Raw genomic sequence first — 68,370 nt, 5'->3', positions numbered from 1 at the left:
GCCATCTCCGTACTGTAGTGGCTCGGCCGTAATTTCTGGAAGACGTTTATTGGAGGCAGCCTTCCCCTTCTCGGGGACTGCGACTCCTCGGGCAGAGGGGATTGCGGCGGGGAAGGTGGGAAGCGCAACCCGGCGTTACTGATGAGAGCGGTGCCCAAAGCCCCATCCATTCCTCTCCTCCAATTTTCTCCTCTGACAATTTATAGGTTAGTTTGATGCTTGAATAGCTGTGTCTCTCTAGTAATATGTATTCTCCGTAAGTATTCCCCGCTGTGGCATATCCTAAGAGAACTCCATCAAATAATTATCCTCCCTTTTATTTATTCACAGTCTTTTCACTCGATCTGCATCACGATAAAATATTCCAATGGCTTCCTCTTAGCACCGAGCCTTCCCCAGATTGTAAAGTGTATTTATGTACAGTATTAAATCCGCCCTGCGCAGCTCTTCATCTCGGCGCTTTCCCCATCTGACGCTACCGCCGGGCGCTGGCCCCGGCCCCCTCCTGCCTCGGCACCCTCCCTCGCCGCGGCACGCACCGCGTCCGTGCCGCTGGCCCGAAGCCCGCGGCGGGAGAGGTCTGCGGGTGGGCGAGGACGGCGCTGCAGGCTGGGGCAGCGGGATGGAGGAGGGCAGCCCCGCCGGGGAACCTGCTCGGCTCCCTCCCTCGTGCTTCGAGCCGCGATGTCGCTGCCTTCCAGAGCCGAGCCGCCCGCTCGCAGCAGGAGGACGTGACTGCAGGACGGCCGAGTGCAATCAGAGCAGGGAAGAAACCAATAACCTCTCTTCCCGCCCCCGCCTCCGGAGGGACTCGAAGAGCGGCGCTGCTCTTCTCCGAGGACTTGTCGGGGCTCCCCGTGCAGCCGGCTCGGCGGACGGCCCCTCGGGGAGGGCTCGCCAGCCGGAGGGCAGCTTTTTAGTCAGAAAGCCGCGGACTTGAGGGTAGGATGTGCGGAGCCCGAGAGGCGGTTTCCAGTGCTGGCGAGGGTTGAGGAGGCGCAGGCACGCCGCGGCCCGGCTGCGGGTCTGCGTTTGCCGCTGGGAGAGGCGCTGGTCTTCCGAAACGGCGTTCCCGAAACCAGTGTATCCTCGTCTTCCTGCGGATCATGGTGTGCTGTACAGCAGCCCAACGGGGAATATTTGGTGTTCCTGCGGCTCGGCTCGCTGGTTTAAAAAGCTGCTGTGCCAGAGGGCCGGGGCAGCATCTCGGCCGGCGCCGGCGCCCCTCTGCAGGCGTCAGCCCTCTCCTCTCGGGGGTTTCTGGGCTGGAAGGGCTCACGGCCTGAAATGGAAAGCCCGTAGCAATGCCGGGGGTTTCGTTAGGCCGGACGAGCTCTTCCGTTCTCCAGGGCTGTGGGAGTCAAAGCGAATTTAACTTTGTTTTTGAGTTTGCTTCCTCCACGGCGTGCGAGCGCTCGCCGGCAGCCCCTGCGCTGCGAGGCAGAGCCGGCACCCGCGCCCGGCTGCCGTGGTGCGAGGACAGCAGTCAAGGGGCTAGTCACGCACCGAAATAGCGGTGGCCGTTCGCAGTCGTGGCGTTTCTTCCCTGCTTTGCCTGCGGTCGGCTCGGCTGGCAGGCGGAGAGCCCAGGGAAAGGGCTTGCTCCCCGAAGAGGGAGATGCTGCGGAGAGCGGTGAGGAGGAGGAGGAGGAGGAGGGCCGTGCCGCGCCGCTCCCGCTCGTGTGGCGCCGGTACCTCTTCGAAGTGGCTTCCCCTCAAACCGCGGAGAGGCGAGTTCCCTAGCAAGGGTTAACCGAGTGTATAAAATTGATTGCGATTTTAGTAATTCAGTATAATCACAGTCTACCAGCAGGTTGCTTTTCCAGCAGGAGGGTTTGGAATTATTTTCTGGAGTTTGCAATATAGAACTTAAATTAAGCCTCAGAAGTCAGAGGAGCTCTGCTGCATCTCTAATGTGGTGCTAAATTCTCAGCAGCACATTCTCTGTATTAAAGCCTTTGCTGGCAATTAGGTTCATTAACTATCACAATACCTTATTTATTACTCGGCATGCCATATGGTTTCCCAGCTAAAGAATGGCACCCGTTCTAGCACAGACCATTTGGCATCATAAAAATGTTAACAAATAATGTTATGGCTCTCAAGGGCAAAAGGGCTCGCTGGGTTGCAGGTCTGAATGGCAGGAGAGAATATGAAAACATTTTTCTTCTATGGCAAAATAAAGAATTCCTCGAGACAGAAGTATTCAAAGAATATCACGCTCGCATCACGCAAATGGGAGTTTTATACATGCCCATAATGGTTATGTCAATATTTGCAGCAGGCAGCGCTCTCACTCAGCTCCTTTCCTTCCCCCTCCTCTCCCTCCGAGCACGGACCTGGTGGGAGCACCGACGGAGAAGGACCCACCTCCGCAGAAGCGCGCCGCCTCTCGCACCTCGCGATCGCTACGTGGGTTTGGTGGCGCTGGCCTTCTGGCGTCCGCAGCGCCTCGGGGCGCGGGATCCCTTGCCGAGCTCCCCCCGCTCCTACCGCCCAGGCTTGCTCCCCGCAGCAGCGGTGCGGGGCACGGCACCTGGGTGCCAGCGTGCCTACGCGGCGCGGACTCGCCCGCTGCAGAAGGGCCTGCGAGGGCTGGAGTTGCCAAGCGGAAAGAGCAAATCGGGAGCCTGATCGTGGAACGCAGAGTTAGGGGTTCTGACCCTGAAAAAGAGAGGAATCTCAGTTGCGCCCTTGTTTAGCGCTCTCTGGAGGAGACCGCGACCGGTCCGCAGCCCGGGCTGCGAGCCTTAGGCAGCGTACGCTTGCGCTCGGTTCCTATTTTCAGCAGGATTAGGATTACGAGAGACAGGGACAGCACCTCAGGTCACAGAGACCTGAATGGTCTCATCTCTGGCACTGTGCGGCCAACGGCTGGGGACGCAGTGCCCTCCGGCCGAGAGCAGCCGGCGGCGAGGCTGGAGCGGCTCGGCAGCTGGGACGCAGGGCGGGATGCTCTCGGATCATTCCCGTGGCAATGAGCGCTTCAGAAACCCCTTCGAAGCACAGGATCGCGGCGGCGGCAGAAGGGAGAGCGCTCAGCCCAGCGCAGGGCTCGGTCTGGACGCGGCGGCCGCAGCAGCTTCGCTGCGTGGCTGGTGCGTCGGGGCAGCTCCAGAGCCACCCAGGTCCTGCTGGAAGTGCCCTTCCTGGGGAGGGATGCGAGGAGGAGCAGCATTACTGCAGCGCTGACAGGCTTTAAAGGCAGCGAGGATTATTTCTCATCACCTCAGCTGAACTCCTGAGCGATGCCGGTGAAGCATTTCACCTGCCAGTTAGCGCAGCACCACTTTGTGTCCGAAATAAAGCCGGTTTCGGGAGGAGAGCGTGGGCTTTGGTTGGGTTTTTTATTTTTTTTTAATCATAGTGGAAAGAGCAAATCGGGAGCCTGATCGTGGAACGTGATGGCGTGCGGTACTGTATGCGAAGCCAGGTCCTGGGAACGAAAGGGCTCAATCGGAGGACGAGTGTGGCTGGGGATCGTGGCCCAGTGAGCACATGAGATCTGTGCTGCCTCCACCCTTGAAGAAAAGTTTTGAAGTCAGGCATTTCCCTCCCGAGAAACTGTATTTAAGTAACTCCCCTCGCTCAGCGCCGTCGTACGGCGTCAGCCGATGAGCTGGCTGGGAATTAAACCACCTTCTCCAGATCCCGTTACCAAAACCGCCTGTCGTTGCCGCGCCCCCAGCATCTGATCTGCCGCCGGGGTGAAGCTGCGACGGTCACTGTAGCGTCCCCCTCCCGCCAGCCTCGGTGCCCCTCCGGAGAAGCTGCGAATTCCGCCTCCCCCAGCACCTTTGGGGCCGGCGCTGCCGTGCGGTACGCCCTGCGTGTCGCCCACGTGCCGTGGGAAGCGCGTGCAGCCGGCGGGGTGCCCGCGGGGGAAGGTGCTCGGACGGCTTGCTGCAGGGGTGTGGGTCCTGCGGCCGGGCAGGAGGCTTAAGGTGGTGAAACCTTGTTCCCCCTGAGGCAGGGGAAGGGCACAGAAAAGGAGCCGGTAGCGCCAGGAAAACCTCTCTCGGAGGCTCTGAACTCCTGTCTGCTTCTAGGCTTTTCAGGTTTTTTTTTTTCCTTATTCCATTTCAGCCTCCTTTGCGATAACCGCTTTTTTTGTGAGAGTTGCGCTTTATCTTTTCCCCCTTTGGATGCCCTGAAGGGACGTTTCCCTTCAAAAGCCTCTGGGGCTGGAATCCCCCCCTCAAAGCCATTTCGCCTCGTGAAGCCAGGAGCAGGTGCCCTGCCCGCCCCGGCGATCCCTTTGCACAGCACCGGGGACCCCCAGGACCCTGCTGATGCCGTGTCCGTGCCCAGAGCGACAGGAGCGCTCTGACATCGAGCGTTTAATGGAGAACTTTTGCTGAATGGAGAGCTTTTTTTTTTGTTTGTTTGTTTTTCCCAAACGGCAGAGCAACACGGAGTTCTGGTCCTTTTTCGGGCAGAATGACTGAAGTACCTGAAGCAGCGGTGGCGGCGAGGCACGCCGGTGAGAAACGGCAGGGGCCGGGTTTCGAAAGGGACTTTACACCTTGAGAGGCGTCGGGGCGATTTTGGGAGCAGCCGCACGCGCCGTGCCAGCCGCCTGCAGGAGCTGCGCCCCCCCTCTCTGCATCCCCGGCCGCTTGCAGAAGCACGTGGGACCCTCTGGCCCTGGGCGGAGAGGGCTTATCCAGGCAAGGCTCTGCAGGAGTGTTTACTTTCATTCTTGGGAGGCCGATCGAGCCGTTCCAGCGGGGAATGCAGCGCGGCCCAAGGTGGACCGTGCCAAGCTCCCTCCAGCGCGAACCTTGCCTGGTGCAAGGGCACCGCAGCTCCTCGGCGCTCGCCTCCCGGGCCCGGCGCTGCCCCGCCGTCCCGCCGGGCTGCCGAGCGCCCGTGGCCGTGGGATTCGCGGCGATGGACGCGCGCGCGCGCTGCGACCGAGCTGGAACGCGCCGGCTTCTCCCGACCTTCGCGAGGGATTCATAAATATCTCCCCTGGAAAGGGCAGCTTTCAAGCTGTCTTGATGCACGAATGTTATCTGAGGTTTCAGTCACTTAGGAATCTGCGGCCAGATAAGATACCGGGGGTTTATTGCATCTCCTGGCAATTATTAAGAAAATAAAATCAGTTAATATCTAACCTTGAACCTAGACTGTAACGTCTGGCCTTCCGACTTTAGGCTCTCTTGGACGTTCTGGCGTTAGGAATGGTGGCAGAGATGAACAGGAGTTTAGTCTGAGACTAAAACACCTTCACGATGCAGCTAGGTCATCGTGGAGACGCGACCTGTAGGATGTGCGATCCAGCCACGGGATGATTTTTTGTTTCCCTGGTGCAAGAGAGGGAAGGAGGAGGATCCCCTTTTAGCAGAAGCTTCCCCAGCTGCGGAGGCATTTTGCGTGGGTGTTTAGTGCCCAGATACGTTAAGGGGAGGGAAGGGAGGGGGGGGGGGGAACAGCCTTCCGCAAGTGTGGGCTTTCGTTTGCGCCGTCAAAAACAGCGAGGAGTTTTCTGCGCGCGCGCGGACGGAGGCACATAGCTGTCTCTCTGCCTTCTCCCTTCGGAAGGGGGAAGAGATGGCTCACGCCATGGGAATGGGGAGCTTTGCCCTTGCTGGGGGGGGGCGGGAAAGGTGCAGTTGGGGGTGATGGTGTTCGCTTGGTGACCGGGACTCGGGGTTTGGCTCGCTCCCTCCGGTAAACGAACCGGAGTATTGTGAGGGATGAAACCTGGCTGCTCTCAAGGGGCTGGCCGATGGTGCTTGCAGCCCGGGGTGACGCTCGGGTGTTTTAGACCCCCAAAGTCACTCGGGGTCTCTCCAGCTGTCCCATTTCAAGGCAGGAAGAGGTTGAAGTGATGTGGTCGTGTCGTGCTCAGAAAAGCTCGCGATGGGTATTTGACTCTCTGGGAATTCTTGTTGGTGTCTGAACTTGGGCATGGTCCTTCTGGAGCAGGACTGGCCCCCGAAGAGGGGCTGGTCCCCCCACGCCCTGCTCCTGGGGGGTCTGGCCAGCGTTCATCACGGCTCACCGCACCGAAACTGCCATCTTCTGCGGTGCTGCATCCATCCTGAGGAAAGCCGAAAGCCAAAGGGGGGATAAAGAGAGGGAGGGCGAGCGGGCTGAAAGTGGGAAACAAGCCTCGTCAGAGGGACATCCCCCGGTTGGGCGGGCGGAGCGAGCCCCCCAGAAGCGCCGGGCCAGGCCCCCAGTGTGGATCCTGCTCTATTTGAAAGGGTTTTGGTGGGTGTTTTTTTTTTTTTCCCTGGGATGAACTTTACCGAGCACCGTGCAGCCTCTGCGGCGCTGTACGGCTGGGGCTGACATTTAACGCCTCGCACATCTCTGTTCTGGTCCCGTGCAGGATGTCAAATATTTTAGGTTAAGAGAAGGGGAAAAGAGGAGAAATAATTGCACAGTAAACGATACAAAGAGAGCCCCCCTCCGGCTTATTAGGACTTGAAAAGTTGCTGCCTCTGGCTCCAGCTCTCTCGAACGCGTACAAAGGGTAACGCTAAAAATAGGTACTGTACAAACGTTAGGTCATAGCCGGCTAGAGGGAGACATTCTTATTTAATTACTAACCCGGCAGCAGCGCGTTGCTGGGGGGCAGAACGTAAACAGGGCGGCTCGAAGCCCGGCTGTAAAGTTTGCAGCTCCTCCGCTGAGTCACTGCGGCCGAATTCCCTTTTGTGTGGGGGATTGAGGGGAGGAATGCGGGAAGGCTGGCCGGGGCTGCCGCCCTCCCGAGTCCCAGCGCCCCGCCGGCCTCGCAGGCCTGGCGTAAGCCACTCGTTGGCCTCCTTGTCTTAGGGGCCGCGCAGCTTCTGCGCCCGGGGATGAGGGATGGAGGGGATGGGCTCCGGAGGCAGCTTCGTGCATCCGAGACCCGGAGGGATGCTGGCCTGCTCCCTCGAGGGAGCGGCGTCGACGCGGCCGAGGTGGTGACTCGGGAGCAGTAAGGACGTCGGTGGCCCCCGTTCGCTGCTCGGCTGCAACGTCCCGAGGGCAACCGGAGGAAAGGGAGGGTTTTTGATGCCGGGGAGGCGCGGGGTGTGCGGCAGGCTGCTGGGGTCACGAGGCCGGCGACGCGGGTCCCCTGGAGCTGCTGCCGTGCCTGCGGCGCGTGCTGCAGCGCTGGCCGGATCGTGTCGCTTGTCGAGCCCGGGCTGGCAGGTCGAAGGGACAAGGCAGGCGCGTGGGGAAGGGCGGGCGAGGCGTCCTGCAGCGTGCTCGCCCCGTGACGGTCCACGCGTGTCCAGTTAGCGCCGTCTGAGTTGTTCGACTTGACACGCTCGCGCCTCCCACGACAGCGGGAGAGCTCCTACGTGGCCCCGTCGGGGCTGGGTGCAGCGGTGCTCCTGCAGCGATTTACTCCGTCGTCGCTTGCGACGCGGGTAACCAGCAGAAAAGCGCGAGGCCCCGCGCCGCTCGTGTCCCGCCGCCCCCGAACCAGCTCTGACTCTCGGCTTCCCTTTGTGCAGGGGCACAATAAAGGGCCTGTTCCCGACTCCTCCGCTCCCCCGTGCCGCCACAAGCGCGCTCGGGCCCGGTATCCGCACGGCTCGGCCGGGTCCTGGTGCTAATCGATGGGTTCCACAGGCAGCTCAACGCGCCGCGGCTGCAGCCGAGCAGCCTTCCAGGGGCCCGCCGCGGCTCGCCTCCCTCCCCCTTACAAGCAGCTTTCTGTGTTTAGGGTTTGGTGTGGCTTGGTTTTTTTAAATAGTCTAACACGTTTCATCATCTTCTCGTAAGCTGTCAGCTTGCCGCACGCCAAAGCAGAGCGCCGCACCCTGCCCCGTCTCCCAGCAAAGCCCCCCTGCCTGGCAAAACGCTGGCCCGGCGCGTGCGTGCGCCAGAGCTTGCGTGCTGCAACCTTCCCTCAAAGTCTGGAGAGATACCAAGAACCGGGTTTTAAACGTCATGGGGTTTGGATTTGAGTGAAAACGGATCTTAGGTGGCACAAAATGCTTGCTCCGGTGTTTTCAGAACTCGGCTCCTCACCAGCAAGAGCGGGAACCCCGCCGGAGGCACCGAAAGCGAAACAACACTCTCCCTCGGGAAGTGGGGGAGTTGCAACGCGGGAGCGTTCCCGTCCCCTCACCCCGCACGCAGCTCGGGCGTGCGCCAGCCCGTTCTCCGAAGCAGCGGGCAGAAGCGGCCCAGGGGGCCAGAGCTGGGCTGGGGGTAACCGGATTCGGAGCCCAGGGTGCTGGAGAAGCGGAAGCCATTTCATTGCGTTGCTCTCTGCGGGGGAAAGTGGGGGATGAGTCCGTGTCACGTTGCGGGAGGAGTGCAGGTGATGGAAGAGGGCATTGGCCCTGGGGAGGGGGAACGGTCAGCTGCCTGGGCGCAGGTTTTGGGGGTGACGGGGAGGAGCTGGCTGGAGGAGTCCTCCTCCCCTCCCCTTCACGCAGGACGGATGATGCCGGGCGACTTCCTTGCTGAAGTTGTCTCCCGTGACGGTTTTTTGTGGGCTAAGCGTCCCGAACGAGGAATTTCCGTTCCGATTGTAGTTTTGGAGACTTTCCTGTTTTCTTCTCCTCTTTCCTCTCCGCGTGCCTCGCCAAGTCCCGGAGGAGCAGCCTGAGGCCACCCTTGCTCCTGTCCCCTGAAATGCTTCCAGGCCGTGGCTTTGCCCTTTCCGCGCTTTGCCGAGCTTCCCTTCCCGCAGGCGTGCTGATGCTCGCCAGGCGATTTCTGCGGGGAAAGCGAACACTCGCGTCTCCCTGCCCGAAATAAAGGAAGGGCTGGGGGCTGGGAGTGGGTCTGAAGGGGTCCCTCGGTTTCCCGGGAAGGTCGCCTGTGCTCCGCCCGGTCCTTTCACGGGAAGACCTTCCTGAGAAGGCACGGGCGTCTCACGAGTGTAATGCTGGAGGTTAATAATAATCGCACCCGGCAGCACATCATTGCCCCCGTATCTGGTTGAGAGATTTACAACTGAAACTTGTGGCGGAGGAAGAAATTGCCTCAATCACTTGGAGTAATGGCACATGGAGAGGCACTTGGGCGTGACTGCTATTTAACACGAGAGCCCAGCTTGGCTTCATTTAACGTGCCGGTTCCTTTCTAATAAACACGTTACACTACAAGGTGGGGATTAAGATCAGAAAAGCAAATAAATTGGAAACTGATGGGGAGAGATGGGAGGGAAATGGAAGGTACTGGGGCGGGGGGGCGGGAGTGACGGGTGATTAACTCCCGTGCCGGGGCATGGGGAAATGACCCCAAAGGCCACGGCGGTGGCTTCGTTTCGGCATCTCCACGGGCCCCACCCGGGGGCTGCAGGTGCTGGGCAGCCCTGTACCTGCCCCCTGCCCCGCAGGGCGGCTGCTCCTCCGCCGGGTACCCCCACCCCGAGGCTGCCCGGCTCGCCGAGATGGCTTTCTTCCCTTCTGCGGCGCGCTCGGGCAAGCGGCTGCTTCTGCTGCTCCTCTTTGGCTCGCGAATGCGTCCAGGTTGGTCCTCTCCGGATCAAGGCGCCCAATGTAAGCGAGGTCACGGGCGCCTCGGCCGAGGCTCTGCAGGGAGCAGTTGGCGATTCTTCAGCATTTCCCCGGCGCAGCATGGCGGGGGGACGCTGCTGGGGGAAAGGGAGCTGCCGCCTGAGGCCGTGGACGAGAGGTTTTGGCTTTTTCCCCGCTCTGTGCCTGTTACGATCGCTCCGCCTTCTTGCCAGCGAGGGATCTCCCAGCTGGGGAGGGGGCTGTGAGAGTCTGGGAGGAAACAGGGCTGGGGCAGGGGCAGAGCCAGCGTGAGCTGGCCAGAGGGGTCGCGACGAAGAGCACCACGGGGCCTGGGCGGCCCCCGGGTTTCCAGAGCTGGTTCGGGTGCAGCGCGCTCGGGACCAGAGGCGGGCGAGGGAAGGAATCCCCGAGGGAAGGGGGATCCCTTCGGTCTTGGCGGACAAACGTGGCTCGCGGAAAGATGCTCTGGCCAGAGTCGTCCGAGCATCTTGCTTCGCCTCTGCAAGCGAAACAACCTTCCCCTTCCAACCCATCACGGCGCAGGGAGGTCTCCAAAGACGCCAGCGCGCTTTGCCCCTAACACCGGGCTGGGGGTGGGGGTGGGGGGGTCGTCCGGGCACGCCGCTGCCTGGGGTGCGCCGGGTTGCCCGGCTCGGGGCGGGCGGGCCAGCCGGAGCCTTTCGGGAGAGGCAGCTGCGGGAAGTCGGTCTCTTAAACAACTCAGTAGCTGTTACTATACGTACCGGAGGAGCGACAGAAAGTGCCTCGCACCAGTTGACGGGAAGGGCTGGGGGGTTAATTTTCAGGATGCTGCCTGGAATTTAGCCGTGGGATTTCCATTATTGCTAATGGGACTCACGCAGCTTAATTTCATGCGAGCTACGCTAAAAACATACCCCTAACCGTCTGCAGAATTTCAGTCCTGAAATCAAGCCTTTCAAAAGTTAGAGGAGGGTAAACAAACACCTGAAGCCGCACTGTCTCCCTGCTTCCCCCTTTCAGCCGCTCGGATTTAAAAGTCGGGGAGGGGGAGCAGCTCGGGCGGTTCTGGGCGATTAAGAAGCCCATCCCGCAGGCACGCTGCCTGCCCGCGCGCCGCGCTTTCGCTCTCTGCCAATTAAAACGGCGGAGTTACAACCCCCGAAAAAACGGGGGTAGCTGATGCCTTACCCTTAAGTATACTACCGCCAGCGCTGCGTTATCGCACGCGTCTAATAACCCGAGCAGCGCCGCCTTTCATTGCGAGGCCTCCGTTATTAGGCTCTTCTCGTTAAACGACTGCTATCATCTGGTCCCAAAGTACATTAAATCCCATTATAATTATAAACACACTTCCCCATAACGTTCTCCTTAGATTACATTTGCGCTGCTTTACCCCAAGTTGTTTTGGCTGACGATGCCGGGCCCTGCGCCGGCCGCGGGGTGCCACGGGTAGTGCCGGGGCGGGAGAGGTCTGCGTCGGTGCTGCCGGGCCGTCCCCCGACGAGGACACGGGTCTCTGCACGCACGGGGCGCGGGCACTGCCGGGGCGCGTGGAGCTTTCCCAGGGAGCGCCCCTCGCCGTGGCGGCCCACGCTCCACCGCCGCCTTTCTCTGCCGTCGCCGGTGTCGCAGAGACCCCCTTTGCTTTCGGTCCCTTTCCCAGGCTGCCGCCGCCGCTGCCGCCCTTTGCCGGCAGACCCCCGTCGCCCACCCGGTGTCCCTACGTCCACGTGGTGCCAACATCCCACCCGGGCAACACCAGCCTCGTCGCCGCGACGCGTCCTCGGCAGCGTCGCCGCCGCGCGCCCGGCACGGCTCCCAGCCGACACCCATCGCCGAACCCCAAACTTGGCTTTCCCGGCCGCGTTCTCCCCTCCTTCCCCTCTCCAACGCGGGCACCCTCCGCCCCTCAGCACTGGGCGACCCCCCGCAGGGCCCGGGGGGCTGCCGAGGCGCCCAGCGCACGGGGCGCCCGTTCCGGGGCCGCTGTGGCGGCGGCGGGGGGGGGGGGGGGGGGGGCAGTCCCGGCGCCGCGGCGCGCTCGCCCGGTGGCCCGGGCTCGCCCGGTGGCCCCGTCTCCTCCATGTTTGTTGCTGGCAGCGCTGTCCAGCCGCCGCCCCGGCCCCGCCGGCCGCCCCGCAAGGTGCGGCGGCGGGGCCGGGGCTGCGCGGGGCGGGGCCGGGGGGGGGCGCCCGCACTCAAGATGGAGCGGGCGGCGGCGGCGGGAGGCGGCGGGAGGGGGGGGGGGGGGCGGTGCGGTGCGGGCGGTGGGTGGGGTGGGGGCGGCCTGACGTGGGCGCGGGGCGGCCCGTGGGCCGGCGCCGCGGTGATTTGCTGCGCGGCGCGGCGAGCGGCGGCGGCGGCGATGAGAGCGGGCAGTGCGAACTGCCGGAGCAGCCGCCGGCCGCCGTGAGTGCGGGCCGGGGGGGGGGCGGGCGGGCGGCGGGCGGCCCCGGGCCCCCCTCCCCCCCCACCCCCCCCCCCCTCCCGCCCGCCGTGCACCTGATGGGGCTCCGCTGCTCGGGACGGGGCGGGCGGCGGGGGGACGCGCCCCCTTCCCCGGGCGGCAGCGGCGGGGACGCGGCTCCGCCGCTCCGGCAGCCGCCGGCCTCCGCCGAGCGCAGCGCAGAAACTTTTCGGCGAGTCGCCGCCGGGCTGCGGGCTAACCTCTCCTCTCCTCTCCTTTCCTCTTCCCTCCGCTCCTCGGCCCTCCCCTCTTCTCTTTGCCCCCTTTCCCCTCTCCCCCCCCACCCCCCCCCCTCCCCTCTCCCCCCCTCTGCCTTTTGTTTTCGCAGATAGTCGGCACACAAAGCTAGTCCCAGATTTGAGCGGCGGCGAGGCACCCTGATGAGTGAGCCTCGGGAGCGCCATGGATTTGACTAAGATGGGCATGATCCAGCTGCAGAACCCCTGCCACCCCACGGGGCTGCTGCACAAAGCCAACCAGATGCGCCTGGCGGGGACGCTGTGCGACGTGGTCATCATGGTGGACAGCCAGGAGTTCCACGCGCACCGGACGGTGCTGGCTTGCACCAGCAAGATGTTCGAGATCCTCTTCCACCGCAACAGCCAGCACTACACCCTGGACTTCCTCTCGCCAAAGACGTTCCAGCAGATCCTGGAGTACGCCTACACCGCCACCCTGCAGGCCAAGGTCGAAGACCTGGACGACCTGCTCTACGCCGCCGAGATCCTGGAAATCGAGTACCTGGAGGAGCAGTGCCTGAAGATCCTGGAGACCATCCAGGCCTCCGAGGACAACGACCGCCGAGGTCGCCATGGCCGACGGAGGTGCCGCCGAGGAAGAGGAGGAGAGGAAGTCGAGGTACATCAAGGGCCTCTTCATCTCCAAGCCCGCCGGCGAGGAGAGCGGCTACGCCGGCGCCGCCAGCCAGAGCCTGCCGGCGGCCGCCGCGGAGCAGAGCCCCTCCGCCTCCGCTTCCTTCGGCCCCCTCTCCGCCATGAGCCCCACCAAGGCGGCGGTGGACAGCTTGATGACCATCGGGCAGTCGCTGCTGCAGGGCGCCCTGCCACCCGCCGCCCCCGAGGACTCGCGCCCCGCCGCTGCCACCCGCCGCCCCCCCGGCCCCGCCGAGGTCAAAACCGAGGCGATGCAGGTGGACGATGCCGCCAGCCGCGACAGCCCCGGGCAGCCGAGCCTGGCGCCTCCGGCGGGGAGAAGCCCGACGAGAAGGGCAAGGAAGGGCCCGGCACCCCGACCCGCGGCAGCGTCATCACCAGCGGCCCGCGAACTGCACTACGCCCGCGAGGAGGGTGCCGAGCAGCCGCCCCCCGAGCCTGGCCAGGGGCTGCCGCTGGGGCCGGAGCCCTCCGCTGCTGCCGCTGCCGCCCGGCTGCCCAGGGTGAGAAGCCCCTGGGCATCTACTCCCTGCTGCCGAACCACAAGACTGAGCCGGTGCTCGGCCGTGCCGCCTCCGTGGCGTCCGCCCTACACGTGCAGCCGGCCCTGGCTGTCTCCATGGACTTCAGCGCCTACGGGGGGCTGCTGCCCCAGGGCTTCATCCAGCGGGAGCTGTTCAGCAAGCTGGGGGAGCTGGCAGCCGGCATGAAGACGGAGAGCAGAGCCCTGGGCGAGCAGTGCAGCGTGTGTGCGGCGCCGAGCTGCCCGACAACGAGACCCTGGAGCAGCACAGGTGAGAGCCGAAGCCGCGACGCTGCGTTCTGCGCGGGAGGGAGGGATCTCGCTGGAAAGATTTCGGTTTCCGGACGGGCGTCGCGTGTGCCGGTGCACAGTTCCCCCTTGCGTACCCCAAAACCGGGCACTCGGAGGAACGGCTGTCACAAGTTTTCCAGGTCTGGCAAGCCATGCCAGAAGGTTCCTCCAGCGAGCGCTGGCTGGGGAGGACAGCCCGGGCGGGGATCGGGGCCGTAGGTGGTTCCAGCTAGCCCAAAACCCCACCGGTTTCCCTGGGCAGAGCGGCTCGCGGTTTGCTACCCCTTGAGTTTAGAGATCCCGCGCGCGAAGGGATGCCGTGGGGTCCGGCAGCCCTCGCCCACCCTCTGCCGAGGGCTGGTTCCTCCTGCGCCAGCAGCTGGACGCGTCGGTGCGGGGCGAGCGGGTGGAGAGGACCCGCGGGGTGGCCCGCGCCCGGCCGCAGCGATGACACGGGGGGCGGCTGCACGCAGCGCCGGGCCGGCCCGGTAGTTTGCGCCGCTCGGCTCGCCCGGTTTACGCAATGTTTGCCCTTGTGCAAAGTGCGCGTAGGTCGGGCTGGGCGACGCTGGGGCGAGCGCGGAGGGCTCGTGCTGCCGCGGGTTCAGGGCAGAGCCTCCGGCTGCGGTTGTCGGAGTTCCCCTACCAGCTCGGGTGGGGGGTGTGTGGGGGGGGATCTTTGTGCTCACGCCGAGCCCCGCGCCCTCGTGGGGAGCTGCTGCGGGGTGGGAGCGCGGTGGTTGTTACCGGCACGTGAGCGCGGTGCTCCCCCGTTTTGGCCAGGGAACGGAGTCTCGTTAATTACCGCGCCTGCATCGGCATCGCCGGTCAAACCCCTTGGCGCTGGATGTGCTTCGGCGAGCACCGCGCAGCGCTGGCCCCCGTCACGGCTGCCGCCCCGCGGTGTCCTGCCTGGGGAAGGCAGCCACCGGCGCAGTGCCGGGGCGGCTCGCTGCCTCCCCGGGTTGCGCACTGTGTCGGGTTTTTAATGAATCAACAGGTTAATTAGTGCTGATAGCGCACAACGTGCTCGAGGGACGGTGGCCATGCCGGCACGTGCCTCTGGTAGGGAGCCGGTGGTGCCAGCGTGCTCACCACCCGCGAGCGGTGCGGGATTGCGCCGGGTGCTGGAGCAGCAGCTCCCCGCACGTTCAGCCCGTGAAGGTTTCCAGCGCGGGGCGGCAGCCGCTGCTCCGGGGTTCTCGGGCCCCGCACGGGTCCGCCGAGCGCCGGGCAGCGTCGCTTCTCGGTCTGGCCGGTGACTCGGACCCCGCTGGGAGCAGCCCCTCGCCCCTCGGAGGGGGTCCCCTGGCTCTTTGCGGTGTGCGTGGCCGCTTTCTGCTTTGCTCCCCCCTCCTCGGGAGCGGGAGAGCTGGCGCTCGTGTCGGTTCGCGTTGCCGAAGCTGCCTCGGTGCGGCTCTTCCCGGCCGCGCGGTGATGCAGACCCGAACGTCACCGGAGGCGAGCTGCAGTGAGGGCTCAGAGAGAATTTTAACGTGCCTTTCTGCCGTGGTCTCGAGCATCTCCCGTTCCCTCTCGGAGCCCCGAGAGCAGCGACCGATGCGGCCGCGGGAAAGGGCAACGCCGGGGCCGTCCGGCTGCTCCTGCCGCTGGCCGGGGATCAGCCCCGAGGCAGGGCGGGCTGGAAGGTCGGATCCTTTCCCCCGAGCGGTCGGGAGACGGGGGGAGCGTGGCCCAGCCTGTCCGGTGCAGCAGCCTGCATTTCGTATCGCCTTCCCGGGCTTGGTTTGTTTTGACAACCGCAGCTGCGGCCCGCAGCTTATTTCCTAATTATTCACGATCCTTATCGGGAGGCCGGGTACACGCCGTGCTCCGGTGGGCTCGCGGCTCTGGCCGGAGCACGGAGCCAAGTGCCGTCCCCTGCGAGCGAAGCCTCGAAGGCGATTGCCGAAGGCAGTGCCAAACTCCGTTTGCCTGCTCCTGCTTTCAGGCAGATCACCTGGCCGCGGGCAAACTTTGCAGGGCGAGGCCAAAGCCTTTGAGCTGCTGTTAAAACTGATCTGTAAGACCGTCCATGTTGAAAAGGCATTGGGCAACAGTCAAACAAACCGTCCGCACCCCCCCCCCGCACACACCCCACCCCCCCACCCGCCCCCCCGAGTCTAAATCCAAGGCGGTTTGTGTGTAGAGGGGGTCCTCGAAGTGGCTGTTTTACGGTGTTTGCTTTCCAATCCGTTGCGAAAATGACCGTTTGGGGAGGGATTTGGTGGGATGCTGTTGTATTCGCGGAGCTGTTTAAGCAGCATCTACGTTAGTCTGGGGTCAGGAACTCTGCTGGAGGGGCTGTGGTGGTGGTGGCAGCTGCGCTGCGCTGGCTGCGGGCTCCTCCTCGCTCCCGTGCCTGCTGCAGAGGTTGGTCCGGGGGTTCTGCGCCCCGCGCCAAGGTCCTGGCACCACCTCCCCGAGCCGGCTGGCGGCGGGTGGGCAGGGTGTGCCGGGGCACCGCGGTGTTGCTCGTCGCCTGGCAGCTTTCGCTGACCTCTTTCTGCCGTGCTTTTGCTGCTGCGGTTTTCCTTTCCGACCCCGAAGCGAGCGCGGCGGTGCCCAGAGCAGCGTCGTTCCCAGCTGCGGTGAGCCGGCTGCTGGGGAGGGGTGCCTCCGGCGCGGGCAGTCCCGCGGGGCGCTCGGCCGCCTGGCGCGATGGCTTTCGCGTGCCGGGCCCCAGCAGGTGACGGGCAGAGCCCGAACCCGTCCCGAGTGACGCCGCTCTCCGCGAGGAGCCGAGGCGCGCTGTGCCTGTTACATTGCGCGAGCGAGCGTGTGCATATGGCGGGGATGTTTGTTTACACACACACATGCCTCTATAAGCATAAATATATATGTTTGTAGTCTCGGAGCCTTCTGAGTGTTGTTCCTGGCTTCGTTAGCGTGGGGAAAACGCGGGCAGGGAACAGGAGAGCGGAGGGCCGGGCTGGCTTTTTGCCGGGCTCCGGCAAGCGCTGGTCCCCGGTGAGGTGACGGAGGGGGCCCGAGGGACGGCGGTATGCCCCAGCCCCGTGCGGGAGAGCGGCACCGCGGCCGCCCTCGGCCTCGTGGCAGCGCCGAGAGCGCTGAGCCGCGACCTCGGTGCTGACTCTGGTCGGGGTTTTCGGGTCCCCGAACCCGCCGGCTGCTGCGCGATCCGTTTTTTTCTTTTTTTCTTCTTCTTCTTTACCGAGCTTGTGATTTTGACTAATTGAGTGTATATTGAGTCAGCGACTCTTTAATTTTTTTTATAAAAGATTTCCTTCTAGGTTCAGCAAAGTTCAAACTTAATCTAATGTTAGTATCGATCGCCGCTTCTAATTGCACACAAAAAAGCCATAGTTCAGCCGCCCTTTTTGGGTCTGTTCGTAGGAAGAAAAACCTCCCGAGCTGCGACGCGAGTGCCGTGCTGAGCCCGGAGTGGTTTTTCATCGGGAAGTTAAACGCCTTGAAACTTTCTAAAAGAGCGGTTGCAGTTTGTTTTCACGTTGATGGCAAAGCACAGGCGGGGCTGCGGGTCAATCGAGTTCGTTAGCGGCACGGCCGAGCATCCGAAACCCCGATGCCGCCCGGCAAGTCGCCCACCGTAGCGACGCGGCTCGCCGGCGGTGTTTGCCACGTGCGGCCGCGCGAGACGGAGGTGCTCGGCTGGAAAACGAAAGTGCTTTGCGGCGCTGGCGTCGCCAGGCCGGCGGCGGGCGGATGCTGCCCAGGAGTGGTTTGGGCTGGGAGGCGCCTGCCCTGGCTGTCTGGCTGGGGGGGGGATGCACCTCCAGGCCGATTTGGAGGTCCAAATCTGGCATTTTGAGGTTTCGTGGCCAAGGTGTCACCGCAAAGACGCGTGCTCCGGTGGGGCGTGTTGAGGGCGGGAATAAGGAGGCTTGCTCCTCCACCTTGGCTGCCGGCCGGCCGGCGCGCCCCCGAACGGCAGGGTTTTGCCCTCTTTTCCCAGTTCGGAAGCGCGGAGGAGAGGCAGATCTGCCTGGCTGCTACCAGCAGCAGCGGCATGAGGGACCAGATGCCGGTGCTCCCGCCGGTCCGAAATGCCCCTGCTTGGGGAGACCCCGGCTTCCCGTGGGGATGCCGGTCCCGGTTCCGACACCCGGCGGTCGCCGGGACGCGTGGCCTGTTGGGCCGCTGCCCGCGCGGAGCTGTAACGTCAATGCTGCGGCAAACTTCACGTAGCCCCGTAGGGAGACGCTGCGGCGTTCGGCTCCTGCTTTGCCGGCCTCACCTCCGTGCGCCTCCGCCTGCGTTAGCGGAGCGCGGTGCCGCTAATGCCATTAGGCACGTTGGCACGGCTCGGCGTGTCACAGTGAGAAACAGATGCAGTCTACCATTAAAGCAATAAACGTGATAAATCGGATCCCTAGTGCTTTGTGAGATGTTATTAGCGTTAATTTTGGGAGCCCGATACAGGAGCTGCGTTTTATTTTATTTTAAGCATTCGGCAATTTATGTTCCGCTGCAATCGCAACTTTAGAAAAAGGAGGGAAAATAGAAAGCGGGGGGGGGGGGGGGAAGAAGCCAGCAGCCCCCCAAACTCTGCCCGTGATTGCTTCCAGAGTCCGAAGACGACTTGGCAGCTCTTGTTTCTTGCTGATGGGCCTTATTAGCGGCACCTGGCATCATAAGGGGCTAATGGAAACCAGCGTTGCTGGCCGCTGCGGCGGGGCGCGGGGCGGCCCGGCGAGGAAGCTCTTATTAGCTTTATGGGCAGGGGGACGTGCCCCGCTCAGGAAATGAATGTTGCAGCCGAGGTCCGCGGCGCTGACCCCGAGCGTGTAACCTGTGAGCGCCGGCGGAGACCCCGCTCAGGATGCTTGGGATTTCGGGGGCTCTCTGGTTCTTGTCACGGGCAGAGGGGGAGTACGGCGCGGGATGTTGCAGCCTTGAACTTTTGATTTATTCAGTGGGGCACTTAACCGTTTCCATACTCGGCTCCTGGCGCGGAGGGGGAAGAGCCCCCTTCGCCTTCCCTGGTGTTCCGTCCCCTACTCCCCGTCGTTTTCGCTGCGCGCGTCACGCGTTTTGAAGCAAAGCGCTGCGATTCCCGTCGGAAAACACCGATTTTTTTTTTTTTTTTTTAAGTTTCGTTTTGGATTTGTTTCTTTTTCCCCGTGCCCGGTGCTGACTCTTGCACCGGCGGCGGTTGCCGGTGCTTTTGACACCTTGCAGCTCGCCGCTGGCAGAGGGGCTTCCACGGGGGCGACGGGGATGATGCTGCGTGCCCTCTGACCAGGCTGCCTCCACCTTCGCCACCTCCCTGGCTCGTCTCCCAGGGACCGGGGCGGGGGGGATCTGCGCCAGCTGGTCCCCATCGCTTGCGGGGTTGGGGCCTTGATGCCTAAAACCTGCCGGACTGAGGACGCTGGGGGTGGCTTGTGCCCTGAGGCGTGCTCGCTTGGTGTCGCCTGCAGCAGTTCGATAAGCTCTGCGGAGCCTTTTTGGCTCCAGTTATACCTCGCAGAGCGACGGTGGTTAAAAACGTGGTTCTTGGCTGCGCAGCAGGACCCTCGGAGAGCCGGGGCTGTGGCGGGGACACACACACACACACACACACACGCGCTATCGGCTTCTTTTCTTTTCCCCGTGGAAGTGGCGCAGAGCAGCCCGGGCGGTTCGTGGCAGAGCATCCCCGCAGCCTTCCCCGCGACGTTGGCTCTTTAGTTACGTTGGTGCATAAATCTGTTTTCCTAGGGTAGAGTGAAACGACCTGCATTTTCCTTTTTGCTGGCAATTAGCAAGATTTTTCTTTTACTCTCCCCCCCCCCCCCCACCCCCCTTGACAGCTTCAAGAGAGGCTTTAAATGAGTAATTACTAAATATTTCCCGGCAGCCAAACACGGGGCCATGGCATCTCCTGTTGCAAAAGTGAAAAATATTTCTGTTTGCAGTTAATTTTAGTGGCAGGCAGATCATGTTAACTGGGTGTAATTGCTTCCAGATATGGCAGAGGGTTTTGTGTGTTGGGATGAAGGGTCTGGTAAGTGCTCACTTCCTGTGTAAATTAGCCTCTTCCATTCATTCCTCCTCGCCCGGCAGGCCTGGCTTGTGTCACTCGGCCTGCGAGGGGCTTTTCCCCCCCAGCCCGGTGTGGGGCAGCTCGGTGCCTTACGGCCGGTTCGGTCCTCCGCCGGGCCTTGCTCCCTCCGCTGCCATGGTGGGCGACATCAGGACACGCGGGCGTCTGCGTCCCGCTCGGCAGCCTGACCGGCGATGGGAGGCGGGCGCCGGCGGAACGCCATGGTGGAACGCGGCGTCTTCGCACCTCCCGGGTCTCGTCGGGCTTTCCGGAGGTCGCCTCGCTCTCTCGGCAGAGACCGGCCATCACGGAGCCGCCCGGCTGCAGCGAGGAGGGTGGCACGTAGGGAGAGTCAGGTGGAAGCGCGCCACAGCGCCTGCGTCCCTTTGGACAAACGCGAACGCGGCAGGCGAGTCTGCCCACGGTTAGGCGCCTTTTAATACGGGCTTATGAGCTTTCGCCGCAGTCGTGACGCCTACCCCTGTTCCCAGGCTCGAGCCCGGCCCCAAAGACCTGCTGGGGGGCGGTCCGGGAACGTTGCGCGCGCGTTCGCTCTGGATAATCTGTACCCGAAGCGTGCCTGGACGCTTGGCGTCGGTTCGGAGCACCCATCTGCGCTCGCGGTGTTTCGGGCGGCCCCTGCAGCCGACGTGGGGTGCGGCAGATACCTTCGCGAGGCTGTTAAGCGCTGCTGGACCACGCGCTGTTGCAGGCGAAGGTGGACTCCTCGTTTTGACCAGAGCGCCCGCCGGCTTGGCCGCTTTGCAGCTGAGGAAGAGAGCGCGGCTGTTGAGTTCGGGTTGTAGGCGCGAGGCTCCGCGCTCTGGCCGGGGGCCAGGGCCGCCCGTATCATTTTCGCTGTAGTGTTCTTAACTGATTTTAAGTAGATTATGGCTGGATACGCGCCCCACTGTGCCGGTTTAGTTTTCCGGCGGCCTTGGTCGTCTCGTTGCTGTTTTACCGGCGCGTCGTTTAGCAAACAAGTCGGCGATAGGCAATTGAGGACGTGCTTCTCCGCGTAGGCACGCGCGCTGGAAGGCGCCTTGAGCCTCGCTAGAGCCGCCCGCCGTAAATCGGCGTTAAACACCCTGCTTTGTTACCGGTGTCAGCGCGGGAGACGGGCTGTTTATCTGCCTGTATCAGCCAGGCTGATAACCCCGCGCTCTGTTTAGTGCTGCACGAGGAGCGGCTGGCTTGCTGCACGCCGGCGGCTCCCCTGCGAGCAGAGGGTGACGCCGGCACGGGCGATGCCACGGTACTTGCCTTACACGCCGCGGAGGGGACCTCTGCACCCCCGTCTCGGAAAAAAATACACCTCCGTCTGCCTGCCAGCGCAGCTCGTGGCGGGGAGGAGGACGCCTGTTTTCACCTTGGTGACCTATAAAGAAGGCTGACATCGACCGAGCGGAAAAACAGAGAGAAACTACAAAAACCCCACAAACACCAGACCGTTTCCATCGCCGCCGGGCTCGCGAGGTCGGAAAGAGCACAAACGCCCCGGGACCCCCAGGCAGCGGCTCGTGGTCCCCGCTGGCGCCGCTGCTGGGAGCACCGGGCTCTTGTTTCCGTGCGCAGTAAGCGTACGGCACCCCGAGGGCCAAGGCGGTTTTCCAGCAGAAAGCCGAACCGCCCGCGCGGCGCCCGGCGTCGTGCCCCTTGGCCGGCAGAGCCGGCCCCTGGCCCAGCGGGTGCCCTCCCCGCGCCCAGAGCTTGGGCTCTGCGAAGGCTGAAAAAGGGTTTTCCCATGGGAGAGGCCCCGTGTTGATTTTTTTTTTTAAGTCGTTCCTAGGGACTCTCTGAAAGGCGCGATGCGATTTGTAGATGTCTACGTATTAAAAAAACCCATCGCCGTTGCCCGTCGTTGCCAGGTCCTACACCAATTGCAGCCCACGTGCTGTTTGCAGCTCCGTCACGGCTGTTGAAAGGGGCTTTTATCCGCTTGCCACCGGGTTTGGGGACGGGGCTGGGCTCCGTGCACTTCACCCTTTGTCACCTTCCCTCGTTCTTTTCTCTGCGCATTATTTATAGTAAATCATATTAGAAAGGAGCGCTAAGGAGGAAGCGTGATTCATCCTCCTTGAAACCAGTGCTGACATAAATAAAGGCAAAGCGCTTACTACGTGTTTTTTATGATGGTATTTAGGGACAGGTTGTACTAATTTTGGTGCGTGCAGGCTGAACCCGTGAAGGCTACGGCTCTAAGAAATTCGATTTAACCGCAGCAGCGCAGTCTGCACGTTGGAAAAATCCAAGCAAAACCCAGCCGGTCTTCTTGGAAGCGCGCGCGCGGCAGCACGAGGCTTTCGGGACAGCTCGTGGGTTTCCATTCTTGGGTTTCTAGAATTTCGTGGGTGTCTTTGGCTGGTCCCTTGGCTTCTCGAGGGTTTGCCGGGACTTGCCGTGGCACGGAGAGGGCTGCGAGCTTGGGTGTGGCACGGGTCTGGAACGAGATGCTCGAGCCCGTCCAGGAAAGGGCTACCTGAGGGGCGGGGGGTGCACAAGCCGGTGGGGAAGCAGCGAGGGGGTGCACAGAGGGGATGCTGGGTGCAGAGAGACCCAGCAAACCGCTCACAAATCGTGCGAATTTGGGCTGGCGCAGCGAGCGCCGGCGACGGGTATCTTATCTCCGGCTGGGCACGGGCTGCGGTCGCAGCCTGCTGCGCAACACACACAAAACTGCCTTTGCGTGGGAGAGATAAGGCACAGGCGTTGTGCAACGCCCGCGCCTCGCCGGCCCCCCTCTACCCGTGCCGGCACGGCACCGGCACACCGGCACGCTCGCACCCTGCTGCGGTCGGCCGGAGGGCGTGGGTGACGGCGCCGCGTGCCTCGCCGGCACCGGGACAGGCCCTCTCTGCCGGCGGCACGCGGCGAGCCCGGTGCGCGGCGGTGCGGGGTGGTCGGAGCGCGGCAGGGCGCCTGCCGCGCTTGCACGCCGGGGCCCCTTTCTGCGAAACGGCGCAGGGCTCAGAACCGAAACCCCCTGTACCTCCCGGCTGGGCGTTCTGCTATTTTTACCAGTAACGCGGTGATTTCCTCTTCTCTTTCTTCCTTCCCCCTGTTCGTAGAAAATATCCCAATTGCCGAGAGCGGGAGGACGCTTCTGCGAACAAGAGCGGTGGCCGGAGGCGCCGGTAGCGTGCCAAGGCTCTTCGGGCGGCTCTGCCCGCCCTGCCCTCGCCTGGCGGGGGGAGGCTCCCGCGGCCGCCCCGGCTCCCCGGGAGCCGGGGCGGTGGGTGCTCGGAGCCTGGCTCCCCCTTGCCTCGGTGCGGGGGTTGCCTTGTGTGAGAACCAGCAGCGTGTGATGAAGCCGGCAGAAAACCCCGCTTCCCTCCAGGAGGAATCTTTTTTTTTTGGGGGGGGAAAGTTTTAACGTGGATGAAAACCTGTCCCGTGGGGGGAAAAAAAAAGCGGAAAGGAGTTGTTGGGTTTGCTTCGCCGGGTCCCTGTCTCCTCTTGCTCTCGGGGGAGGGATGGGGAAACACCGTTCCGGCTTTGCTGCGCCTTCCCCCGGCTCTTTCGCTTTGTTGTCACCCTGGTTGAAGGGCAGCGTTTTGGGGGGGGGGGGTTTGGGGGCTTTGTATTTCTGGGGCCTACGGGGAAGATCGCCGTGGGAAACGGGCGCTGCAATGGGGACCGGGCTCCCAGCCCGCAGGGTGCTGGCTCGGCGGTACCCGAGCGCAGGGGAGAGCGGGGCAGCACCGGGGCTGCCCCCAGCCTTGCCCGTGGGATGCCCCAGCCCTGCCCGCAGGAGCCGGTGAGGGGCGCCGGGATCTCGGGCCGAGGCAATCGCTTGTATTGATTTCTGGCTTCTCTGACCCTTTTGCTGGAGGCGGCTCTTCCCTCAGCGTCAAACCAAACGTAGCTGAAAGCAGCCCAGAAATGTACATCATCCTTCCCTCGCGCTAATTGGGGCTGGCCGATGCATTATTTAGCGGGGTGGGAGCTGCTGCGGGCTGCCCCCGGGCGGGTGCTGAGAGCAGCCAGCACAGGAGTGGGGGGAGCAGGGGGCTCCGGCATGCCCGTCGACACGGGCATCGCTCTGCACGGGTATGGGTGCTCCTTCCAGCGCTGCCGCTCTGGCACGCCGGGGTGGCTGCAAGGCCGAGACGGGACGAGAGCTCGCGGCGGACCTCGGCCTTGGGAGAGGGACTCATCCAGCTGCGCCCGTCCAGAAGAGGAGGGCACGAGAGGCGATGGCGGGGGGGGGGGGGGGCTGAGCGGGGGGTGCCCCCCCCGAGGACCAGAGAAGGGGCGTCTCCCGAGGATGGCCCTCGGGATGCTTTCCCTCTCCTGATCCCGTAGCGCAAGCGATGCGCGGTGAGCTCCGCCCTGCCGGCCAGGCGCCGAAGGCTCGGCGGCTGCCGGTGCGGGCAGCTGCGCCGCATCCTCCGCCAGCCGGAGGTGGGAAGCAGCTCCCTAATTAGCACCTTTTGTTGCCAAGTGAGCGAAGCGGCCGCGCGCGGCGCCGAGCTTTCCCGCCAGCGGTACGTGTGTCGGGGAGGGGGCCGTCGGACGCCGCTGCCGCCGCGCGCAGGGCCGGGTTGCGCAGCCGGAGGTACTGAGGTGCCGGAGCCTGTTTGTCACCGCTTGCTCGTCACCCCGGGCATTGCGGGCCGAGACCGGGTGGCAAACGCCGTTTGCTTTCCTCTCCCCCGCCCCCGGCTTCGTTTGCTCGGGTGTTTGATGCCACCCGCAGACGCAGTTGGTGGGGGCTGATAAGGATCGCTGACCTAGACCGAGCGATGGGGACTTTCCTCCCGCCAGCAGCAAAAGCAAACCACGTTGCATTGCGTGTGTACGGCCGGGCTGGCTGGGCGTCCCCGGCTTGGACGTGCCCGGCCGCCGGTCCTCGGCACCGCAGCTTCTCGCGGGGACGTGCCGCGAGTGGGGTTGGCATCCTCGGCACGCTCGCGGGTGGGCGTTTTCAGTCCCCGCTGTCAAACACCAGCTCTCTTTGGGCTTTGTGTAGCGGGGTAGCAATTTTCCACCCGACCAAAAGGACGGCGCGCGTGCCTGCAAGCGGGATTTCTCGTGCAAAGTCGCGCCACGCCAGGGCGTGCTTTGCCATGAGCCGCCGCGGGGAGGGATGCTCCTGGCAGTGCTTCGCCTGCGCTCCCGTGGGCGCCGTGCGCCATCCCCCTCCGCGGCTGGCGTTTTGGGGGATTTTGGTTCTCCCTCGTTGGGTGTGACGTGCGGCAAACGCGTCTTTGTACGGGCTCCTTTGTGCTGCGACGGCTCACGCGGAAACCACGTTTTCCGCATAAGTAAGCGGAGGGCGAGAGAAACGACAGCGGCGACAACGCTGGAGCCCGGGCAGCGGCGAGCAGAAACAAAGTGGCTGGACGCAGCGAGGCGCCCCCCAGCCCGGGCGTGTTCCGAGTCAGCCGCGGCCCCGCGCCTGGCGCCCCGGTCCCCACCGAGATGTCCCTGGTCCCCACGGTGCCCTGCATCCCCCCCCCCCATGAAGCTGCATCCTCCCCGCGGTGCCCGTGTCCCCCCCGTGGTGCTGAGCCTTGGTCCCGCGCTGTGTTCGGACACCTTCCCTCCTCTCTTCCAGCCTGTTTACGGTTCAGGGCCAGGCGCGTATCGGACGCGGGGGTGTTTTCCTTCTTTATGTACATCGGCTTGATTCTTGCTTGGGTCTGCAGCCGCTCGGTTCTCCTGTGGTCGGGGTTTTGTCACTGTTATTAACTAATGAGCTGATTCTTTTCCCGTTTTTAAATAACTGTATTTTTCCTTCAGTGCGAGAAAGGGAAAATGTCTTTCCTTAATAGCGCAGCTCTCGAAAGTCAATGAAGGCATGAGTTGGCCATTCTTTTGCACAAATCTGCGGATTACCACGCTTTTTATCGCCAGGCCTTGCATTGCTGAATCATGGAAGCGGGGTAGTGGGGAATGTTTGCATACACGACGCTGGGGAAAATAAGGCTATTTTTAGAGCTGCCGTCGCGTGCTTTTCCGCCTCTTGCTACGATGCTGGGTGGGGTCTGTGGTACGGGGTGCGTCTTGGTTCCCGGTGCCGGCCGCCACTCGGGCTCGGACGCACGGCAGCGGTGGCTCCTGGGACCGGGGCTCGGCCGTGTCGCGTGCCCCCGGTCCGTCCCTGACGCGCAGCCCCGGCTAAGCAGCGGTACGTGCCGTGGCCGCTCCGGCTCGGGGTCCCAGCCCCGCTCTGGGTCCGGGGGCCTTTCCCCGTGCGCCCTGCAGAGCCCCAGCCCGTGGTGACGCTGGTTAAACGAGGCCCCGTTTGGATTGCCCAAATCCTTTTGATTCTTCCCATGTCGTCTTGCGCCACGTCCTGGCTCCGCGTCCCGGGGCCGGGTTTTATTATTTTATAGGCACCGTAACGTTCGGGCCGTGTCGCGCGGCGCAGGCCGCCCACCGTCCTCCTCCTCGTCGGGGGCTGCCCCTCCGCAGCGAACGGGCAGCCACCGGGTGCTGGAGCACATGGCGGGGCTCACGGCCCCTGGTCGCGTTTCAGAGCCAGAGCGGCCTGTGTTTAGGGGTGCGTCTTGGAAAAGACGTAGCACTTGGGCTGAGGAGTAACGGGTGTGCCGCTCTGCGTATGTTGCCGATCACGTTCCCTTGCGTGTATAAACTTGCGCCTTTTCATTAGCTGATGACACCGGGGAAATAACGGGGGAACAGCGACGTGGCCATCGGTGCGTGAGGCTTCGGTTATCCCTGGCGCTGCGTCTCGCTCTCTGCCTTTACTTGCTCTGCAGAGAGCTGAAGCGCCGGCAGACCGGCTGCAAACCTGGCTGCCGCTATTTCCAGCTCGAAGGCGGCCACCAAAAGCACGTGCTGGGGAGCGGGAGCAGTACAGAGAATCGTTTTCGCCGACAAATGATTGTTCTCGCAAGAGGAGATTTGAAACCTATTCAACTTTTCCGCGTCCCGTACCCCTTTAAACGTTTCAAGCGTATTCCCACTGATGGGTTACCTTTTCTTTCCCCTCGGGCTACAATTAGTGTCCTTTACACAGAATTGCCTTAGAATTGGATTTGAAGAAGATAAGAATCAAATTACCAGTATTTATCTTGTAAATTCCAAAAGATCTACTGAGAGGCCTGTATAAAGAGGACTTTAAAAATTTTGAGCTCTGACAGTGCAAACCTCCCATAGGTCCAGGCGTTCCCTCAGTCGTCCCCGCCTCGAAACGCCCTTACACGTGGGAGGACGCCGAGGCTCCTTCCCCCTCCTGCGGGCTGGGAGGGCGGCCGGCTGGCGAAACACGTGCGGCAAAGGACGTACGTCCGTCGCCCGACGGCTGGCTGTCGTGCGTCGGGGCAGGCGGGGGGCAGGTGGCGATGGCTCGGGCGCTGCAGGGCCTCCGGGAGGGCGGGCGCGTTGGGGCGAGCATCCCTCTGCCGCGCCGGAGGTAGCCGGGCGCAGGAGAGCAGCGGCGTCTCCGCTGGGCCCGTACCGAGCAGGCTGACCTCGGTCGTCGGGGCTGGTCCCAGGTGGGCTGGAGGAGAAAGGTCTCCCGAGTGCAGCCTCTCCCCCTCTTTTCCAGGCTGCCCCCCGGCTCCCTTCACCGCTCTGCCGGGCGGCTCTCGGGTGACGAGGCGAGTCGAGCGCCAGAAATGGATGGAGGTAATTTTGGTGGGCTCTGCTTTGACAGAAATTAAGCATCTGAATTTAAATTAAGGAGACGGAGAGCCCGGGCAGCTGAGACTATATTTTCATAGCGTAAACAGTTGCAGAAGAAGATTAATAGCATCTGTGTAAACACTCCGTTGCAGTGGCGAGGGGTTTGGGTTTTTTTCAATACTCGGAAAACGCTGAGGCGGGCTAGAGGCAAGAGGTGCCGTGCCTCCCCTCCCGCTCGCCGGCAGCGCGGTGCGGCCGAGCCCTCCGCGCGCCTTCCCCCTCCCTGCCCGTCCCACGGTGAATATTTCAGCCGCCCCCAGCCCCGCTCTCCCTTCTCGCAGTAAATTACATATTAAAGTAGCCTGGTAACTGAGCACCGGTTGCTGCGCGATAAGCTCCGGGAAATCGATATGTTTGCCATGTGCCTGCTTGTTTATGACACCTGCCTGCAGAGCAGTTGAGCAATGCTCCGCGTGCCCGGGCGGCGCGGCGCGGGCTCGCCGGCTCTCGCAGGAGGGGCTGCGCCCGCACCTCTTGGCTTTTTTGGTCTTTGCGCGGCAGCATCCCCCTGCTGGGGGGGGGGGTGGGGGTGGGGGGCGGTAAAACAACGCGAGCGATGATATGTGACGATACGGAGCAGGGAAGCTGGCAGGATGAGAGAGCGGGTCGCGTCTTCATCCATCTTCGGGGCTTCTCCCGGCCCCCCTGCGGGTCTTTGCTCCGCTCCTGCTCGTCCCCTCCCCGGAGCAGGTAGGGGAGCAGAGCCCCAGGGGTTTCAAGAGGGGTTTTGTGCACCTGGGAAGGGAGGCGGCTGCCTAAACACGCGGTGCTTGACGGGTGGGAGCTGGCATCTCGGGAGCACCGTGCCGCGTGTGGTCGCCGGCGTGGTGCCCAGGACCCCTCGGCCGCATCCCAGTGGGCAGGGGACGCCCCAGCGCGTCAGCAGCAGCGCCTCCTGCCCTGCGAGCAGCTGACCCCAGTTCAGCTTACAGACTGGGACTAGCCCCGAGGTGAGAAGACTCTTCCCCTTGGCTCCAGAGCCCTGGTGCTCCAAAGGTTCGGGCACTTGGCCTGCGCCGAGGGTCGGCGCCTGCCCACATCCCCACTGCGCCGGCGGGGTTTTAGGGTGGGAGCGGGCGGGTTTTTTTCTTACATCTCAAGTTAGCAAGCTGCAGCAATCGGCCTTTTGACCCAGATGCGGAGTCGGGAGGTAAAAGACACGGCTTGCAAGATTTTTGTGAAACTGTTGACCTCTCGCAAGATTAACTCCGGAGATAATAGTAATTATAAACAGATTACGGTGGGTCCAATCAATAGCGAACTTTACCTCCTGCCTAAAACTGAAGGTCGGTGTTTTACGGCAGCACAGATAACGGCTGTGGCTTTTCACACCGTCGCGAGCCAGTAAACGTCCCCGTACGTAGGAAATCCGTGACTGGAGCGCGGATGGTTTCCATGGGCGCTTCGGGAGGGGCAGAGGGACCCACGAGGCGGTCCAGCGCCTCGCTCGAGCGCGGGGTTCTGTGGCGCCGAATCCTGCCGGTGAGCTTCAACGTGGCGCGAGCTGCCGTACCCGCACGCCAGGACGGCGGCCCTCCTCGGGTCGGGAGGAGGGGTAGCACCCCGCTCCGAAAAGGCACTTTCTGTTCGCCTGGCTCTTAGTCACTTGCTTTCACTTTTTATGTATAAAAGATTGTCCATTTAATTAACTCGAGAATGCAATTTCAAAACCGCTAATGCTTTACACATGACGGCTCTTAAAATAAAGGCAGCGTTCCGGCGTCGCGCTGGGCTTCCTTCGCCGCCGCGTCGGCCTCGGCGAGCAGGGGTGCGGGGACGGGGGCTCGCCGTCCTGCAGCCCCGGCGAGCAGGTTTTGTTTCTGCAGGCGCTCCGCAAGCCCGTGCCAGCCTTGGGTTTCTCCGCTTTACCTTTTTTTCCTTCTGATGGAGCTGCTCCACAGTGGATGCAGCCCTTGCCGCGGCCCCTCCCTTAAATCACCCCTTGGGGCCTTCAGGTTCGTTTTGCCGCACGCCCTGACTCTGTACCGAAGGGGTGGGCTTGCGGGGGGGGACACACCAACGGCTGGCAAAGTGGATGGAGGCGCGGGCGGCTTCCCCGCAACCTGCCTGCCCTTGCTGGTGCGAAACCCTCGCAGGGACCCCACCGCCCCGTTAGCGCTGACGAGCCCCGGAGCCGGCTCCGGCGAAACCCCCCGCTTTTCTGAGCTACACGTGCCTTTCCCCCAGACTGCGGCAGGGAAACCTGGTGGGAACTTTGAGGCGAGTCGCTGGGTTTGTTGCTAAAAACCTGCACGCACACCACCCCCCGCCCTTGTTATTTTCTACACACACACACACACACACACACACACACCCCTTTTTTTTTTGTAGCTTAGAAACCTCTCTTTGTGGCAGAAGGCTGGGAGGGTTTGAATACCACATACAGGCGTAGGAGGCTGACTGAGACCATACGGCTTTATCATTCATTAATTCCTGTGCTCATTCATCCCCCTATTTAAACTTCTCTGTAAAGACGGGAGCTACAGATGGTCTTTTGGTGCCCGCTTTAGCCTGCAGACCTTGGCCCCGACAAAGGGGTACAGAGGGAGCAGCAGAGTGTACAAAATATTTCCAACCATTAGAAGTCGAGGTCTCATTCACCGGCGGCTCCTGTTTTGCAAGTGAATTTATGCGAGAGCGTCGTAACCCGCCGAACGGGGCATTGCCAAGAGTCGAGCTGAATCGTTTTTCCTTCGGAATTTGTCGCTGTTACGGCACCCCCGGGTGCAACGCTACGTCCCCGCAGAGGGAACGGTAGCTCGGAGCGTGCCGAGCAGGGGTGCTGTGGTTCGGCCGCCCCGCGGTGCCTCGGGCTGACCAGAGATTTTCTCCTGGCTTTGTCCCTGCGCAGCGGCCACCGCACCCTCGCCGCGTTGAGGCGTTGGCTTTACGTGTGGTTGCGGTGACGAGCCGAGCTGGGGACACGCGGTGCTCGGAGTGACGCCGGCAGCTCCTCTGCCTGCGCGTGCCCAAATTGCCGTGGGTGATCCGAGTCCCATGGGGATGCTCAGGGCTCACCCCGTCCCCTGGCTCACCCCCTGCTTTTCCCCACGAGGAGGTTTGCCAGGAGGTGCTGGGGGACGACGGGGATGCCGGAATGTATCCCCACACACAGGAGCGTCCCCCCGGGTGCTGGGTGGCCCGAGGGCTCCCCTGCCCACCCGGACGTTTGGCATGGCTCATGCCCTGGCTGTGGTGAGGAACGCGTCCCCGCCCGGGATGGGATACGGCTGGGGAAGCCGTGGAGGGGGGAAAGGCTTCGATGGCCGCTGGTGCAGCAAAGGCCCTTAGACCCCAGGAAGCCTCCGCCACTCCTGACGTCGTGGGGGATTTGGGGGGGACTGCGGTTGCAGCCCTGGGCAGAGGGGGAATTGCCGGTCTCGCCAGCTGTTCGGGAGCTGCTGGGGTGAGCGAGGGATGTTTTCCGCAACGAAAACCCTCGTTGGCTGCTGTCGAGGGGGTTTGAGACCCGGCCCCGCGCGCAGCGTTTGCTGGGCACGCTCCGTCCTTCCGCGGGAGAGTCGGGACCAAAAGTTTTCTCGTGGAAAAGCGGAATCCTGCGATCTTGTTTGTACGCATGCTGTGCTTAAATATTAACACCAATTGAGCAAATTGCCTTGTAACTGCTTTTATTTGCTTTCATTAACGGTATAATTTAAAAGCTCCCGAATTTGCATGGAACCTGTTGTGCACGTTGGGGAGGGGGTGAGGCCGCTCATGAATTAATTGTTTGTGAGCATGGCTCCTTGGAGAGGTCCCGAAGCGCCAGGACAGCTCAGCAACGCCCGGGCTCCTCGGTTCGGGACACCGCGTACTTTTGGCCGGGGCCGGGGCGGGGGGGGGAGCAGAGTGTGCCGTCAGGGCTGGCGCCCTGCTCGTAACTTGGCTCGTCCGGAAGGTGTTTATTTATTTTTCAGCAAAACATGTTGCAGGCTGAGCAAAACCAATTGCAGAGAGCTGAAGGCAGCGCTCGTCCTCCTAAGGCACCAGCATTTGACGCGGTGCAGAAAGTAGGAATACCTAGGAGACGGTTGCCAGAGTCATGCCCCGGCGCGGGGGTTGCCCGCAGCCACGACACCTGCCCGCGTGGCTCTTCCGTGAGATGAGAAGCTTCCAGCGTGATTTCAGCCGGCGGCTGGCTCGCTCCCCTCGGCGCAGGTGTTTGCACGGTTTCAGGAGCGAAGCCGACGCGGATGCCGCGAAGGCGATGCGGGCAGCCCCGCGTGCCGTGCCGCGCCGCGCCGACAGCTCCGCTGGGAGTCGGGCCGTGCGAAGCTCTTTTGACACCTCTCGCTTCCGCAGTCCTTCCCGAGAACTACGTTTTCTGTCGGAGGGTTTCGCTGCGGGGTGGACAGCGATGGCCTCGCTCCCAGCCCTGGCTCCCCCTCCGTCCCAGCCGTCCGCACGGGCACTGCCCCGCGCCGGCCGTGCTCTGTTCTGCCCCGCGCCGCTTGCACCTCCCTTGTTTTCAGCGGTGCTCGGCTGTGCCGATCGTCACCGTGGTGCGTCTCCACCTTGGGATCTTGGGCGGAGCGCCGGGCGGTTTGCACAAACAGCCTGGCTGAAAGCGCTCGTTGTTCCCGGGGATCCTGGTCTTTGCCGTCGTCCGAGCATCCTGGGAGGCCACTTGGCATCCTCAAAAGGAGGGGAGGGGTGCGGAGGAGCACCCATTTCTGCGTGGTGCTGCCAGTTCTGGAACACGGCTCTCGCTCGTGCGTTTGCAGGGGGTCCAGCTGGTACCCTGGGGCTTTGGGGTGCTGGTGGCAGTAACCCCAGCCCACACAAAGCAAAGCTCAGCCAGGTGCATCAGTGCCGTCGCACCGACCGGCAGCCCTGCGGCACCGGCAGCAGCGCCTGTACCCCCCTCTGCCCCTGCAGGACCCTCCGCCGGAGCCCTGCAGCGGTGCTCCCCGGCTGGCTGCCGGTTATTGGTGCCGAGACCAGACGGAAGCCCAGCCGTGCCGGGCCTTGGTGTGCCCGGCTCGCCGTCCCTGCGCCGCGGCGCCTCCGAGTCGCTCCTCTCACTGCCGCCTCTTTGCCCTGGGCGCTTCGGGCTCTCGCCAAAGCCCAGCGCGGTTCAAGATGCGTTAATTTAGTGGCTTGACAGGGTGCATGATGTTCATCTCCCGGCTTCTAATTGGAAATAATTAGTTCTTTGTCAGCCCTGGGAACTCCTGAGGAGGCGGCGCGGGCCTGGGCGAGTGCCGCGGCGCTGGTGGCGGGCAGGAGGAGACCAGCCTGTGGCCGGGAGAAGCTTTCCGGAGAGTCGGCGGCGTTTTCAGCCTGTCCGAGGGCATCTCTCTGCCAAGGAGGGGCTGTGTAACAGCCGAGCGTTACGGTTTCATTAATCAAAGACACTTCCACTGCCCCTTTACAGCAACACAACTGCTGCGGCTGTCCCTCGCTGACAGCTCCCTAATTCATCTTCTCGGGGAAGGAGGGGGGACCTGCTGCTGCTCCCCGCTCGCGCCGCCGAAGCTCCGGCCCTGCCCTGGAGTCGGTGAGCCGGGGGCAGGCGGTTTGCAGGGCAGCGCGGGCGAGACCCCCGGCCGGGCTCCTGCACGCACCGCTGCGGAGGGCAGCGCTCGGGGCTCTTCCCGTCCCCTGAGCGAGGAGGGCGTCTCTGCCCGTGCCCAAAACACGGGCGTAAAGGCCAGTCGTGCACCCGACGGTCACGTCCCGGGAGCCTGAAACAGCCGGTGCAGGAGCAGGGTGGCTGCAGATGGGAATTGGGCATCCTTAATTCTAGCCGCGAAACCACAATATTTTGGAGTTGCTAATAATAAGAAAGTGTTTTCATCAAAGCGCTTTATTCATCTGCGTGCTGACATCTGGAGAGCGGAGATAGATATTTTCCTTAAGACTGTATTTCCAAGCCATGAGCTCTTCCCTGGCTGTTAATTAATCCTTTGTAGTTTAGCGACTGATGAAATCATGACTCTATGAAATTTTAATCCCTGCGCTGTATAGGCACAGCCGACATTATCAGAGGACCCCAGGTGTGTGCTTCGAATTAGTTTGTTGAATCTCTTGCATATTTGATTACCTTATAAAACTCCTCGGGATCTGGGCCGCTCGTTGGGAAGACGCCGTTTGCCTGTAATTTGCGCCCGTTCCCGGCTGCCGTTCCCAGCTGGGCTGGTGCGGAGGGAGGGGAGCGGGGGCAGGAATTGCAGGGGGGGGGACCGGGGAGGGGCGGGCATCGGCATCCCTCCTAGCAGCACACACGGCAGGGGGGAAAGAAGGGTGGGGAGAAGAAGATGCCGTGCAAAAGCCCCTGGGAAAACTGGGCGTAGGGCTGATGGAGAGGCCTCAGAGGGGCGCACGGGGGTGTCCGCTGCTGCCCAGCGGGGGCTGTTCCCTGTGCTCTGAAGGTGAGCTCGGCGCGGGGAAGTGGCTCCCGGGCTCATCCCAGCTCGTCCCTGTGGCAGCCCTGTTGGGTACCACCCTGTTTCTGACGCGTGTCCAGCCTCGTCCCTGCAGTCGGGTCACTGAAGAGGGTGGAAATTAAAAAAAAAAAAAAAAAGAATCCCCCTACCCTAACGCGTTCCCCCCCCCCCCTTCCAGCATCACGTTAGCATCTCCCCCATCTCCCCACTCGAGGCTCCCTGGGGACTTTTGCCGTCTTCTCGGGGCTCCAGGCTCCCTCTTCCCCCCGGGAGCACCGGGACGATGCTGCCTGGACCATCCCGGGAGCCCTCCCGGCACCTCCCCGGAAAGCCTCCGCCGGGCCATGCCCGTGCCTTAACCGTCCCTTAGGGCCAGGAGGAGCGAGGAGCCGGGGCCGGCGCTTCGCCCTCGGTGGACCGCGCTGGTGCTCCAGCCGCACACGTGCTGCTACGGAAACCAGATGACGAACATATTTTTAAACTTGGAATCCGTGAACCGCTTATTATTTCTGAATTAGGAATCAAAACATCTGCATAATCACGCCGCCGTTGCGGCAGATGTCCTCAGCGCTAAGGTCGCTTTGCTTCTTTGGTCGAAATTTCGTATCGTTTCTAAGATTCAGTGCCCCCGGCGCTCTGCCTGGCGCCCACCTCGGGTTTGCTCGGCGTGCCGGTGGCCGCGGGGGTGACACCGAGGCAGCCCCGCAGGGCCAGCGCCAGCCGGGGCAGCGAGTGCTCCGCTCCTGCCTCCCCTGCGTCAGCCTCGCCAGATGCCCGAAGAATGGGGAGGATGATTTTGGACAGCCGAATTAGCGCCGGTTATTCTGAGCGGGGCCGCGTGCCTCGCCGTGCCTTAACCCCTTGGTGCCCGCCTCGAGTGCGTCCGACGGCGTCCCGCCCGGCACGAGCCCGCGGACCGCCTTGCTGGGGCGGGCGGAGATGCACCAAGGGGCAGCGCTGGTGGGGCCGAAGCCCCGTCCTGGTTCAATAATGGGTGTCGAAGCTGCTCCGAACACAGGGCATTGGGATAAGTTTTAAAAAAAAAAAAAAAAAAAAAACTAATACTCTTGCTGCTGCCCTGTTTGCTGCGGCCACATCGTCCTTCCCCAGCCCGGGGGGCTGCTCCGGGGAGCCGGTGGTGGGAGATGCTGCCCGCTGGTTCGGAGGGTACCGGCCGTTCTGCCGCCTTTGCGCCCGGGCAGGGTCCGGCGAGAGATTTAAATCGTGCGTTTGGCGTTGGCTGCTGTTTTTTTTTTTACGGAAGGTGAGGCCAAACGGGAGGGATCCTTTCCTCGGCTTTTTTTTTGCGAAGGGGAAGTGTTGGCATCGCGCTGCAGTGATGTCACGCCACAGGGGCTGCTTGACGCTCGTAAATTAGCTGACGGTAAATATAAATATTGCGCGGGCAGGGAGGTTTAGTGCTCTCTGTTGATAGCTATCCCCTCCCCTCCCCCCACCCTTTCTTTTTTTTTTTTTTTAAATTTAAATTCAGAAATAGTAAAATCTTTATTTCCAGCTCCTATAAGGTTTATTTATTTTTTATTTTATTTTTTTTTAGCAGCAGTGGTGGTTTGAGGGCAGTTTTATTTTCTTTTCCTGCTTAATTTATTAAACCGAAAGGAAGGTCTCGGCTCCCTTCCCCCTTCCCCGTGCCCTTAATAGCTCTCCCTGCTATTTTAATCCGCCGGGCTGGGAGATGAGGGCAGAGCGGTGGTGCCTGCGCAGGAGCCGAGCCTCCCCGGCACCGCGGCCGGCTCGAGCAGCCTCGCCTCCGATGTCACCGAGCGTCGTAAATCATCGCGTCGGGGAGGGGTGGGGTGTGGAATCGCCCTCTCCGCGGCGCGGATGTCGAACTCTTATCGGAGGATGTATAACGTGGTTTCTGCAGGCGGCTCGCTGCCCGCTGACCTTGGCTTTCCGCGAGATCCCCCGCTGCAAATGAGATGTGTCACCGCCGCCTCGCTCCCGACTGGGGGGACGAATCGATTTTCATATCGATTGACCCGGGCCGGGTGGAAATTGGGCGGCGGGGAGGGTATTTTGGGGAATTACTTAACCCGCTCGCCCCGGGGCTGCGAAGCCGCCGTTTGCCGGCCCGGCGTTGGGTGCCGTGCATCGCGCGCACCACGGCGGGGACGAACCGGCCGCCCCTCCGACGGGCCACCGCGGTTACGGCCCGGTATACATCAAGCCAGAAGGCTCCCATAAAAGTCTTATTGCTGCGGCACAAAGTTAGAACCGCTGGAGGTTTCTGCTCCCTGGCCCTCGCGCGCGGCAATGAATATTTTATAGGAAAGGAAATACTTAGCGTCTGAATCTTTTTATAGCAGCGGGCGGGCGGGCGGGCGGCTGCCGCAGCCCCCGCGCCCTTCGCAGCTCCGTGCCGACACTGACCCCCCGCGCCGTCCTCCCGGCCCCGGGAATCGCCCAGCCGCGGGGCGGGAGGCAGCAGGGCGAGGGGCGCCCGCGTGGGGAGGGATGCGGGCGGCGACGCGCGGCCCCCCCCGGAGCCCCTGGGCGCCGCGCTCTCTCGGGGCCAGGCTGCGCCGCAGCGGCGCCCTGCTCCGGGCTTTGCCGCTTCAACAGGTACCGAGCGAAACTGTGCCGCCCGAGAGCCTTTCCCTGGCCGTAAGGGGGTTTTCGCCTTTCCCCGGTAGCCGGCCGCCCTGCCAAGCTGCGCCCCAGCCCGGAGATGACAAAGTGCCCTTTAGTTAATTGCAGAACGGATCGCCTGGAGTTAAAAGTTCTGATTTATACGACCATGGCTCTAACTGCTCAATAACACGGGCCCGTAATCTACTTTCATTTCAAACAGAAGGGTGATTTATGGGGCAGCATGCCGCTTTAGCTCAGAAATGAGGTGTTCAACATATGCTCTGTTGACATAAATTTGGAATTTATCGCTCCTGTCAAAACTGCCTGTTGGACAAAGGTGCGCATTAAGGCAATAAATGGCTCGGAATAGTTTTCTGTCAAATTTCCGAACCATTGTATTCCCTCTGTTTGAGGGGGAAAAAATAGACGCTTAAAAGTAATCCAACGGCCGAAAGCCGCGCGTCTCGTTCGGCACGCAGGGGAGGGAGGGGGTCTCTTCCCCGCTTCCCAAAAGGGGTGGCGGGGAGGGGCCGGGCCACGACGGCTCCTCCATAAAAGCTGCAGAAGGTGGCTTCGGGCGGGCTTCGAAGCGGGCAGAGCAGGGCTCTGCTTGCGGTGGCGGTGGGCCGCTTGCAGAGGCCCTCGGGTACCAGGGCGGCGCTGGTACCCGCGGCCCCGGGATGCTCCGCCGAGCCCCCGCGTCCCCCGGGAGCGGGCAGAGGCGTTTGCCACCGATGCCGGCCTTTTCACACAAAGCACCCCGTGGGGAAAACTCATAATTTTTACACCGCGCGGTCTCGCTGGAGTCGCCGTCCCTTTGAAGTGCTTTTTGCGGGGCACTTACAGGCCTTTTTAATTACCGGCAGCTTGCGAGGGGCCGGCCTCCCGCCCGGCTTTTGTTGGCCGGCGCTGGCTGGGGAGGGGGGATCACCCCACGGTGGGTTTCTATCCCGCCTGGAGAGCCCCTTGGCAAATCCCCACGCCGGGGCTCGCTGGGGAAGGTCGGTCTGGGCCCCGGGACGCCCTGCCGCAAGCGCCCTTGCCGCCCTGGGCGAGCCTCCGTGCCGGGGCGTCCTCCGGCCACGTCGCACAACCTGTGGAGGTGCCGCTGTGCGCCTCGAGCCTGGCGTCGAGCGGGAATGGGAGAGGAAACCCGTCTTTTTGCCAAAAAAAAAAAAAAAAAAAAAAGACGCTTTTCCCCATCGCCGCGGCTCTCTCCTTCCCACGGGCATCTGCTCGGCCGATTTGCTTGTCAGGACCTCGCGGGAGAAAGGGAGTACGCAGAACGTGATTTCAGCGTCCGATTGCCATAATAAAGCGTGGTTTATCTTTCTGCACTCGAGTTTGGGCGGCGTTGCCGAGCGGTGATGTGTTTTAACACCCTTAACTGCCCGCCCCCCCCCCCCCCCCCCCCCCCCGCCTTTCTAGAGGCACAACTTCAGAAGCACATATTGATCTTTCCCCTCAGATCTTAACAGCCCGAGCAGCCGTAATACCTTGCTTACATCTGCCAGGTTTTTGTGCAGTTTTGCAACATCTCCTTAATCCGGCGAGCAGAAATAGAACATTTCAATCATATTTTGCTACCGGGAAACCGAGCAGATAAAGCGCTTTAAGACCTTGTTGAAAGGGGCTGTGCAAGATGGCGAGTGATAAGATCGTCCTATAAGCAGGCGCCGAATGGGAAACTTTTGTTGCCGCTGAAATTTGTTGATAGAGATATTGCGAATAAATTGCTCGGTGAGCACCCCGGCGCCTTGAAGCGAGGAGTTTTGGTGACCAGGGGATGCGGCAGCGCCCGAGCTGGATGGCAGAGGCGGGTTTCCAGGGAGCCCTGGGAGCAGCGGGCTCCTGCCTGCCCTCTTCTCCCCGCTGCCGGCTGGCGAAGGGGGCAGAGGGGGTCTTAGCCGCGCGCGCCCCTTTATCGCACCGCGCTTGGCATCGACTGCTGTCGTCCGCCTCGCCGGTCCAGGGGCGAGAATCGGTTGCTGCCCCCGGGCAGGCGGTCTGGATTTGACCCAGCTTGCCCTGGCGTTCGGGGGTCCGTGCCAGGAGCGAGGCTGGCTTTGCTGCTGCTTTCGTGCGCTTGGGCCACGCAGAGAAAGGGAACTCGTCCTTTTGCTTCTGCTCTCTTTCTTGAGACTTGCCTTAAAAAAAAAACAACCCCAAACTAAGCCTCCAAGTTTTACTCGAACTAATTAACCGATTACACTTTAATTCACTGGAAAGGCGTCCTAGCCTCCGAGAGGCGAGCGCTGCAGCGTTGGCACGGGGGCTGCTGTGCTCCTCCTAACAAAAGTGGTTTCCACCCGGTGTTCGGTGCAGAAGCAAGCTCAGCCCGAGCCGGGGAAGGGTGACAGGCGCGTCCCTAATTAAAAATGCAAAATGAGAAGGTTGTCACTTATTTAGCTGACTTCTTGGCAGCAGGAGCCTGTCAGGAGGCTGGTGTGTTATTTATTTTTGCAAGGCGGATAAATCCTGTGGATCGTAAACCTTCTTGGCCTGAATTCGTGCATGACTCTTAATCCTCCGCTATGACACAGTGAATTCAGGACAAGCCTGATTAATAATTACATTATACAGCAAAGTTGAAACCAACTCCGGCTCTTTTCCTCTCCGCTCCCTTTCTGCTCCCCAGCCTTTGCTCGGCACCGAACATCCCCCTCCCGCGGTTCGGCGCCCTCCGCGCTGCCCGTCAGCGTCCCTGCGGGGCGGGACGTGGGGCCGGCTGCTTCGCACGCTGGCGAGGGAATCGGGCCCCGTGGGGCGGGGGGACGCTGGGGGTCCGGGCTCTCCGCGGCCGCAAGGGGCGACCCTGCTGGGGCTCGGTGCAGCATCAGCTTCCCCCCCAGCAGCAGTGACGCCGGGCGGGGGGAAATAAGGCTCAGGTCCTCGCAGGCCTGCGCGGCCGGGGCCGAGCCCTCCCGCGGGAGGGTTCAGCATCCAGCCCTGGACAAGAGCGTTTCTGTTTTGTCTTTGGCAACAGGGCAATAAAAATACGCTCGGCTTGTTGCAGAGCGGTGATAAATGGTGGATGCGAGCAGAGGTCGGCGTGCCGCGATTTGCTGTGTTCCTCCTCAAACGCACACAGAAATACCTCTCTGCTTACGGCATCCGATTTTGAAACTCTGCACGTGCTCCCGTCGCGAGCCCTCCCGGCCGTCGGTGCGAGCGGCTCGCGTTAACCGCGGCGTGGCTCGCGGGCAGCGGCCGGCGCGCTTGGCCGGGCGCGTTCGGGGGATTTTTGTCCACGCTGCTGCCGAGCGCAGAGCCCGGTTGCCTCGCGAAAGCATCCATCCTTCCATCCCCAGCTGGCACGGCGACATAAAGCAGCGAGCGCCCGTCCCAGGCGTTTGGGGTGCTGCGCGACGTCCCCCCAGGCGCTGGGGAGGAGCGGCGCCTCGGGGGGGGGCGGGGAGCGCGCCTCGGGGTGCTCCTCTGCGGCGGCGCGCGGCTGGGCAGCAGGGGGATGGGGCGCCCTTGGGTGGCCATGACAGCTCGTGGAGCAAGATGGAGGTTGGTCGTCGTGGGCTTGGACGATGCTCCTGCCCAGCTCCGCGCAAACGCTGGGACGGTTTTCGGCTGGAGAGCTCCAGCTGCGGGTCGTTCGCTGCCCGGCGGCAGAGCGTCCAGCGTCTTCCCAGCAGAGAGAGGGGAATAACGTGGGGTCTGGCCCTTGCTGCCAAGCCCGGCGCCCGCCGCCCGCGCTGGCGAAGCAGGGGGAGATGCCGTGACGGGTACCTGGGCTCCAGCCCCGCTCCCGGGGCGCCGGGGGCCGCTCGGCCCCTCGGCGTGGCGGAGCGGCGCGGGAGAGGCGATGCGGTCGGGGGGTTGTGCAACGCCGCCCGGGCGTAGCTGCGTCTGTGCCTCGCGGTGCCAGGAAACGGTGAGTGGCATGTTTCCTGTTTGCTCGCCGGTGGCTCGGCTTTCTGGCTTGTGATTTGTGTCACGCTGAATTTGGATGGAAATCGGGATTCGGTTAGCGACGCACACAAACAGCCTCTTAATTTTTTTTTATTTCTGGGGCGAGCGCGGTAACTTCTTCAGAAGCGCTCGGTGCGTAGGGAAGGAGTTTGCCAACACGTGTTTCGCATTCGTTCTAGATTTCAGATTTATCAGGTTTATTAAAAGACTCCCGCTATAGCGCTGGTGACAAGCATGAGGCGGGAGAATAGCCTCACGGGTCCTGGGGAGTCAGACAGGACACCCACCCCACCCCACCCCCGTCCGTGCCCTTCCTCCCGGGCTCCTCAAACCAGAACCGATGTCGGGCGGCACGCGGGTTGTGGGAAATACCGGGAAGTTTCCCGGCGTTGGTTCGGCTGCCCTTTCCCCCGCGCGCCGCAGGACTGACCCCTCTCTGTTCTCCCCTAGGAAGCTGCACAGCGGGATGAAGACGTACGGATGCGAGCTGTGCGGGAAGCGGTTCCTGGACAGTTTGCGGCTGCGAATGCACTTACTGGCTCACTCAGGTGGGTTGGCGGGGGGCTGCTCGGGGCGGGACGGGGGGGGGGGATGCTCTCTGTAGCCCACCCAGAGATGCTGCGGCCGCCTGGCTCACGTGTCTCCTCTAGAGGAGGTGCGTGCGGAGCTGGCCGTACCCTTCCTGGGACAGCACGTTGCAAACTTGCTTTCCGGTGCCCAGTAATTAGATTTACTTAAATTTTCTTTTTTTGGAGCGTGTTTTCAATTCCTTAATTGGGGAAATATTTTCCGGGCTGAGCAGCTCGGAATAACAAGCGCTACGTACCGCACAGCTGCTCGTTGTCCGGCCCTGCTCGTAGCGCGAGCGTCGCCGTCGCTTCGGCTCCCCCGCGCGCCCCGGCACCGTGCTCCTCGCGCAGAGGCGCCCGCCGCGGTTTGATTAGCAAAACCGCTGCGGAATTAGGCGCTCTCTGCCTAATGAATCTAACGAGCAGGTTCACGCGGTGCAGGCCCTGTAATTAAATAGATAGGGAAGGCTGGAACGCCGCGCTGCTGGGAAGGCTGGTGCTCTGCGAGTTGGCGTAGGCTGCTGTCCCTCCTGGGCGTGCAGCCCCGTGCGCCGCTGGGGCTTCCATGTGAGGAAGGGCAGGCGGCCACCGGACCCCCTCGCGCAGAGGCAGGCGGGAGTCCTTGTCCCGCTCGTTTCAGGGCAAATCACTCCGGGGGGTGGGTACCGCGGCCAAAGCTGTGCTTGCAGGTCGCTTTGCAAGGAAGCTGTGGTCTATGTTGTGGGGGTTTATGTATTATTATCTATTTTCCACACCACCCCCCCCCCCATTTTCATATTTCTTTTTCCCTCGTGTGAGCCGCGGGGCACGGGGCAGGGATGTGCCTCGCCCGTACCCGAGGGCGTGCTGTGGGGCTGCCTTCCCCGCGCTCCTTCTGCCCGCGCGGCACGTTCTGCCTTTCGGGCTCTGACCCCCATCCCCGCACCGCTGCTTTTCGGGGTGCACACCGACTCCTCCGCGTGCCCGCAGGCAGCAGCAGCTCCCTGGGGCTCATCCCCGGGGTGCTGGTGTCCCCCCGGCGCCGGGGCGCAGGGTGCTCGTCCCCGGGATGCAGGTCCCCCCGCTCCGGTGCTGGCGCGCGCGGCTCGTGTTTGTTATGGTCGCTTTGGCTCGCGGCCCGTCCCTGGCTCGCGGCCAGCTTTGTGGGTACAGTATGTACAGTGAACGCCGAGCCAAGCTTGTCATCACGCAGGATTAATTTTTTTTTTTTTTTTTTTATAAATCCTGCAAGGGCGGCGGCGGGGGGGGGGGGGGGGAGGGCTCTGCCCTGCGCTCGCAAACAGCCGCCGCGAATTCCAGCGCTGTTATTTATTAAAGCAGGAGACCTTTGCACCTCTCCCCTCGCCTCCCCCCCCCGCCTCCCTCCCTCCGCCAGCCCGGGATGCAGTGAGGTTGTGCCACAGCGGCGGCAGCAGCAGCACGAGGGGTTGTTTTCGGCGCCGACGGCCAATGTGTTTAACTGGGAGTTTGCCCCCTGGGAGAGCGTTGCGGTGGGACGGCTTGCGCGGCCCCGGCAGACCCCCTCTGGCAGCCCTCGATGCCGAAGGCAGCAAATGCTGGGCTTGGCTGAGGTTATGGCACCTCGAGCTTCCCCATCCCAGCGTTCGTGGGAGATACCTGATGGTCCAGGCGCTTTGAAACGGAGGGACGAATGGGGGGCCGGCCGTGGGGGGGTTGCGGTGCCCCTGTGACTCCTCGGCGGTGTTATCGCAGCAGCCTTGCAGGTGCAAGGTAAATACTCAGCCAAGTGTTTACGCTCCAATATGAAGCGTAAATATAAAGCCCTTAATGCCGTGCAAAGCCTTTCCCTACGTGCTGCCCGGCGCCGCCCGCTCCTGCCTGCGGACGCCCCCTCAGAAACCTGTGAAGACAACGTGAAGAGTTGCCCTTCTCCCAGGAAAATGAATTCCTGGGAGAACCGGCTCGTCGGGGGTATGGTTGAGGGGCACCACTGGTTTGACGCGGGGAGGCTGGTCCCAGAGCCGCTGCTCGCTCCGTAGGCGTCCTCGCCGCAGCTGGTGCTGGGTGGGCGCGCTCCTTCGCTCGCGTCCTGGTGTGGCGGCTGCCGAATCACCTGCTCTGCGTTGGGTTTCCTCCCCGGGACAGGGAGGAAGGCAGATTTCTGCCTTGCCCTCCCCTGGCTTTGCCTCTCCGTCCGGCAGGCACCTCTGCCGCGCAGATGGCTGCCGTGGGCCTTCCCTGCTCCGGGCTGTGAGCGGGGGCGAGGGCTGACAGCACCCAGGGATGCTGCAGCCCCCCTGCCCACCCGGCCCCCGGCTTCCCTCCCCACCCAAACGTGCTCCATCCCATCCTGTGTCCTGGCGGGGGAAGCGCCGGGGTCTCCTTGGGTGGTGGGATGGGCCGTACTGGGGGAGCAGCGGGTGCTCGGGGCTGCGCGCGGGGATGGCACCTCGGGCAGGAGGGAAGGACGCGTCCCACCCCTCGCCTCCCCCGGGCCCGTTTGCAGGGGAGGGGGCTCCTCCCGCCGCCGTCCGCCCCTCTGGTAAGCGTGGCCCTTTTGGCGTTGTCCCCCGTGGGTGCCGCGAGGCGACATGCCGGAGGTGGGGGCGATGGCGGCTCTTGCCCCCAGCCGGGACCCGCGGCGGCTCCCCGGGGACGCCTCGGCCCCCCCCCCCGCCCCGGCTGGCCGGCGTCCCGCGCTCGGTCCCGGGTGATGTCAGCGGCCTGCCGGCAGGTCTGGATGTTCTGCCAGCGTTCCCGCGTTTATGATCATCCGCAGATGTGCATCCAAGAACACACTGTACCCACAGCAGAAATTAATGCAGGCTTGACTGCCGGCCAAGCCGCGCACACGGGGGAGAGGAAGAAAGAAAACAAAAACTGTTTAATGCTGTTTATAAATTATACACTGGCTGATGAAAAATACATTTCTCTCTCGCGCGCTGCCCCCCCCCCCCCCTTCCCCCCCCCCCCCCGCCTCATCCTCTCTGCCTCGAGAGCCTGAGCTGAGACCAGAAGAATATGGTTTGCTTTTTAGCTCCTGTTTTGGCTGCCTTCCTGGACCCGGCCTCTGGGCCAGAGCCAGATGCTTTTTCTTCCCCCCCCCCCCCCCCGTGCCCTCACCTGATGAAATATATTTATTTTTCACCCGCTGCTGCCGCCGCCTCTCCCCATTCCCCTCCGTGGGCCACCCTCGTTATGGGCAGCGGGGTGCGGAGCGAGGTGCCGGGACCCCCCCGTGCCACGGTGCTCCCTGTACCCAACCCACCCGACGCACGTCCACCTTGTTGCTGCTCCGCACGCGTCCCCATCGCCACCCACCCGCTTCCCCCCCAGCTTTCGCCTGGGTGGGGGAAACTTCCCAAAGTTCCCCCCGAGGCCGCGGTGCTGGAGACCCTCTCTCGTGGAGTGGGGGGGGGGGGTGGGGCTGTTAAATGGGGTGAGAGCCCCCCCATCGCTCCCCGCGCCCTCGCCAGCCATTTATGCGGCTTTTGTGGATGTGTTGTTGGGTTTTTTTTGTGGTTTTGGGGTTTTTTTTAATACCACTAATGTTTATCATTTGCCCAACAGGCTTGACAGATTTTGTTTCCTGTCGAGCGGCGCGGCTGCGAAGCCCCCCCGGTTGCCAAGGAGCCGCCTCCCCGCACCGTCACGGGCTGATTTGGTATTCCGCGCGGCGCCCCGCCGCATTTCTGTATGCAAGACAAAGTGTTTTGATGGAGGACGATTGCAGGAGTGTCTGGAGGCTGTTTGGAGTTTTATGGGCTGTGCAGTACGCTCCGTGCTCGCTCGCCGCGCGGGGCTGCCGGGGCTTTGGATGGGGTTTGTCGTTTTTTCCCCGCCGAGAGGTGGCTGCTGGAGAGAGCAGCACTCGCAGGGTGGAGGAGAAGGGGGGATGATGTCAAAACAGGCCTTTTTTTTTTTTTTTTTTTGCTCCTGAGCTAAAAATCTGGATTTTGATTTTTTTTTTTTTTCCTTTTTTTAATATGAAAATACTGCCTGCTCCACCCATCACCATGTGGCGTGGGAGTCGGCGGCGCTGGCTGGCGAAGGTTGGGTGATGGTGTTGCTGGTGGCTTCCCCCCTCGCCCACCCCAAGCCCCCGCTCCATCATTCCAGGCGCTTTCCCAGCCTCCCCAGGGCGGCCGGTGAGATGCTGCCGGAGCATCCTGCCCTCCAGAGCCGCTCGGGGGATGCTCGTGGCGCTTGGCCCGGAGAGCTGCCAAACACCCCCACACCCCCCCCAGGGTGTCCGCCGGTGCTGCCCCCGTGGCTGCTCCCCGCTCCAAGGCAGGGAGGCAGGTGGGGAGATGGCCAAGGGAGGAAGGTGAGGGTGGCAGCGAAGGGAGGAAGGTGAGGGGTGGTGGCAAAGCAGCGGGCATGGGCGAGGCTCGTCCGATCTGCTGCCTTAGGCTGGCGCCCGGCGCGGGGGTCCCTCCTCGCCCTCGGAGGGCTGCGCCTCCCTTTTCCCTCCGATTCAGTCGTTGCCTTTTGCTGGCACGTCGGGAGAAAGGGAGGCACAGCCGTTTGCCTCGCTACATGCACGCCGGCTCTGCGGCTCCCTCTCTTTTCGGCCCTTCTTGGGTTTCTCTGGTATATTTTTTTTAGTGCGGGGATTGTCACGACTGTCTCTTCCACTTGGGCGAAACAGGGGAGAAGGGAAATAATAATAATAATAATAACAGCAGCAATAATAAAAATCAAAAAGCAGCTTGATGTGGGCAGAAGAAGAAAACAAGAGAATGGGGTAGAGAACAGGCTAAATTTAAAATTGTAATTGGCTGACTTCCACAGGCTTGCGGGTGTTTTAATGACTCATAATAACTTCATTTAAAACCAGCTGAGCAGAAAATAGATTGGAGAGGAGCCTCAGGCCATTATGGATTTGTTTTTTTTTGACAAGCTCTGTTTTCGGCAGCCAGGAAGGCACTCGCGGAGGGCTCGGCTGCTTCGCTCTCCCCGAGTTGGTGGTCTGCCCGACAGAGATTGTATAGAAACCGGGGCCGGCTCTTTTTTTTTTTTTTTCTTCCCCTTTTTTTTTTTTTTTCCCACTGATTAAAAATAGATGCCTTGAGGTATTATTTTAGCATCACTGTGGTTTGGTGCTTTTTTTCCTTTGCACTTTTGATGTGGTAAATGGAACATAAATAAAATTGTTTTTGAAATTACTGAATTAATTAGGTAGTAAAGCGACGACAGTGCATAAATTTACTTGGCAATTTTTTTTTTTAATCCATATTTCCCCCCCCCCCCTTCCACCTTCTTGCCAATTACAGCCTGTTAATAATATATAATCCCAAATTTTTATTAATCCCCTGTGCTGGGGGAGGGGGAGGCGAATCTGTGTTGCATCGTACCGGCGGGGCCGTCGAGCCGAAACCGCGGTGGGGAAGGGCCGGGGCGTTGCTGCCACCAGCCCGTCCTCCCCCACCACCCTCCTCCCCGCGCCGCCGCGGGAAATCGCCCGTTTCCCATCGTTCTCCTCCTTTACCCATCCTCCTCTTCCAGAGGATGCTCGCGGCTCCTCTCTTTCCTTCTCCCTTCTTTTTTTCCGGGCTCCAGTTGGTGGTTTTGGGGTGCCTCTCCCCAGCCCCCCGGAGGCGTCTCTCGCAGCCGGGGACGCGGGGAGATGGCGGGTCGGTGCCTCGCGAATGGAGTCGGGGAGGGGAAGGAGGCTTCTGCGGCGCCGTCCCCCTCCTGTGCAGGGCGAGGGGTGGGAAAGGGGGGGGGCCGTCGAGGGGCCGCAGCCCCGCAGTGAGGGCCAGGGCGGCAGCGCGGGCAGGCAACGGGGCGGCGCTCGGGGCCGCTTTGGGGCGTTTTACTGCTTCCTGCCATCCCCCGTGCTAAAAGCGGAGAGCCTGGCTCTCGTCCCCCATAAAGTAATTAAAGGGAAGGGGCGTTGGGAGGTACTGTTGGGATGGCAGCGGCTCAAAGCCGACGAGCTTCTCTGTTCACTCCCACCTGGCTGAGCGTGGCTCGGGGGCAGCGAGCTGGCAGCCCCTGGCTGAGCTCGTGGGGATGCTCGCCGGGGTGCCCGCGGGGATGCTCGCCGTCACCCTCTCGGGCACCCCGTTCCCCGGAGCTGCTTTGGACCCCGACCGCGCTGCCCGGCCTGGCCAGCCCGGGGCCGTTCCCTCAGGTTGCTTTTAGGGGAAGCAAAAGGAGCTCGGGCTTGCCCCTCCGTGCGGCTCTGCTGCGGGGCGCCGCTGACCTTGCCGAGGCGGGCACGTCGGGCGGCGATGACCGCGCAGATAGCGCTGGACGGAAAAAGCGGCGGCTCCTCGCCCGTTCGTGCCAGCCTCTCGCCGCGGGGACCTTTATTAGGCAGAAGCTATAAATTTGCTCGCGCGGATATAAATGTACAGCGGGGAGGTTGGTGCCAACTGCGAGGCTCACGCCGAAAGGCGGCTGATACTTGGCAGCACGCGGAGTCCCGTCCCGTCGGGAAGATCATCCGGAGATATCCATATACTGTAGGCGATACGAGGCGATCGCTAAAAATACCCTCCCCGAACTCGTGTGCGTGTTGGGAGAGGCCGGTCATCTCTATGGGTGTCGTTTAAAGCGCGGGGAGGAAAAAGCGAGAGGGCGAGAAGAAAGCCCTGACGCAGGCTCGGGATGCGCTGCTTTCACGTACGTCCTGCTCCCTTTAATAACAAACATCGAGCCGCGGTGGTTTGTTGTTTTTTTTTTTTTTTCTGAGCCCTGTTATAATAAGCTCAGATGTTGGATGACATTTTTCCTGGTGACTCACATAGTAAAATTAACCTTGAACTATTTACATATTCAATCGCCGCCCTCCCTCCTCCTCCTCCTCCTCTCCCCCCCCCCCCCCTCCGCGAGCGTGTGTACATTACAGGAATCCTGGCTCCGTATCAGTTTTTGTTTTGCTGATGAGAAAAAAAAAAAAAAAAGGAAAAAAAATTCCCCCGCCTGGAGTACACATCTACTTGAGGGAAAGAACACGCAGTCCTGGCCTTTGGAAATTGGCAGGCGGCGTGCTGTTCCCGCGCTGATAAGAGGTACTGTAAATAAAACTGTACGGCAGCGCCTGCTGTAAAATGCCCCTCGTCTGTACTCATTGTTCTGACAGCTCCGGCTTTTTTTGGGGCCGCTGTTTTGGTACACGCTGTGCTTCCTTATGTAAGCGAGCGCGCCCAGCTCCTCCGGCGTTTCGCCCTGTTTATTTTCGCCTCGCCAGGAATTTTTGCTGTCCGGCCCCCCCCGGGGCCAGATGCTGGCCGCCTTTGCCGTTCCTCGCTGCTCCCGGTCGGAGACACGGCGTGGCTCTCGGGGGGGCGCGGGGCACCGGCACATCTGTCCTCCCCCCCCACGCAGAAACGAGGGAGGAAAAAGCCGAGCCCCGTGTTTAGCACGACCCCAGCCCGCGGATGCGGCGAGCCCCCGCCAGAGCACGGCGTCCCCCCGGTGCGTGGCAGTGGGAAGGGGTCCAGCGCCAGCCGGCTGCTCCTGCCCGGGGAGGGACCTGTTGCTGCGGTGGGTCGCCGTATCCTCGTGGATCACGCTTCGCAGCGGTGGGGCTGGCAGAGCTTCGAGTGGCGATGGAGAGCCATTGCCTTGGCAACTGCCGGCTGCGCATCGCCCGCGCCGGGGCGTGCCGAGGCGGAGGGCAGCGCGCGGCCGCTGCCCTATCGATCCCCATCTCTCGCCGCTCCGGCAGCTTCTCGCCGTCCCGGGCACGTCGCGCTGCGCTCCCCTCCCTGCCCTGGGGGAAAAGGAGGGGACCGCCTGCGTCCGCACGATGCTCCGCGTCCCCGAAAGCACCCCGGGCGCGCGCCCTTTCGGCGCGGGCAGGGCCAGCCGCCCCGCCGCCCTCCTCGCCTCGCCCCGCAGACCCCCTTTTTTTGTGGTCGTCGCCCCTCGGCGAGCGGCCGCGCGGCCCGCGCGTGCGCTCGGGTTGTTTTGAATGCAAACTTGACATCGCGGCGCGGGCGGCGGCGGCGGCGCACAGCATATGCACAGTAAACAGGCAGACTGTCGTATTGATTAACAGATGAGACCTCTATTATCGATCAGCGCTTGGCGAGAAAATTTATCACTTTTAATTTCGCCGCTGCCAAATATTTCTGCCTGCGAGCCAGCCGTTACCGAGACAATTTAAAGGCGAAGGAATTCTCTTTTCAGTGCATCTCGTGCTGCCTCCTCTCCCCCCGCCGCCTGTTCTGCGCACCTCTCTCCAAACCTCATCGTGTCGGTTGGGGCGGGAAGGGGAAGGCAGGCGCTGTCTGGACCCTGGCGATGGCAGCACGGCACGCCGCAGAGCGATGCTCCCCCCCCCCCCCCGCCCCCCTCTCCTCGGAGGCTGCTCTGTCACGCTCGGCTCCTCACAACAGATGAATCAAACCTCGAAATCTAAGAAATGGGTCCGCGGCTTTGTCCCGGCAGCGATGCTTCGGACGTGGGGTGTATCGTTAATCTGGTTTTATCTGAAGTTGCTTATCTGCTGCCGGGCATCCTGTTTTTCTCCTCGCCTGAACTAGCGGCACGTGTTGATAAGTGATTTTCTAAGAATTCCCCCTAATGCCGCATCTCTCTCCGATAGTCGAAGACGCTGCCGAGCTTCTCGCTCAGTCGCGCCCTTTGGGCCGCGTCCCCGCCCAGATGCATCCTCGGGTACCGGGCGGCAGCTGCGATGGGAAGGGGCAGGAAACCAGTGACAATTAGATCGGTTACAGCGCTAACGAAACGCGTTGATGCCTAATGATTTAAAAAAAAAAAAAAACAACAACCCAAACCAACGAACCACCAAATATTTAATTTCTTCCTGGCAAGCAGCTCTTTGTTGTGCGCGGCGCCGCTACGTGCGAGCAGCGGGGCGGCAGGGTTAAGCAAGGCGCTGCTTTGCGTGGCTGGGGGGACACACACACACACAAAATATGCCAGCCCTCCCAAATTCTGAAGTCCTGCGGTTCCAACGGTGGCGCTGGCCGCAGCGACGTCCCCCGCGCAGGTTTGGGCGGGGGTCCCTCCAATAACCCTCCTCTCCCCTTTCTCTCCCCAGCGGGCGCCAAAGCCCTGGTCTGCGATCAGTGCGGCGCCCAGTTCTCGAAGGGAAGACGCCCTGGAGACGCACAGGCAGACGCACACCGGTACGTGGCCCTCCCTCTCTCTCCTTCGCTTAGGCGCGAGATTAACCTTAAGCTTAGGCTGCCTGTGCAACCTCTTGCCCAACGGAGAGCTTAACCCTTTGCGGCTCCCGCCTCTGCCTGCCCAGGTCCGTTTCTTGACTTGAACGTGATCGAGGTAAGTCAGATGCGGTTTTTTGCTGAGCTCGTGACGGGAACTGGTTTCGTTGCTCGCGGTGCTGAAGCCTGCGTGCCAGGCGTTTGCTGCCGCCTTCCCTCGCTCTGGTTTTGCGGGGCGCATCGCGGTGGTGTTGGCGGAAGGAGGAGCACAGCCTCAGCACCGCTCGCTGGTCGCCCGCGGTTTCTCGACCCGCGTGCACTAAAATTCGGCTGGCGCGGTGGCACTCAGCCGCCACGCAGGCTTAGGAGAAGCTTCCCAAGGGATAAATACCCTTGTCAGGAGCATTTATTGGGATGCTTGGGAGCCTGAGAGTGACGAGTAGCAAAGCATTTGCAAATCCCAGCCTACGCCGATAGGCCTGTTGCCGTTTTTCAGAGCATTAACAGGAATAAATGCCTTGCGCCTGGAGCTCTGGGGAGTTCTGTCACGCTGCCGTGAGGTGTGTGCGTGGGTGCAAGCGTCTGCTGGCAGTCGGGCTGTGCAGCCGCCATCGGGGAGCACAGGGAGCTCTTTATGCACCTTGCAGAGGCCACCTTGCCCAGGGAGGGTTCGCTCTGGGGTGCGGCGGAATTCGGAGCCGGGGCCGTGGCAGGTGGAGCCTTTCAAACCCCCAAAACCGGGCTGAAGCAGGGCAAAGCGCCCGCTCCTCCCGTGCTATACCGGGCATGGTTTAACTGAGCACAAGCTCGTCTTTCAGTGCCGAAAACCCTGACGAATGCCCCTAACGGCCGAGGTTGCGCTCGGGAGGCGGCAAGGCGACATGTGGGCTGGCACGGAGAGCCCGGCCGGCTTCACGCCGGGGTCTGAGGACCGACGGGAGATGCAAAGTGCTGTGTCACCGGGCGCGAATAGCTCCGGCCGTCATCCGATCTGGGAGCCGCGCTGGCCCAGCACCAGGTCGTAACTTGTAAAGTAATTGCCCTCCTTTTGCGGAGTCGTGCAGCTGCAGTTCCGCGTCTTCCTAAAAACAGCGTAGGTCGAGGAGGAGGAGGGAGAAGGCTTGCGCTGGGGCAGCCGGCAAAGCCGAGGGACTGGCTCTGCATGGGGATGAGCGACCCAAGCCCGGCAGGGGTTAAAGGTGGCCGAGCAAGCAGCGGCTGGCTCCCCGTTCCCTTCTCTTTCCGGAGCTGTTGAGCACCCTGGGGCGGTGGGTGGGAGCCCTGATCCCCTCGGTACCCGGGGCTCCGTAACCCCGGGAGCGGGTGCCATCGAGCGGCGCTCTGGTGATCGACGCCTGCGCCCGAAAGCATCCCGCGGAGCGGCGCGGCCGCACGGTTCTGCTCACGGCCTTGGGATTAAAGCCCCTTGGTCGCTCAAACCTGGGGGCCGGCGCGCGCCAAAGCTCAAAGGGCGGCAGGAAAACGGCGCGCGGGGCGCGCAGCGACCCGGGGGGACCGGGTTTATCGTCGCCGCCGCCGCCGCAGGCTGTGAACGCGGGTGGCTCAGTTACGCGGCAGAGAGGGGCTGGGTGGCCAGGACAGCCGAAATGAATCGCTTCCTCTCCTCGGGCGGCATACAGAGCGCCCTGCCCTGGCACGGAAAGCATCCCTCCCCTGCCGACGCTATAATTAGCCGTGTTCCCAAATAACGGCATCTCCCAGAAAGGATTTTTTTGGGGGGGGGGGGGGGGGGGTGTGCGTGTCCTCCCTTTGCCCTTAGCGGCACGTTGGTTGGCAAAAGACCTCCTAACCTTCCAGGCAAAAAAATAGCTCTTTTTGGTCGAGGCGCGGGTAGGTTCCTTCAAGGCTGGCCTCGCAAACTGGGCAGCGTGCGTGTGGTACGGGCTGAGCGAATGTACCCGCTTCGCTCAGAAACACGGTGTTTAGGGGCGGGGATGCGGGACCTGCGAGCGAACTGTCACTGCTCGTCCGAACGGCCTGCAGCTGCGGAGCTTCTCTGCCCCAGACGGCCAGGAGAAAGGGTTCTCAGGGTTTCTTTTCAGCGCGTGTTTCTCGCGGGAGCAGTCAGGAACCAGGACCCCCTTTTTCTCCCTCGTCTTTTTCCCTTTGCCCTCGCTACTCCTCCGAACAGCCGTGCAAAACGCGAGGCCAGCCTGTTGTACACGGGCTGTGTCGAATGCTGCCCCTCTCCTCCAGCAGAAAACCTCCGCCCTGCTTTCCGAGCCAAGCTAGAAAATCCTAACGGAGAAAAAATTGTTTCTGCTTGTTAGCCCCAAGTGGGCTGTGTGCCGTCCCACCGACCCGGGACCGGGACGCCCTCGCTGGGTCTTCGCTGTCCTTGGCCCCCGTCCCGCCACAATAGGAAAAGCAGCGACTGGCTCGGCCCGTCTTCCAGCAGCACGAGCTCGCTGCCACGCTGCGGGGAGAGCGTGGAAAATTCCCTACCCGTCTCCTAAAGCCCAGAGGAAAAACCAAAACGCGTCGAGAAGACAGCCCGAGTGCCCCCCAGGCAGCGCCGCTGGGGCTCGGCGTGCCCGCAGGGCTCGTGTTGGTGCTAACGGGGCTCGGGCTCGCTGCCGACCAGTTTAAATATCAGAGGTGACTGGTCTGGAGTTTCCTCCCGTGTGCCAAGGCAATTAACGCGCGCAAGCGTGTCCGCGCTGGGCAGCCGGTGGGGATTTATCCTGACCCAATTCCACGCGGGCACGCTCGACGCCTGACACGGGCACCTCACGCAGCGTGGTTCTCCGTCGGGGCGCGGTTGGCGCTCCGGTTCGTGGGGGCAGCGTGCCCCCAGCCGCCCCGCGGGGGATGCGCGGGAGCCTTCGCCCTCCCCTGCCCGCGTCCCTCACATCCCCCGGCTGGCAGTGCCAGGGCACAAGTAGCGGAAAAGAGTTGATAAAGCCAACGTGTGGCTGAAAATTGAAAAGCCATAACTCTCCTCCTGCCTTTTTTTGCCCTCTTTTTTTTTTTTTTCTGGGATGTTGGTAGCGTTTTGATTTAATAGTTGGCCAAACACAAGGGTCTATTTTATTCAGAGTTTACAGGCCTCAGGGCTGTTATTCCTCCAAATTTAATAGCATTGAAATTGCAGGGTTGGCGATAATTTGCCTATCACTTTCTGCTCTCCCATTGATGTTTATTGTCAGCGGGATGGAATCTCAATCCGATTCACTTAGATAACATGTCTGTTAAACATTTAGATAATTGTGCCATCATTAACTTGTCACATTATTTTAGAGATTCGAAACAGTCGTGCGGTATAAGTGGAGGTACAAAGGGAGAAAACTCCGGCGCGCGAGAGCAAGAGCCCGGGCGAGGAGGCGGCGGCACTGGGACGTCCCCGCGCCGGGTCCTGCGGAAAGCGTCGCTCGGCCGGCTGCTCAGGCGGCTCAGCCTGCCTCTCCCTCTGGGCAGGGCTTTAAGCACTTTTTTCCCCCCAAAAAAATATTTCTGCTCCTGTTCAAAACGCGCCCCGAGGTACACGGTGATTTTTTTATTATTATTTTCTCAGTTACTTTTGCCTGAACGTCAGAGCGCTTGGCGTGCTTCTGGGGGGGAGCATCCCAGCAACGCCGTGAGCGGCTTGGGTTTGCAAGGGGGACGCGTGGAGGGTGGGGGACTGCGCCAGAGCTGCGCCGTCACACGGGCACACGCCGTCTCTGTCGTTCTTGGCAAATTGACAGTTAGTCCAGTTAATTACCTGTTCGTCTTACCTCCTTCCTTTTGCTTCGCTTTCTCGGCCTCAAAATGGTACCCGCCCAAAAACCGCCGGTGATGCTACAGACGTAGGTCGCAGTGGGCTTTTCGGTGTTGGACATTGAGGGTTTTGAGCAAGTGGAACGTAACGCGCGAGTTTGGTGGCACGAGCCATAAATCGCGTTGAAGCAGAAAGCCCGTTTGCCTCATGCGCAGTGTGGCGCTGCGGCCGAGCCGGCTCTCCGCCGGGACGCTGCTCTGGCTCCGCCGGCGGCTGGGGATCGCCTTGGTGGTGGCACTTGCCGCCAACGGCCGTCTGCAGCGCCCCTGCCCCGGCGGCGGGCGGCTCGGGTTCGGGAGACGCGATTCTCGACTCATCTCGCTGCGCCTTCTGCCGCGCCTCGATCGGAGCAGCGCCTGGCCACGAGCAGCCGGCGCGCTTCCGTACCGAAACCAGCCCGGCGTCTTCCCAGGGCTGCCTGTGACTTTCTATTACTGCTTCACAGGACTCCTGAGAGTTTCCAGAGAGCAGCTCGATGAGGCTTCTGGGGGAAATATCGCCGGATAGCATTTTTCTCCATAGCTAGAGATAATGCACTGTAGTATTAAGTACGCTTAGAGGTAATTATCCCTCCTGCGCTCGCTTCGGTTCCACAGTCCCGGCTGGGGGAGGGAGCGCGGGCGATGCCATGTGGTGATGCCCAGATGATGCTTTGCAGATTTTCTGTCGGATTTTGGGCTGCTCAGGTGTGGAAGCGCTGCGAGAGCCCCTGGGCGCTCCTCCAGCGTGCCGCTGTCCCCTAACGCTTCTGTCAGAGGCTGCGAGCAGCGGCGCGGGGCTGGGGTGGGCGTCGCTGGGGCTGTAGGGAGCACGGCACCTACGGAGGAGGCAGGAGTGCCCCACGGGGCGCCGGAACGGAGAAGATCGGTGCTGGGTCCAGGCTGTGGCTCCTGAGCTCGAGAAACAAATCTGGTCAACCGTCGCGCACGGAGGGTGCAAAGACGTCGCTCCTGGCGCCTTCAAATGCCAGCAGCGCCCAGCGGGAACCGTTGACCAAGCCGGGAAGGCCGGATTTGGGGCTGGGGAAGCTGCTGCCAGAGGTACCACCGGGGGTTTGTGGCTGGAAAAACGTGAAATGCCGTCAGCGAAGATGCTTTCGTGGTTGCTGTGACATCCTTGGGTACGGGCATCCGGCTGGAGCCAAGCGTGCCACGCGCAGGCGCGGCACCCTTTGTGCAGCGTCGCCTGTAGGTGTATTTAGAAGAGGGCTGGGAAAAAAACACTCCGTGCTTAATTTCGGCTGCTCGACAGGGAGCGGGACTCGCTCGCTCCAGCCTTGGGCTGTGGCAGAACGAAACCAAACCCGTGAGCTGAGGACGGGCGACACAGAGGCACCCGAACGCATCTGAAACACAAAGCCTTGGGTGTCCTATGTACCCTCGTGGCCTCGAGTTTGTTTGCAGAAAGGCCTGGAAGCAGGACGGGCACACACGGAGCTCGCCGGCCAGCGCGCGGAGCGGGATCGCCGGTGGCGCCTCGTTAGCACCGTCCCCGGCCGGGGGTGCGTGCCGCCGGCTTCGGCGGGGTCTCGGGTGCTGGGGGGCTCAGCACAGAGCCCCTTTGTCTGGCAGTAATGTCCTGTGACAGCGCCTGAAATCTGAGTCCCGGCGCGCATTCCTGGAACCGGGAATCTCCCGGCCTCCCAAAGCACGGCTGCGTTGGGCACCTCTGCGGCCAACGGCGGTGAAAATTCCCCGCGCCTCGAGGTGGGCTTGGCCGGGAAGCGCGAGGAGGCCGGGCGTCGTGCGAGCCGGCGGGCTCGCCGAAAACAAGCCCGGGAGACGGAAACGTGGCGGACCGGCGCGTCCACGGCCAGCGGCCAATGCTCGGCCTTTAATTTTCCTGTGCAAATACTATTTAGAGCGCGATGAGAAAAGCCCTCTCGCTAAGCTACGGAGAAATCTTTCTTGTCCTTTAATTCTAGATGAAGGGGATTAGTGTGAACATATTTAACCTCTGACCCGCGGACAAAAGCATTATCAAATTTAGTTGCCAAGTGGCTCCCCATTTAACCGAACCAGTGCAGTATCTCAGCGATTTTTTTTTTTCCCCTTTCCTCCCTTGGAAGCTTGAACGTCCATTGTTGCCCCCGGAGCACGGGGGGACATGGCAGCCCTCCTCTGCTCGCATTCGAGGTGCCTGTCAGAGCCCCAGCGCGGTACAGGCGCTGCGAGAACCCGCGAAGGCTTTGGAAAGCGAGCGGCCCCCCACCCCCCACCCCACCCCACCCCCGAAAAAAAAGCAAAGCTTTCCGTAGGTGGGGCTGGTTCCTCCCTGGTTTCTGGCCACGCGCCCACCTGCGATGGCTTGGAGGATGCTTGGCCATCGCGCCGGAGCACAAAGAGGCGCCTCTGGGACCCCTTTGCTCCTGGTTTCGCCCCGGAGCGGGAAAGAAAACGCGCTCCCGGGCAAGCTGGAGGACGCTCGGCGGGGCTTTGCAAAATGGGGCCAAAACGCGGGCCGGGAGGCGGCCGGGGTCCCCTGGTCCGGCGGAGGAATGCCGAGAGGGGCCTCCCGTCAGGAGCCGGTGTCCGTTTACAGTGCATCTCTCATAAACCCGGCGGCGGGGGCGAGGGCAGGGGGACCGGCCCTCCTGGTATGTGATTGATTATCTGGTATTTATGCCATTGAGGACTTTTCAGCGGCTCGGGGTCAGGGGGTCATCTCATGTGTCTTGCTGCAAATCCGCTTCCTTTTGTACAGTGCGGGCTGGGTGAGCAGACACACAAAAACAGCTTTTTCTTTTCCTTGGGAAAAAGGGGAGGGGGGCGGGCTGGTGTCAATGAATTTTTTTTTTCAGCCTTTCCTGAATAGTGTCCTTTTTAATTCCAAAGAACTTTTAATTAAAAGTAGCAGGAAAGTTCATCTCGACAAGGTTTAACTTACCTTAGCAGTTACTTTTGTCCCCCGGGATTCGCGTCTCCCCGCTTTACAAAAAAAAAAAAAAAAAAAAAAAGACCCCAAGAAACGGGGGAGAGGCTGCTCTCGGTACCGTTGCGCGTCTCCCCGGCTTTACCGAGAGGGCCTTTTCATCTTTTCTCTTCTTTTTTTAATGGGGGGGGGGGGGGGGGGGGGGGTGCGGGCATAATAAGCGGACGCTGCGAATCCCGGCTTTGTGCTTCGCGGCAGCCGGTCGCTCCGCTGGCCGTGCTCGGCCGGGGGCGGCCGCCTGCGCCACCAAAAGGGTCGTTCCGTCGGCTGGGATGCGAACGGGGGCCGGAGAGATCCGGGAGTCGGGCGGGCGCTGCTCTGTGCCGGGCGAGATGGCGGCGGTGGCAGCGGCAGTGATGGCGGTGGTGATGATGGGGCAGGGTGCTGCAGCCCCGTAGGCGAGCGCAGGGGCCCCGCGGAGGGTGGGTCGTAACGCCGCTGGCCGGGGACGTCGTCTGCTGTCCCCCGAAACCCTCCCGGCAGGGAAAAGCGTGCGCCCGCTGTGACGTGCCGGCTGGCAAACGCGTGCGGGGGAGAACCTTTGTCCGAAAAGACCCAGGGGGTGGCCCTCGGTGGACCAGAAGCGCTGGGTGAGGGTTTCGTCTCCTTGCTCAAGCTCTTTGTTTCACGATGGAGCGGTTTCTAACACTAGTTAGTTTTAGCCATCGCTGGGAAGGCAACGGGGGAAAAGGTTAGGTTTTCGACAGAAAGTCGCATTATTTTTTCAGCTGGTTTCGCTCCGAATTCTGATTGGGAAGAGGGAATCGGGGAAACTGGCGCGGTGACGATGAGCAAAGGCGTAGGTGACAGCTTCCCTTCCATTGCGGTGCCCAGAAACGCTGCCGCAGTTTGCCTCCGGTTGCCCCGGGGAAGCGCTTGTCCTCGGGAAGGGCAGGGATGGGTCTGCACCGTGTGTCTTCCTTGGGAATGACAGCGATGGCTCCGGCGTTCCCCAGGGCGGAGAGCGATGGGACAGGCTTGGGGGAGAGTGGCACCAAGGGGAGATGCTGCGCAAAGGTAGCCAGAAACCGCGCAGGTCAATGCGTTAAGGCGTGCCTCCAGCCTCGGCCAGGAGGCTTTAGGGTTTGCAAACGCCTTCGAACGACGGTTTGGCCTGGGGGAAAAAAAAAAAAGTAGAAACGAGGCTGGAAAGTGCAGGTGCGAAGCCTCCGCAGCGCGTTCCCGGGCTGACGCGGCGTGAGGAGCTTGGGCACCTCGCCTCCCCCCCGCTGGGAGGCGGGAGCGCAGTGCGACGGGGTCGGCCCCTAGAACCTTCGTCTGGTTTTCGTGGCTCTTCCCACGTGCTGGGGAGAAGGGCTTCGGGCGGGAGACGCTCGGCGGCGGCTCGTCCCCTGTGCCGGTGGCGGCGGCGCGCCCGGACCGGTGCGGTCCCTCGCGGGCGAGGAGCTGCCCGCAGCCCTCGGTTCGCAGGCAGGTCTGCGCGCGGGGGCTCGGCGCCCGGCCCTGGCGGTGGGGGCTGTGCCGTGGTCCTGCTCGGCAGCCGATCCCCCGCCCCAAAAATGCCCCCACCCCCCCCCCGGACGGACGCCGCGGTTGGGCCCGCGGGCTGCCTGGCAGCGCGTCGCCCAGCGCGGGTCCAGCTGCCGCCGTGATTGACGCAAAGCCAGTCTATAAATAAAGTCTTTCTCTCCTCTCATAAAGACTTTGCGGTTTAGTTTGCTTTCAAGGTCAAGATCAGACCTTTCTAAATAAACACATATCAAAGGATCATTAGCGGAGCAGCACTGTTAAATTGAGATATTAACTTCTGTCAGCCGCGCGTTTCCTTTTTGTTCTGTAACTCGCGACTGCGGCGGGTTTTTATTATTTTGGCCCTAGGCGGTAGCATCTGGCTTCTGTAGAGACTGTAAAAATTAAAAAGCAACACAAATCATTGCGAGAGAAAAGCAGTAAATTCAACGATAAGAATTTAAAATTAAAATGTTTCGTTGCTTTTATATTCCGCGAAACATGAAACGAATGAGTTGTGTGCCTGTTGCCATAAAGCCGCCGCCGCCGCTAATAGTCGCTGGGCTCTTCCCCTCCCCGCTCGCTCTCCCTCGTAATCGTCCTTGCCTGAGCAATCGCAGAAAAGCGCAACGAAGGACGGCGATGGTGGCGGCGGCGGCGGCGGTGGCGATGGCGATGCAGGGCGGCGGGGGCAAGGGGCGAGGTGCCGCCGATGGGGCCGGGCGGAGCGCAGGGCCCCCCGAAAGGGAGGCGAGCAGGGGCTGCGCTCGTCCCGCCGCGCTCAAAGGGAGACGGAGAGGTCGAGCGGGGAGGGTGTGACTAATGCGCCGGGTCACTGGGATGCGGGACCGCATTGTCCCCCCGGGTCCAGATGGCCCCCGGAATAAATCACCCCCGGCGGGCGCGAGCTGCCCGTGCCAGAGCCGCGGCTCGGGCCTTCTGCCCGCTCCCCCGGGCTGCTGCGGGCGCCCGCGTTGGTGCATCCCAGCCCGGGCGACGGGGAGAGCCGGGCTGCGGCCGGGCGGGAAGCAGCCCCCTGCACCGCTGCGGGAGCAAAAAAGTGAAGCGTTTAGGTTCGGGGTGGGGGGTGGGGGCGTTTAGTCCCCTGTGGTTGCAAGGTCAGTGTTGTACATCTGCCCTGAAACGCTGGGGGTTTTCTAGGCGTTGGTAAAAGCCGAGCGGGTGCCGGGGCAGCGGGCAGTGCTGGGGAGAGAGGGGACGTGCCCTGCCCTCCTGTTGCGGCCGGGGCGGCCGCATCCAGCCACCCTGGAGGGAAAATCAGGAGCAGAAGAGGCGCCGGCGCCAGCTGCTTCTTAAGAATTAATTTCCCGTAGTCGGATAAAGTTGGGAAGAAAGCGGCACTATCTCTGAGTAAATAATAATAATCAAACGAATGCCCCCTTGGGAGAAGTTGCCTTCCATAAAGATGTTAATTAGCACAGAAGCCGAGCCGTGGCGTCCGGAGGCAGCCTTTGAAACCGGGATGATTTGGTGACTCTGGCACGACGCGCGCGCATCTCCCGTGTTTATCATCCGGGGGCTTTTCCCCCCCCCCCCTCTCGACTTAACCGTGGAGGTTGTCGGGGCTGTTGGGCTGCCGCCAAGCAGCCAGCATCGGTACAGGTGCCGCCGTCACCCCGCAGTAGCGCCTTTGCTCTGATGCCACACCAGGGGGGTCGTAAGGGGCTGGCTCTGCCAGCCCGGCGTGGCGCCCTTAACAACCCGTGCGTCCCTGCCCGCGTGTGCAGGCGTCGTGTGTCCCGACAGCAGCGTTCAGGGAAGGGCTCCTCCACGCCGCCCCGCGGGTTTGCTTCGGTGCTGCCCCCGAAAGCGCCGCTTTTGGTGCCATAATAATCCCCAAACCAGCCACCAAAACCGGGTTAATCTTCTCAGCCCAAGCAGCACGCAATCGCCGGGGCAAAACGCAACCTCGGGGCCGGTGCCACGGGCCAGCATCCCCGGGACCGTGCCGGTGCCCACTGCTGCTGCCTGTCCTTTGTCACCCGTCCTCCTCCTCCTCGGCTCGGTGCCAGCGAGATGCGCGCGGCGGCCCCGGGGAGCCCTCGGCACTGAGCTGAGCCTGACCCCTCGGGTACGTGCTGAAGTCCCACCGGCTCTAACGGTTCCCAGTCCTGCCCCTACGTGCGTTGGCCGAGCAGGGCGGCCAGCCCCTGCCTCCAGCTGGGCCACCCACGGCCGGGCAGCGATGGGGGCTGGCCTGCAGCATCACGTCACGGCAGCGATGGGGCGGTGGGGACGTGCGTGGGGCTGTCCCAGGGGTGGACGCTGCAGGCGACGCGCCCCTCGCCAGCGGCGCTGCCGCCTCTCTGCCCTGCTTTCCCGCGGGCGGGGCTGGGAAGGAAGGGTTACCTGCAGCGCTCTGGCTGCAGTCGCCAGTGGTTTCTTCCTCCCCTACGGCTGCTTTTCATGCGCGCCAGCAGCCCGCAGCCTCCCCTGCAGCTGCAGCCAGCAGCGTCGTCCGGGAGGTGGAGGCTGGTAGGGAGCCCTTGACATGCTGACAGGAAAACGTCAGGCGTCCCTGAAATCCTGTCTCGGGGGAGCCAGCAGCCCTTGGGCTCCTGCTTTGCGTGGCCGGAATGCGTTGGAGCCGTCTGCCTCGGTCCTAGCGACAGCGGCGGTTTTGGCGCGCCCCTTTGGCACGTGCCCTCGCGTAGGAGAGTGCGTTAAATACGGAGATTGAAGGAGGAGCGAGTCTTGCTGAAGACCCTGAGTTTGCAGGGCACGCGTCGAGGGTTTGGGGTTTTACGGTGGACGCGAGGGGCGGCGCCGGCGCGCTTCGGTGCGCCCGCCCTGGTGCCTGCTGGCGGAGCCTTCCCGGCGTGCCCCTCCGCAGCCTCGGCTCGCGGGTTTCTGATGGCGTCGGCTCCTGCTGCAGCGGGCGGCCGGGCCTGCCTCCTCGCCCGAGCCTCGCGTAACTCTGAGGAACGCCAGGGCAAAGATGGCAGCGCCGAGAGGAGGACTCGGGGAGGGGCGGTTCGGTTTGCGCATCCCGACGCCGGCTCCGTGCGCCTGGCGACCGGCGGAGCCGTGCTGCCGCAGCTGGGGCTCGGCGGAGGATGCTTCGCCGCCACGGTGGCGTCGGTCCCCTTCGGTCCGTGCCGCCGGAGCATCCCCGCGTCGCCCGACGCCCACCTGCATCGGGGGTCCGGGCTCGGCGGCGCTGCCGCGGGGTCTGGGGGGCCGGCGGGAGCGCGCACGCGCGCAGGGGGGGGGAAAAAAACTTGAAGTCAAATGTCTGAAAGTCAGATCCCTTTTTAGTATGAATTTGCTGTATCTCATTCTGAGCACTAATTCCAATTTAATTGCAAGTGGCCTGAAGCCTCTTCAATAGGAGTAACAAATGGTTTGATTTTGTAAACTTCATCAGACTGCATTTTAAATGCGACACACTAGCCCGGCTCGAATGCCAATGAAGCACTGAAGTAGCTCTCTGTTTACTAATTATCCGTTTTTACTTCAAGCCACGCTGGCTGGCTTGTCTGATTAAATCGGATTTGTGGGATAGAGAACAGCTAGCAGAGTTTTCTCTATAGTAAACGAGATTGAAACTATGGGCCGCCTGGCTGCACACTGTAAATTATATTTCCTTTTAAAGGGGACGTGTCGCCTTTCTCCCGCCGGCGCGCCTCCCGCATCCTAAACTTCGCCGACACCCGCCCGGCTCCTTCCCGGCGCCGAGGGGACGCCCGCCCTGCCTCCCTCGCCCGGCGCCACGCGGGTTTGTGCTGTAATTCCTCCGCCGGCGGAGGCAGCGGGCGGGCGCCGGCGCCGCGCTCGACGCCTGCAGCGTCCCTCGCCGTGGCTTGGACGCAGGGGCGGAAAAGCCCCCGGCTACCGCGCGTCGCAGCTCGCCCGCCCGCCCGCCCTTGCGTCTCTGGCCGTTGCGCTTGTTTGGGTTGGTCCTGCCTCCGGCGAGCACCCGTCCCCCAAAACCAGGTTCCAGAGCACCTGCCGTTGAAAACTGCCCTGCGGGACGTGGCCGGCGCGCTCGCCCAAAGAGCGTCCGAGGCCCGCCCTGCGCTGGCTCCCGCCTCCGAGCCGCGCGGCCGCCGGCGAACGGCGCCGGGCCTGGCAGAGGCGCACAAGACCGGGGGGAGGTGGGCGAAGGTGGCCGCCGATGGCGGCGCCGCGCTTGAACCTCCCCGGTTGCTAAGACTTTGATTCCGCGAGCTTGACCTACGCCGCCCCCTCCCTCGGTATCTATCTTTGTGCCCGGGGGCTTTTTATATTTTAATTTGCTTTTGAACGTCCTGCAAAATTAATGGCGCGCTCGGGGCCATTGTGCGGCGTACAGTAGAGGGAAGGGCCAGCGGCGCCCGCCGAGAGCCGCCGCGTTTCCCGGGGAATGAATTGCTCGCCCGCCTTCGCCCCTTTTAATTGTTGACAGTAAAAAGCGTTTAAATGCCGCTTAATTTGTAATCATCTTCCCGCAAAAAGGGGAGAAACCATTAAAACGTCAGGGAAATGAATAAGTCCGTCTCTCGCTGGTTCGGGGCGGCGGCGGTTCTTTATCGGGGGTGATTTTTCTTCCCGATGGCTGAGGGCTGGCTCGGGGCTGCTCCGGCTGGGAGCCCAGGGCCGAGTCCCCGCGTCGCCCGGCGTGGCTCCCCTTGCAGCCAGCCCGGTGCTGCCGGAGCCCGGCTGCGGCAGGGCGGGCGGTGACCCCGGGCACCCTCACGTGAGCTTTCCCTTCTTTTTCCGCCTCCCGTCCCCTCGCCACTGGTAGGACACGGCTGCACGTGCAGCTTAAAAAAAAAAAAAAAAAAAAAAGGAGAAAAACCAGAACCAACCAACAAAACCCTAATTGAGCGCCCGCAGTGGCACGGTGCCCGGCAGAGCCCCTGCTCGGTGCCGCGGTCCTCGGCCGCTGGAGAGCCGTGTCGGCAGAGCCTGGGGGCTGCCAACGGGCGGTGCCTGACCTCGGGGCCCTCTGCGTCCCGCCGCCGGGCTCGACGCTGGGATACTTGGCCGCCTCCTGCGTCCGCCACCTCCGCGCCGGGCCGGGCATCGCCCTTCGCACCCCGCGGGTGCTCGGCTCGTGGAGAGCAGCTGGCGCCGGGTCGGCCTCCCCAGCTGGGGCGTGTCTTTATTTACTTAAAAATTAAGTAAAATTAAACAGTGCCTTTTGCGGGTCGTGGCACGCAGCGCCCCTGGGGCGGTGCCCAGCTCCGGGGGCACCGGCACCGCGAGCCCCGCCGGGCGCGTCCCCCCCCGCCCCGTGCGTGCACGAGGCAGCTCGTCCCCCATCGCTGCGGCTGCCGGAGTTGGCCCGTTTCTTTCTTTTTTTTTTTTTTTTTATTTTTTTCGAGCGGGGGCCAATTAGTTTCACAAATGAGGGCCCTACGGTGCCAGGGAGGATTTGTTACGGCCCCGCGCGCCGGCCCGGCGGCATTGTCCTGCCCTCCGCCCCCACGGGAGCCCATTGTCCCCGGCCCCAGCGGGGGCTGCTGGCGGCAGATTTATCGGGGCCGGCGTCCCGCCGGCCAGGGCCTCCGCTCCGCAGCTGGCCGCGGCGCTGGGGGCTCAGCCCCGGGGACCTTTGACCCGTCCTGCTGTCACCGCCGGGGCCGCCGAGGGCCGCGGGGCCGCATACCTCTCGGGATTTGCTTCGCACGGCCCGTTCGGGGCTGGCTGCTTTTTTTCCTTAATATTTTTTTTTTTTTTGTCTCGGGAGCGTTTTGTCCGCAGCTGCGTGGGGGGTGCGCGAGCCCGCGCCCCCCCCCCCAACCCCCCCCCCCAGGATAAATCCCTGCGGAGGGAGCAAGGCGGCAGCTCCCATGCGGGCCCGCCTCTCTTGTGGCTTTTATTCCCATCGCACCAGGGGCTCTTCGGAGGTTTCGGAGCGGCGTTTCTGGGCAGCCGCTGAGTGCCTCGCCAAAGCTGGGCCTGAGCATCCCTCCGGGCGGGTCCCGCATCCCCGCAGCGGAGCTGGCCGCAGCGTGCCGCCACGCCGCGGCGGGTGGCGGTGCGATGCCAGGGTGGGCGAGGGCTCTCCGGGATTGCCGCTCCCGGAGGCTGGAGGCGCGGGGCCGGCCAGGAGGATGCTGCCGGCACCCTGATGGCACCTGCCCGCGCGCCATGCCGGACCGCGACGCCGACACCGCTGCGGCGGGCGCCCACTGGCCGTCATTCCCCTGCCCCGGGGTGCAGCGGTCCCGGTGGGCTCCTCTGCGGCGACTCCGCCTCGCCGCCCGGTTCCCCCGGGCTGGTTTTGGCAGCGCGGCGAGCGCGCCCCCCCCCCGCCCCCCCCCCCGCCCCTGCTGTTCCTAAAGGCGGCGCAGATCCGTTGGTTACCTTGAACATCTTGCTGCTGCTAATGAATTGCTAATACAATTTTCTAGATAATTTTATTTCCATAGTCCTCACATTTTAATGCCTCCAAAAAGCTAGCATTTATTTGCCTAATCTCCCCACGTAATACAATTTGCACTGACTCGTAGGTTCCGAACAATCAGCTATGCGTAAACGAAAACAAATTGTTTAATAACACCAAGGTCTGATATTTTTATTGGCGGTGTACGACTATCTGGGGCTGGGGGTTATTTTTCCCTGCTTCTGCTGCTGCGTTGACGCAGCCGGTTTCACACCCGTGGTCGGTGGCACGGGGCTTGTGTCTGCGCGAGGGCTCGGGACTGCACGCAGCGCAGGGCTGGGCGCGTCGCCCTCCTGCCTGCGTCCCACCCCCTGCTCCCTGGGGCGGCTTTGCCGGGTGTTTCTTGGGGTCCCCTTTCCCCGGGGGCGTTACCAGGGCTGAGCCCGGCAGCTCCCGCAGGTGCGTGGGGATGCGGTGGTGGCCCAACAGCTGCCTTGCGTTGGGCTGGGGCTTCCAGCTGCCCCCAATGCAATTAAAACCCCCCTGCCCTCCTCCGGCGTTCCCCCTGCGGGGCCAGCAGCAGCAGGGTCGGGGTGGCCAGGGTTCCAACAACACCCAGAGCCCCACAGCTCTTGGGGCTCCCCCCCCCCTTCACTGCTGCCAGGTGGGAGCGGGGAACCCGCTGAAGGCCTGGTGGGGCGGTGGGATGGGGGTCCCGGGTGCTGGGTGGTGCCTGAGTCGCCTCTTCCCCCTTCTGCCGCAGGTACGGACATGGCCGTCTTCTGCCTGCTGTGCGGCAAGCGGTTCCAGACGCAGAGCGCCCTGCAGCAGCACATGGAGGTGCACGCCGGGGTGCGCAGCTACATCTGCAGCGAGTGCAACCGCACCTTCCCCAGCCACACCGCGCTCAAGAGGCACCTCCGCTCCCACACAGGTACCACGGCCCCGCCGCCGGCACGCTCGGGGCCCGGGCAGGCTTTGTCCCTGTTGGTTGAAAAGAAACAAAAAAAAAAAAAAAAAAAGGGGGGGCGTGGGGGTGCGGAAAGAAAGGCGCGCAACGGTCTTAGAAACCGTCAGGGCGACTGCGATTGAGGTGGTACGGATTTGAGAAACGAAACGGAAAAGAAAGAGCCGCGTGTGATAAGTTGATCCGGTATAAGGTGACATGTGACCTTCCTGGGGGATGTGCGATCGCAGCCGCTTCATCGGCTTACGGGGCGGTAGATGCACATAATCAGCCGGTGCTCGGCCCTAATGGGATTAGGGCGACCTGCGCTACGTGTAGCTGGCGCTTCAGTGCCGCAGCCCGCCGGGACGGGGCTCGGCTCCGGGAGAGCGGGGCTTTGACCGCCTTACGCCGTGTCCTCAAAGCGCCCGCGCCGTGTCCTCGGCTCCTCCGCCGGCATCCCCGGGCGGGACCGGGGGATGGCAAGGGGGCCAGGCCCCGGCCGCGCGGTGAGCTCTCCGCAGCGGAGCGTCCCTCGCCCCTCGTTTGCCCACGCGAGCCGGAGGCCCGCGCGCCCTCCTCGGCGGCGCTTTTGTTGCCGGCCGGGAGGGCAGCGCGTGCCGAGCGGGGATACCCCTTCTCCTCGCTCCTGTGCGGCAGCGCGCGTGCCCGCAGCCTCCAAAGGGGACATCGAAGCGGCTGCCGGGGGGACGCGCGGGAGGTGTCCCGGGAGGGGGGCTCCAGCCGGGCGGTGGCCAGCAGCTGCCAGACCCACACGTGGGCCCGGGCTCGGGGTCCCGACGTGGGGGCCGGGAACCGCGCGCTGACGCCAAGCACGTTAATGCCGAGTGCCGGAGCTATTTATAGCCGGTAATCCGGTGACCTGGGCTGCGGGTCGGGCCGTGCGTGTCCCACCCCAACCCCTGCTGCCTGAGCAGCTCCTGGCTGTGAAAAACCGCCAGGATCATCGGCGCTTTAGGGGCGCTTAATCGTGCCGCGTGGTTTCGTGCCGCACGGATGCGGGATGCCCACGCTCCTCCGGGGGCCGGGGCGCCCTGGGGGCTCCCCCAGCTCCCGTTTACAGGGCCGCTCCTAAAAACCGAGCCCGCGGGCCTGCTGTCTGCCTCGGGCCCCAAAATCGTGATCTTTGACTGTAGGACTGAAGGCTGAGGTGACGATTTGGGATTGGGCAGGGGGAGGCGAGACGCAGCTGCCAGCGGGCACCGCTGGCCTCGCCTTTAGAAAAGGGGGGGGGCCGGAACGCGCCCTGAGCGTCCTCCTCCTTCTCCGGTGCCCAGCCAGCGGCTGCAGGAGGGGGCGAGGGGCTGCGGGTCTCGGCTGCAGCACACGGGGAGGGAGTGAAATATCATTTTAAAGAGGAAGCGAGAGCGCAGGCATGTGAGTATATAACGAGAAGGACAATTTATGCCCAGGCACGAGTGCAGTTTGACACGGGGATAATGAAAAAACGTAGGTCATTGTGGATGACTTAAGCCTTCACAGCTGAAGAAAATGTATGAAATGCGGGGAACATTACACGCTTGGCAGCTCCGCACATCTGCAGCAGGACAAGTGAAATACAGTTCGCCATTCTTTACCATAAACTGTGCTTGTAGGATATGCGGCACAGAGAAATTGTAATTACAGTGACAAGACAAATCAGTAATATTTAAATATTCATGAACAAAGTCTCGGACGATCAATCTATCTTTATTGTCCTTGCCTTCGCGGCTGTAATAAATAAGTAGCTGGAGCCCTCACCTTTCCTTCAAATCCTTCTGCCTTTGGTGCCGAACCGGAGTTCATTTATCAGCTGCCCGGTCTGGAGCGCGGGAGACGCCCGGGGCCGGGTCTGTGCCGGCAATGCCGACTGGAAAGCCTGGGGATTGGTGGCGGGACGGTGGCGGCGCCCTCTGGTCCCTTTACCCCGCTGCGGACCCCGAGCGTCCCCTCCGCACAGGGATGCGGGGAGCGGCGTGCCGCGCCGGGGCGCTCCATCCCCCGGGATGGCGGCGGGCGGCGGGGGGGGGGGGGTAAACCCGGGCTGGGGAGCCCGTTTGGGCACGGCAGCGGCTCTGACACACGCGCGTGCTTGCAGGTGACCACCCGTACGAGTGCGAGTTCTGCGGCAGCTGCTTCCGGGACGAGAGCACGCTGAAGGGCCACAAGCGCATCCACACCGGCGAGAAGCCCTACGAGTGCAACGGCTGCGGCAAGAAGTTCAGCCTCAAGCACCAGCTGGAGACCCACTACCGGGTCCACACAGGTACGTGCTGCGGAGGTGGTCTCCGGTGAGGCCGGCAGTGCCGGACCGGTCCCCCGGCAGAGGCACCGGCAGCCGGGGATAAGGAACCATCGGATGCGCCAGCGCGTAGCCGTTGTAAATAGGCGATCAATAGTCGGATCGGTTTTGCTGTTCGCTACTCAGTTATCGGCTGCGCCCGGCGCGGCGGCGTCGATGCCGGGCACTTAATTACCGCCCGGCGGCCCCGACTGACACCCCCGTCTCCCCCATCTCCCGCAGGCGAGAAGCCCTTCGAGTGCAAGCTGTGCCACCAGCGCTCCCGGGACTACTCGGCCATGATCAAACACCTTCGGACCCACAACGGCGCTTCCCCCTACCAGTGCACCATTTGCCTGGAGTACTGCCCCAGCCTCTCCGCCATGCAGAAGCACATGAAGGGCCACAAGCCGGAGGAGATCCCCACCGACTGGCGGATAGAGAAGACCTATCTCTACCTCTGCTACGTCTGAGGGAGGAGGCGCAGGGGCAGCGGGGCTGAGTGGCGGAGGACTGGGCAAAAAAAAAAAAAACCAACCACCGAACCCGCAGCGTCCACGGCCTTGTTTGTTTTCGATTCTCGTTCGTTGCTTCTCGCCAGAAGGATCCTGCGGCTCGCGCCAGGCCGGGACGCGCCGGCCCCTTCCCCAGCCCCATCCGCGCCCCCTCCCCGGCTGCCCTCGCGCCCTCGCTGCAGGGCGGCTTTCGCCCCTCGCAGCCACCGGGGATTCGCTCCCCGGCCGGCCCCTCTGGTCACCACTGGTGCCGGCCACCG

The 68,370-nt window shown here is 62.6% G+C and overlaps 1 protein-coding gene across 1 annotated transcript; it reads left to right on the top strand.

Moving 5' to 3' along the window:
* The first annotated feature begins 11,800 nt into the window (after nucleotides 1-11,800).
* ZBTB16 (zinc finger and BTB domain containing 16) lies at nucleotides 11,801-68,103 on the top strand. Its single transcript, XM_086476850.1, is given in 13 exon segments — nucleotides 11,801-11,837; nucleotides 12,228-12,693; nucleotides 12,695-13,076; nucleotides 13,079-13,170; nucleotides 13,172-13,261; nucleotides 13,297-13,533; nucleotides 13,536-13,582; nucleotides 40,627-40,724; nucleotides 49,729-49,778; nucleotides 49,780-49,816; nucleotides 65,132-65,302; nucleotides 67,413-67,580; nucleotides 67,839-68,103. Coding segments are annotated over 12 exon segments (1,998 nt in total). The 5' UTR covers nucleotides 11,801-11,837; nucleotides 12,228-12,297; the 3' UTR covers nucleotides 68,069-68,103.
* Nucleotides 68,104-68,370: the final 267 nt, after the last annotated feature.

This window comes from Leptosomus discolor, chromosome 22 (genome assembly GCF_034619465.1).
Source record: "Leptosomus discolor isolate bLepDis1 chromosome 22, bLepDis1.hap2, whole genome shotgun sequence".
Lineage (NCBI taxonomy): Eukaryota > Metazoa > Chordata > Aves > Leptosomiformes > Leptosomidae > Leptosomus > Leptosomus discolor.
The sequence above is the reverse complement of the archived record's forward strand: the minus strand, read 5'-3'. Positions and strand labels throughout refer to the sequence as shown.